This window comes from Triticum aestivum, chromosome 7D, assembly GCF_018294505.1.
Source record: "Triticum aestivum cultivar Chinese Spring chromosome 7D, IWGSC CS RefSeq v2.1, whole genome shotgun sequence".
In the NCBI taxonomy this organism is placed as follows: domain Eukaryota; kingdom Viridiplantae; phylum Streptophyta; class Magnoliopsida; order Poales; family Poaceae; genus Triticum; species Triticum aestivum.
The window spans coordinates 95,883,619-95,955,707 of record NC_057814.1 but is presented as its reverse complement, the minus strand read 5'-3'; the positions used below and the strand labels follow the sequence as shown (position 1 = coordinate 95,955,707).

General features: G+C 47.4%; 1 protein-coding gene across 1 annotated transcript; it reads left to right on the top strand.

Annotated features, from left to right (window-relative positions):
* The first annotated feature begins 32,239 nt into the window (after positions 1-32,239).
* On the top strand, positions 32,240-37,283 carry LOC123166316 (probable E3 ubiquitin-protein ligase XBOS35). Its single transcript, XM_044584097.1, has 11 exons — positions 32,240-32,734; positions 33,773-33,978; positions 34,095-34,154; positions 34,616-34,687; positions 34,803-34,978; positions 35,086-35,246; positions 35,429-35,487; positions 35,563-35,609; positions 36,010-36,150; positions 36,545-36,639; positions 36,720-37,283. The coding sequence occupies exons 2-11, from the start codon at positions 33,784-33,786 to the stop codon at positions 37,157-37,159; spliced, it is 1,446 nt and encodes a 481-aa protein (XP_044440032.1). The 5' UTR covers positions 32,240-32,734; positions 33,773-33,783; the 3' UTR covers positions 37,160-37,283.
* The last annotated feature ends 34,806 nt before the right edge of the window (positions 37,284-72,089 follow it).

Sequence of the window (72,089 nt, the reverse complement as noted above, 5' to 3'; positions counted from 1 at the left end):
CCACGGTGGCGTCTTGGGAGGAGCTGCGCGGTCTCTTCACTGCGTGTTACGCGGCACCAGCGCACCACGCGGTCACCGCCCTACTGGGCGGCTCTCAAGCACCGCCTTCTGACCGCCATATCAAGCCGTTCCTTCGCCAGATCGGCGCTGCTTCCAAGCGCTCGGGGGCTCCGCCGGGCTGCGCTGCGCCCGAAGCCGACCTCACCTTCGACTCAGAAGACCACCCCGTCACCACCGCCGGCTCGGGTATGCTCCCGATGCTCTGCACGCCCACCATCTGCAACGTGGCCGTCACCAAAACCCTCATCGACGGCGGCGCCGGCCTCAACATGCTCTCCATGGAGGCCTTCAGCCTTCTTCACGTACCGCTCAAGCGGCTTAGCCTCAGCAAGCCTTTCTCAGGAGTTGGCGGCGGCACCGCCCACTCCCTGGGGCAGATCCGCCTCCCCGTCACCTTTGGCATGCGCGACAACTACCGCACCGAACTAGTCGATTTCGACATCGCCCACATCAGCCTCCCGTACAATGCCATCCTCGGGTACCCAGCACTGGACCAATTCATGGCAGCGACCCAACCGGCCTACAACCTCATGAAGATGCCTAGAAGCAAGGGCGTCCTCACCATCAAGGGGGACGCCAAGGAGGCCCTAGCAGCGCTCAAGCTTGCCCTCAAGACCGTCGCGGCAGCGCAGCCCGTCGACGCGGGTGCCTCCGAACCCGAGGGAGCCGCACCAACCAAGAAGAAGCAGTTGTTCACCCAAGACAAGGCAGAAACCAAGCAAGTGTCGGTCGATGAGGACGGGTCCTCAGGAGCCACCTTTACCATAGGTGCCGGCCTCGACCCAAGCCAAGAGGAAGCATTGGTGAAGTTCTTGTGCGCAAACAAGGAGATATTTGCATGGGAACCCCAGCAGGTGGTGGGGGTCCCGAGAGAGGTGATTCAGCATCACTTAAGGGTGTGCCCCAATGTGCGCCCTGTGAAGCAGCGGATGAGACGGCAGTCCACGGAGAAGCAGGCCTTCATCATCCAGGAAAGCCGCAAGTTAGAGGCGGCGGGTGCCATTCGCGAGGTTCAGTACCCCGAATGGCTGGCAAACCCCGTCGTTGTGCCGAAGAAAGGAGGGAAAGAGCGAATGTGCGTCGACTTCACTAACCTCAACAAGGCCTGCCCCCAAGATCCGTTCCCTCTTCCACGCATTGACCAAATCGTCGACTCCACCACCGAGTGCGACCTGCTGTGCTTCCTAGATGCGTTCTCAGGGTATCACCAGATCAAGATGGCGGTAGAAGATGTAGAGAAGACAGCCTTCCTAACCCCGTGCGGGGTGTACTGCTACACTTGCATGCCTTTCGGACTGTGCCACGTGGGGGACGACCTTTCAGCGGTTGATGCACATCGCCTTAGGGCGACAGCTCGGGAGAAACGTGAAGGCCTACGTCGACGACATTGTGGTGAAGACTCGGGAGGCCAGAACCTTGATCCAAGATCTGGAGGAGACTTTCGCGAGCCTACGCCAGGTGAACTTGCTACTTAACCCGGAGAAGTGCGTGTTTGGCGTCCCCTCGGGCAAGCTGCTGGGTTACCTCGTGTCCCACAGAGGGATCGAGGCGAACCCAGAAAACATCAAAGCCGTTGAAGACATGAGCCCACCGCAGACCCTCAAGGAAATGCAGAAGCTAGCTGGTCGGGTAACTGCGCTGGGGCGCTTCATCTCCAAGCTGGGCGAGTGTGCCCTGCCCTTCTTCAAGCTGATGAAGAAGAAGGGCCTGTTCGAGTGGACCCCGGAGGCCGACCGAGCTTTTTAAGACCTCAAGAAATACCTGACCAGCCCTCCAGTGATGGTGGCGCCACGGCCCCTCGAGCCCCTGGTGCTTTATCTTGCCGCCACCCCGTACTCCGCACGGCTCTGGTGGCGTTTCGGGAGGAGCACCAGGCCAAAGGCGCGTCGCACCACGCCACACCGCCAGCTGAGTTGACGCAAGATCAAGAAGGCGCCGCAAGAACCGCAGCAGCATCGACAGAGGACCAAGCTCGGCAGGGCGACACCGCCAAGGTCCCGACAAGCGGTCAGGCGTCGGGGGTTTCACTACCCCAGGAGACACCCCAACTCCCGCAAGACGCGAGCCTCACCAACGCGCCTGCTCTCGTCGAGCACCCGGTGTATTTTGTCAGCACGGTGTTACGGGAAGCAAGGGCACGGTATCCCATGCCTCAGAAACTCTTGCCCGCGCTCTTAGTGGCCTCACGAAAGTTGCGGCACTACTTCCAGGGTCACCCCATCAAGGTCGTTTCAGCCTACCCATTGGAGAGGGTGCTCAGGAGCCCCAACTCTGCTGGGAGGGTCGCTGAGTGGAACATCGAGCTGCATGCGTTCCAGTTGGAGTTCAGCACTACCAGGGCCATCAAGGGAGCTGCACTCGCTGATTTCGTGGCAGAATGGACAGATGGCCCGACGCTTGAAGTAGGCGAGGACCGGTCCACCTCGCCGGGAAGTGAGGTGCCAGACGGCTGGGTCATGTATTTCGATGGCGCCTTCGCGCATTAGGGCGTGGGGGCTGGAGCAGTACTCATCTCGCCCACTCAGGACAAGCTCTACTACGATGTGCAGCTCTGCTTTCAGCAGGGCGAGAAGGTCTCCAACAACATTGCAGAATACGAAGGCCTTATAGCTGGCCTGGTAGCTGCGGCAGCCCTGGGGGTGAAGCGCCTCACCGTTAGGGGCAACTCGTAGCTTCTCGTCAATTTCTCCAACAAGGTATACGAGCCGAAGGACGAGCATATGGAGGCATACCTCGGGGAGGTGCGCAAGATGGAGAAGCAGTTCCTGGGCCTAGAGTTGCAGCACGTGCCCCGTGGCACCAACAAGGAAGCTGACGACATCGCCCGAAGGGCGTCCAAGCAGCATCCCCATGAGCCTGGCGTCTTCGAGGAGCGGCTCTTCAAGCCATCAGCGACACCACCACTTTCAAGGACAGCTCAGCCTCGAGAGGAACTCCCGCAGCCGCCTTCCACAGGAGCCCCAGCCTGTGGCCCGACCTCGGGAGCGCGCCTACTCTTGGCGCTCGAGCCCCAGGAGGAATGCTGGACCAAGGAATTCAAGGAGTACCTGATGCAAGGGACGCTGCCGGAGAATTAGGAGGATGCGGAGCGCGTGGCCCGGCAGGCCACGGCGTACTGCATTCGGGACGGTGAGTTATACAGGAAGCGACCAAATGACGTTTCATTGCGTTGCATTTCCAGAGACCAGGGGAAGGAGTTGCTATCTGACATACACGATGGGGACTGCGGGCACCACTCGTCATCGCGGACCCTCATCGGCAAGGTATTCCGCAGCGGATTCTACTGGCCCATGGCACTCAACGACGCGGCCGAGCTGGTGAAGTCTTGTGATGCCTACCAGTTCCACGCCAAGCAGATCCATCAGCCGGCTCATGGCCTCCGTACCATTCCGCTCACATGGTCGTTCGCGGTTTGGGGGCTGGATATCTTGGGCCCGTTCCCTCGAGCACCTGGGGGCTACCGCTACCTCTACGTCGCCATCAACAAGTTCACCAAGTGGGCGGAGGTGGAAGCCGTTCGAACTATCCCAGCTGGCTCCGCAGTCAAGTTCATCAAGGGTCTCATGACAACGGCTCACAGTTCACTAGCAACCTCTTCAAAACATACTGTGCTAACCTTGGAACGCAGATCTGCTACGCTTCGGTGGTGTACCCCAGGAGCAATGGTCAGGCCGAACGCGCCAACGCAGAGGTCCTGAGGGGCCTCAAGACCAGGACTTTCAAGAAGAAGCTCGAGGCTTGCGGCAGGGGCTGGCACGATGAGCTCCAATCCGTGCTGTGGTCCATCCGCACCACCGCCACCAAGCCAACGGGCGAGACCCCGTTCTTCCTCGTCTACGGAGCTGAAGCGGTCCTCCCTCACGAGGTCAAGCATCGCTCCGCACGGGTCCTGGCATTTGATGAAACGCAGCAGGACGCCACACGGGAGATGGACCTCGTGCTGGGGGAGGAACGTCGTCGCGAAGCTGCACTGCGGGCGGCAAGGTACCAGCAGGCGCTGCGGCGGTACCACTGCCGCAACATCCGCTCCAGGACGCTCGAGGCGGGCGACCGCGTCCTGAGGCGGGTCCTTTCCAGGGAAGGGCTGCACAAGCTCTCACCCATGTGGGAGGGGCCGTTCAAGGTCGTCCATGTCTCCAGGCCTGCCATCGTGCGCCTGGAGACGCAGGACGGGGTACCCGTCCAGAACACCTGGAACATCAAGCACCTCTGGAAGTTCTACCCATGAAGAAGGCCCAGTGCCTGTGAAGAAAGGCCCAGTGCCTGTGAAGAAGGCCCGGTGCCTGTGAAGAATCACCGTCCGTGACACGTAATAACGAGTGGGGCTGTACACGCCCCGGAGTCTAAGGAGTGCCGCCCTCGGGCCTCGGGGGCTCCCTCCCACGTCCTAGTGGCAGCACTTAGCTCCACGCTGGTGAGAAGACTTGAAGACTAGACTAGGTGCCAGACGAGGCTTTTCATTTGCTTTCTGTAGTTGGTTCGCCTCCTTTTAGTTGAAGTTTGCCCCTGGGGTTCCTTGCTGGTTTGGTTCTGTCGCTCTTTGCCACCGTTTCCGACTCTGGTTTAACTGGTTCTCTCTCTCGCACACCTCGCGAGGGGGCTGGGCAGGTCCCTTCGCGAGCATTTTCCCTTTCCTCTCCTCTGCCCCTCGTCTATTTTTTCGCGAGCATCCTCGTTTGAGCCCACAAGCTGGCGCACCTCTCCTAATCCATGCCCCTCGGGCATCGCGATACAAAGCGCTGGGCCAAGGCTCGGGTGAATGATAAGCCTCCTAGCGAGCCTCCTAACGAATTTTTTGCAGTTCCTAAACGCCCACTGAGTCAAGAAAGGCCTTGACAGGCACCAGGAAACAAGTGCCTCACGAAGAGGAGGCTACCCCGAACGTGCCAAGCTAAGTTATCTCTGCACAAAATAATGACACAACATGGAAACAACAAACATAGCATAATAATTGAGGGATCATAGTTCGATACACGCCCCTCCGGGGCCCATACTAGTTTCCTTTTGATGCAGAAAGGAAAGGAAGAACAAAACAAAAGCAGCGCCTGCCCCTACAGCGGACCACGGGGGCAGGCCCTTGGCGTCGTCCTGACCTCAGTCGGACCCCTCCTCACGCTTCACGGAGACGCGGCGACGAGACGACCCGCTGCCACCTTCGAAGCAAGCGCGGCGGCGTGGCGGCTGGTCGTAGCCACCACTGCTGGAGCTGCCGCCGAGGGAAGAGCCACCGTAGCTGGACGAGGCGCGGCCGGCACCAAGGGCGAGCTCGCCCTCGTCCTCGTCGCGGATGTCGCCAAGGCCAAGCACCTCCCCGCGGTCGTTCACCTCGGGGCAGCACCCGGCGCGACGACCATCCTCCCCAAACACCCTCACATAGAGGGTCGCGTCACCATCATACTTGAAATGGAGGGCGCACCGCCTGCCCAGGCCGCGCGTGCGAGCGAACGTCTGCCAACCGCAAGCCAGGGCTATGTTGCCCGTGGCGGAGGCCTCCACCACGACCCAAGAAGCCCTGCTGCAGCAACCGTCCGCCTGCAGCCAAAACCCGCCTGGACCAGAGGCTGGCAGCTCATCGATGAAGAAGCGCGGGAGTTGAAGCCAGTTGCCGACCGGATTCTCTGACCAGACGACGAACTCCGGCAGCACCTCTACTGAGTGGAAGCGCGGCCGGGGAGGCCGCGCAACCACGGCATGTCTCCCTTCATCGACGGGGCTGCCGCGACCGGAGCGACCCCTGCCACGCGCAGCGGCGCCACCCCGGGAGCGGGGGGCTGTCAGTGTCAGAACCGGCGGATCTCGGGTAGGGGGTCCCGAACTGTGCGTCTAAGGCTAATGGTAATAGGAGGCGGGGGACACAATGTTTACCCAGGTTCGGGCCCTCTCGATGGAGGTAATACCCTACTTCCTGCTTGATTGATCTTGATGATATGAGTATTACAAGTGTTGATCTACCACGAGATCGTAGAGGCTAAACCCTAGGAGCTAGCCTATGATTATGATTGTTGTTGTCCTACGGACTAAACCCTCCGGTTTATATAGACACCGGAGGGGGCTAGGGTTACACAGAGTCGGTTACAAGGGAGGAGATCTACATATCGGAATTGCCAATCTTTCCTTCCACGCAAAGGAGAGTCCCACCCGGACATGGGACGAAGTCTTCAATCTTGTATCTTCATAGTCCAACAGTCCGGCCAAAGTATATAGTCCGGCTGTCCGAGTACCGTCTAATCCAGGACTCCCTCTGTAGCCCCTGAACCAGGCTTCAATGACGATGAGTCTGGCGCGCAGATTGTCTTCGGCATTGCAAGGCGGGTTCTTCTCCAAATCTTGAGTACCTGTCGAGTAGTGTCCGGCTTCCCATGAATGTTGCACTCCTCGGCTTCTACGCCTAATAATGGCTATCTTCCACGTGTCGAGCGAATGCGAGAAGTCGGGGCATTTTTACACTTGCCACCCTAACCATGTGAGTAAATCGTCTATTTAAAGAGCCGGGGATCCTCAGATCCAGATCACACCATCCTCCCACAGCGAGTATCCATCGGAGCACGCCCGGAAAAGCCCATCCCATCATGGCCGGCCATCGCAACTCCTCCTCTCGCTCCCATAGCACTAAGCCAGGCAATTGGGAGAAGTGTTCCGTCCCCCACAGCCAATTAGTAGAGTTACAGACCCAGGGGTTTCTCCCTCCTGCGTATATGGTCCCCATCCGAGCCGGACTAGCCACTTACAACGGCGGGGAGCAAGCGGAGAGATTTCCCAACCCATCCATGGGGGAGCGGGTATGCCTTGTCCCTTACTTATTAAGGGGACTTGGATTTCCAATCCATCCGTTCCTCCGCTGGCTCCTGGAGTTCTACGGCCTCCAGCTGCATAACTTTACTCCCGCCTCCATATTACACATCGCTGGCTACGTCGCCCTTTGCGAGCTGTTTCTGGGCTGCGAAGCTCATTTCGAGCTATGGCAGAGGCTATTCTGCCTCGTGCCCCGTACATAGGAGGGGTCAATATATCAAGTGGGCGGAGCCGAAATATGGCGCATCGCCGGGACCGGATACCTATCCGGTACTCCGAAGAAGACATCCGAAGACTGGCCTTCTGAAAGTACATGTAGTCCCCATGTGTGGTTTTGGTAACTAAATGACAATCCTAATGGACTAATGTTTGCATTGAGATGTACATTTGAAGGAAAGTTCCATTTGCAATGCATGAAGAATCTTGGATGAATTGGTTGATGAAATCCATCAACATAAATATATGAATTGAGACTTGATAATGAATGACAATTCCTATGAAGAAACAATGACATCAAGTTATATAGGAAGGGTTAGGTGATTCTCATGGACTCGCATCGAGAGAGAGATTTCAAGTGTGTATGAGAGGATGACATCAAGTGTTGATGATCATGGTTGACAAGGGCAAGTTCAAGATAACTATCCCGAAGGATTACATGCTTGAAGCTTGTGGATGATCACATGATGGAAGAGTGAAGATAAATACAAAGCAAAGCTTCCCACATTGTGTATGGGGGAGCTACTTGAAGACTTCACCAATGTCTTGCCATTCAACTTGAGCCAAGAAGAAACTTCAACTTCAAGCTCAAGTGAAAGGCTCGAATCAAAGGTATTATTTCCTTCGACGTTAGTGTTGTGGAGTGATGATCACCGAAGGAACACATACACTCAAGAATGGATTCTCGATAGCTATGTAGTGTAGCTCTTTTATGATTCTTGAGTTATAGGGAACCCGCACTATTAAGAGGATCAAAGGATTTCGTGAAAGATTTTCTCAAGTCAACATCTTCTCTGCACAATTCCACTCCTATCCTATATACCAAAGAAAATCCAAAGCCAAATAGGTTACCCAAATATATGATAAAACCTTTGCATATTTTGCATCCTCCATTTTGGTTGTTCTTGGGTGGTACTCTATGTGAGGACCTGGATATTTTCCATAGCTTCAAAACGAGCCCAAGATCACCAAAATCGGAGTCCGGATGTAAAAGTTATGCATGTTTCAGTTTCAGGGCTGCAGCAATTTGGTTTGGCCGGATCATCCGGGTCCTCCCCATATCATCCGGCCTTTGCCCGGATCATCTGGGTTCCAGCCCGGATCATCCGGGTTTCTCGACAAAATCATCACAGAAACTTATTCTGCTAGCCGGATCATCCGGCTACCCACCCGGATCATCCGGGTGTGCGTCCAGATCATCCGGGCAGGTCAACAACTGTGGGAAACGGCTCTATTTTTGTGGGGGTATAAATATCCCTCTCCCACTCCGGGAGAGGATTGACCACTCCATCCAAAATTTCCCCAAGAACACAAGTGGCTCCCTCTCACTTCTCCTACACCAAATCTTAGATCCCGGAGAGATTAGTGAGTGTTCTTGAGAGTTGTTCCAATCAAAAGATAGATTCTCTCCCTCTCCCTCTTGTGACCAAAGCAATTCGTGATTTGAGGAAGTCTTGAGCATTTCCCCCTTGATCTTGTTACTCTTGGAGGTTGGAGACTCCTAGGCGGTAGGAGTGCTCCGGTGAGGAATCAACTTGTGATTTGTCCCCCGGAAAGTTTGTGAAGGTTTGGAGGCCGCCTCAAGGTCTACCACTAGTGGTTGGGAATTGCCTTTGTGGTGATATCTCAAGGAGAATAGGGTGAGCCTTCGTGGTGTTGGTGTGCCTTCGTGGTAACACCCATCCCTCCAACGGTGACTAGCTTCCCTCCAAGGAAGTGAACATCGGGACACATCCTCGTCTCCGTGACTTTGGTTATCCCTAACCCTAACTCCTTACTTGTGGTTTACTTTAGTTTCTTGACCTTGCATTCACTATATCTTGTTGTTCTCATTGTATTGTGTTGGCTATTCCCTTGAAGAGATTATTTAGGCCTACACTTTATATTCGCAATTCATACTTGCTACCATTGATATATCTTGTGATTAGTGTGAATTACTAACTTGCGTCATTCACTCTCATATATTGTGATACTGCTCAAGTAAGTTTGTGTAACTTACTTGTGCTTGGTAGTATCCTCGTTGTCCTCATTATATTGTGTTGGTTACCATATCGTAGAGATTATTTATGCCAACACTTCATAGTCCGCAATTCATACTTCCTACTATTGTTCTATCTTGTGCTCAGTGTGAATTGCTAGCTTGTAACATTCATTTCCATATCTTGTGACATAACTTGCGTAAGCTTGTAGTGCTTACTTGAGTTTGGCAGTATCATTCAATTCCATATATTGTGATACAATTTGTGTAAGCTTGTATATTGCTTACTTGTGGTTGTGTGTATTATTCATTTCCATATCTCGAGATATACATTGAGTAAGTTTGTGTAACTTACTTATGCTTACTCATATCCTCGTTGTTCTCATCTTGTGTATCCTAAGTTGTTGGTGCACTTAGTGAGCCTAGTATACTTAGGATTTGTGCTTGAAAAGTATCCGCTTAGTTTATTTCCGCATTAGGATATAGCCAAATCCGTAAAAGATTTTAAAACGCCTATTCACCCCCCCCCTCTAGGCGACATCGTGGTCCTTTCAATTGGTATCAGAGCCCGGTCTCTCCTTATTAGGCTTCACCGCCTAGAGAGTAACGATGTTGACTAGTGAACTAGTGCACGATGACACATTTTTTTTTAATGGCACAAATTATATTATGTGGAGATTACACATGCTTTGTCACTTTTGGGCCATGGGTCCACATGCTTTGCGGATTGTTGTTGTAAGGGATTCAAATCTAAAGGATGGACAACCTCCATCACTTGAGGATATGCATCTTGATAGTCAAGTTTTGAGTGCCATTCACCAAGCTATATCCTTCGAAGTGTTTAAGGAAATCTCAACTTGCAAGTCGGCTCAGGAGGCTTGGACCAGACTTGAAGATATATATGGTGGGTCCAATCTTGATGAAGAAAATATTCTTTTCGGGGAGTTAATGGAGGAGTTCTCCACATTTTAACATCATGAAGAACTCTCTATTACTTCCACCTCCAATTACTTGGACACTTCAATATCTTCCACTTCACCAACATGTGGTGTGCCACAAGGCAATGACATGGTGAGTGAAGAAATATCTTGTGATGATGGTGTTAAGGTCATTTGTGATGATATGCTTGATCTCCCATGTTACCATGATCGAAATGCTTTGGTTTCCTCTAGTTGTTCTATGACTAACCATGTAGAGGAAATCAAGAAATATGAGGCATGCTTGATTGATGAAGAATCCTCTTCTCCAAAAGAATCATAATAAACCTCCTTTGTTCACATGTGCCTCATGGCAAGAGGTAATGACGAGGTATCATCTTCTCTTGGTGATAATGATGATAGTTGTAATGAGGATGATGATGATGACTTGACTCAAAATCTCTATGAGATTGGGAAAACTCTTCATAGAGCTAAAAATAACACTTATAAAAGGTTCCAAGATGTTCTTGCTTGCTTTGAAAAACGTAATGACTTATTTCTTAACGAGCAAGCGAAAAGTGAACAACTTTAACATGAACTTGCTAAGGCTCATCAATGTATTAGTGACTTGAGGTCTTTAAAAGAAGAGATGGAAATTACTCATGGTAAACTTAAAGAGGATTTTGAGCTCCTTCTCCTTGAATGCAATAATGTCAAGGGAGAGCTCATCAAACTCTCTAAGACTCATGAGGAGCTTCAATCAACTCATGAGAAGTCTCTAATTGCTACTTGCTCCTATGATATTGATAATAATGCTTGTGCTACTAACTCGATTTCATGTGAAGCATCAATTTTGAAGGAGAATGTTGAGCTAAGGACTCAACTTGATTTGCTAACTAAGAATTATGGGAAATTGGAAGAAAGTCATGAAAAGCTCTCGGGAACTTATGAGGATCTTCTAATCTCCCATGATGGGCTAAAGTTAGCTCATGAGGCTATGGTCACCAAGGTAAAATCGTGTGAGTCTCATGTGGATATTAGCACATCTTCTACTCGAAATGCCTTATTGCCATGTGCTAGTCCTTGCAATTCCTCTCTACATGATATTGATATACCTCATGATGAATTGCTCACCTTGTCTTGTTGCTCTAACCATGAAGTTTCTACTTCCACTAGTCCTCTTGTTTCTAGTCTTGAAACTAACCATGTAGAGGAAATTAATGAGCTCAAGGCCCAAGTCACTAGTTTGAAGAAAGACTTGGAAAAGTGCAATGATGGACATAGTTTTCACTCCAACAAGAACAAATCCATGAACAATAAAAGGGGGCAAGACCTAGCCAAGAACGAGTCCAACATTTCTTGCTTTAAGTGCAAAAAGGTTGGACATCATGTGAGATCTTGTCCATTGAATAAAAGGGATTATAAAGGGAATCTACATGGGAAGCAGCCTCAAGCTCAATCTCAAGTTCAACCTCAAGTTGAAGAATGGCCACTATCCATGATGAACCATGTTATTACTTCCCAAGTTGAGAAAGTAAAGAAGAAGAGAAGGGGGAGTACATGTTGCTATATTTGCCGTAGGAAGGGACACATAGCTTCATCATGTCCCAATGGTAGCATCTCTAAGCCTTCAATTATCTATGATCATTATTCACTTAGGAAGGATATTGATGGTAATATGTTTGCCAAGTATGTTGGTGCCCAAAGTGTTTTGAAAGTGGATAAGACCATTTGGGTTGCCAAGCCTATTGTTTACTAACTTCTTAGGATCCAACATGGTTGGGGACCATCCAGCTCAAACTTGATCAATAGGTGTGTGGAGGGCATTGGAAACTTGGCTAGTTCATGAAGAAAAATGATTCTCACCATTCATTATGGTTCAAACCAAGTCATGTGAATTACCATCATATTTGTCATTCCAATGCTCCTCGTGGCGGTAACTTGTATTTATATTGTCTACATTGAAAGTTACTAGCCCCATGCATGTTTAGGTTTTGTACCTAGCATGTGTTTGTATATGTTGTGTCTCCTAATATGCTTGATTCGTGTTATCTAGCATGTGTAAGTTGCTATGCACATCATATAGTTGTGTGTGTGGTTTTGAGCCTTTATTTCTTCATTAGTTGAATCTTCATTGGCGCTTTTGAGATATTAATGTATAGTCACATTATGGGGGAGTGCTATGTTTTATGCATATCACAAACCTTAAATGTGTATATATGTAGGATACCACCTAGTATTGTTAGTGCAATATTATCTAGTTACTATGTGGTATGTAAAGTTCATTTGAAACTCAAATCCTCATCCATTAATTATCCTTAGTTGGGTTTCATTTGCCTCTTATGGATAATACATGGATTATCACATTATGGGGGAGTGATATACTTTGTGCATATCACTTCTCGTGTGAACATTAACAATAGAGGTTTGCCAGTTTGCCACTTAGAATTTATATTTGAGATTATCTTTATATCTCTGTGGCATGCAATGCTTTGTTTGAGTATGATATTCTTGTGCGGTTTTGCCCATGGTTATCTTAAAAATCGTATTTGGAAAATCATTTGAATAAATCCATTCCAATTGTTGCTTTGCATGATGATCTATCTAATTGGAATGTTAATAATATGCTATCCAAGCATTGTGTTTATTTCTAAACTCTCATGTTATGCTTGTGTTAGCATAGATGATCATGTACTTATTTGGTTTCTACACTGAATGTCAACTTGAAACACCCTTTTGTTCGAGTTCATCTTATTAGTTTGTTTGGAGTTATGGTAGTTTGTTATCTCATTGTTTATAGTGTCCTATATCTACTTGAGTGAGATATTCCCATGAGTATGTGTGCAATGCATATCTTATATGCTCATTGGTTTTCCTTGGTTCAAATGTTGAACTTTGTGTGCTATCGTACGTTGATTTATCACTTTGAGTCATTTTGGACAACATGAATGACTAGTGATGTTATTGGAAGTATTAACGGTTATGTGTTCATTTGTCCAATTTGTATCTCCCTGGATTTTGGGAGGCTTGTGCATGTGTATTTACTATGTGTAAATTCGCATGCCTTGTTTGCTTTATTTGATCCAATATATATGGTAAATCCATCAAATTCTTAATAACTAAGATGTGCATGATATTCAAATTCATATTGATATGCACATATTTAAGTGATTTTACCCTATGTTTTGTAGTTATGCTAACTACTTTGGACCCAATAAGTTTGGGGACCATATTGTACTTAAATTGTTTTAGGTACATGTGAGAAGCATTGGATACTTGGCTTATTCATGAAGGTGGTGGCACTATGTGGAAATTAGAGCCAAGCTTGAACCATTACCTACTACATCAATCCAATGCTATCTCGGTAACAAGTATCTACTTCATGCATACATTTCTTGCATTCAACCTTGTGTAGGTTGCATCATGGCATGAATTTCTTGACTCGTTCTTGTCATACATGTTTCCTTTCTCAAAGCATCGCAACAATGATCTCTTGTTGCTAGTTGTGATGTCTTTGATGGTTGTGTGTTTGGAGTTCATTAATATACGATAAGATTACATTAAGCCATGTGCTATACTTTCAAGCAAAGATCTGGTATATTTTATGCCTCCCGTTTGGATATCTTATTCTTTCCTTTTATAACTATTTCATGTGTACATCCTTCTTTGTGGATATATATCATCATGATTGTCATCTACCTAGAATCTTATACACGTGAGACAAGTTACATCTCTAGTTGATATCCCTATTCTTTCATGTCCACCGTTTCATTCTCTTTTTATATCTTTGGTGGCTTCGTGGGAGCATTTGTTGTATGAGTGAATGTCTTACCTCTTTGCATCTTAGTGCACTCATGTTATGTGAAGATTGTTGTCCTCGTGCTTGTCTTGACAAGCCTATTATTTCCTATTTTGATCATGTGTTGTCACAAGCTTTGATTTTTAATTTGCTATTAGTGAGCTTGTGAACCCATTTGCTTGATGTGTGTGTGACCTTCTTAACCTCGTGTGTGTGGGAAGGACATGTCTTGCACCTTGTATCTCATTTACTCAAGACTATGTTGATGCTTAATTATCATCCTTATACTAGTCTTCTCAAGTGGTTTGACGTGACTCACACACATCATTTTGGTTGTGCCCATTCTTAGGTTGCCTCATTTACATGTTGCTCAACCATATGTTTGTTGCAAATGCTAGGCTTCTTTTCTTATCTATGCTTGCTTGCAATTGTTTTGTGTTCCTATTGATTTTGGGGGAGTGATGATCCTATTTTGTGCACTTGTATCCAAATACAAAAATACTAAGGGTTCCATGTGTGGTTTTGAAAGTACCCATGTGTGGTTTTGGTAATTGATGACAATCTCAACAAGAGGGTTTATATAATAAATTTTTAAACAAGCATGCAATTTATCTGAGGATAAATTGTATACTTGGGATGGTTGACTATCATCAAGACACTACACAAGCATTTGATGATAGTACACCCATAGTATATAGAGCAAACTCCCCCACAATATATGCATGTGTGAATGAACTTTGAATGTCATTGCATATATTGGTTGACATAAACTAGGAGAATATTTCTCTATATACAATACTCATCCATGCAATAAGAATATATAACAAGGGTAGATATGCATGAGTGACAACAAGAATTACAAAAGATATTTATCTTAAACCCTCTAAACTTCTCCCCCATTGGCACCAAGTGCCAAAATGGAAGACAAAACATCTAGCAGACCAATATAGTATGAGTTCCTCCTTGATGTGTGCATAACAAAAAATGTGAGTGAAAACAAATGCACATATTCAATGATGAACAATTAAAGGAGCTCGGAATCTATAGAATGCGATCAGATACAAAGATATGAACTTTTTCATGTATAAAAATTTCTAAGTGGCCAATAATAATCATGATATGTATCCACAAACAAACTCGTATACACAAAAAGAAAGATTGCAATTGATAAGAACATGATATCCACAAGTGAATCCACTATTATAAAACTTGAGCCTAGTCATAATAGCAAGGCGGATCTCGGGTAGGGGGTCCCGAACTGTGCGTCTAAGGCTAATGGTAACAGGAGGCGGGGGACACAATGTTTACCCAGGTTCGGGCCCTCTCGATGGAGGTAATACCCTACTTCCTGCTTGATTGATCTTGATGATATAAGTATTACAAGAGTTGATCTACCAGGAGATCGTAGAGGCTAAACCCTAGGAGCTAGCCTATGATTATGATTGTTGTTGTCCTATGGACTAAACCCTCCGGTTTATATAGACACCGGAGGGGGCTAGGGTTACACAGAGTCGGTTACAAGGGAGGAGATCTACATATCGGAATTGCCAAGCTTGCCTTCCACGCAAAGGAGAGTCCCACCCGGACATGGGACGAAGTCTTCAATCTTGTATCTTCATAGTCCAACAGTCCGGCCAAAGTATATAGTCCGGCTGTCCGAGTACCGTCTAATCCAGGACTCCCTCTGTAGCCCCTGAACCAGGCTTCAATGACGATGAGTCCGGCGCGCAGATTGTCTTCGGCATTGCAAGGCGGGTTCTTCTCCAAATCTTGAGTACCTCTCGAGTAGTGTCCGGCTTCCCATGAATGTTGCACTCCTCGGCTTCTGCGCCTAATAATGGCTATCTTCCACGTGTCGAGCGAATGCGAGAAGTCGGGGCATTTTTACACTTGCCACCCTAACCATGTGAGTAAATCGTCTATTTAAAGAGCCGGGGATCCTCAGATCCAGATCACACCATCCTCCCACAGCGAGTATCCATCGGAGCACGCCCGGAAAAGCCCATCCCATCATGGCCGGCCATCGCAACTCCTCCTCTCGCTCCCATAGCACTAAGCCAGGCAATTGGGAGAAGTGTTCCGTCCCCCACAGCCAATTAGTAGAGTTACAGACCCAGGGGTTTCTCCCTCCTGCGTATATGGTCCCCATCCGAGCCGGACTAGCCACTTACAACGGCGGGGAGCAAGCGGAGAGCTTTCCCAACCCATCCATGGGGGAGCGGGTATGCCTTGTCCCTTACTTATTAAGGGGATCGGACTTGGATTTCCAATACATCCGTTCCTCCGCGTGCTCCTGGAGTTCTACGGCCTCCAGCTGCATAACTTTACTCCCGCCTCCATATTACACATCGCTGGCTACGTCGCCCTTTGCGAGCTGTTTCTGGGCTGCGAAGCACATTTCGAGCTATGGCAGAGGCTATTCTGCCTCGTGCCCCGTACACATGAGGGGTCAATATATCAAGTGGGCGGAGCCGAAATATGGCGCATTGCCGGAACCGGATACCTATCTGGTACTCCAAAGAAGACATCCGAAGACTGGCCTTCGGAGTGGTTTTATATGGAGGACGTCCCCCTTCCGGACCCTATTCGGATGGGCCTTCCTGAGTTCAATAACGCCCCTTTGATGAAACGCCGCAACCGGCGCCCTCAGAGCCCACAGGAGGAAGATAACAGAGAGGTCCTTTACCTGATGGGCCGGATAAAAACGCTGGCCAAATCAGGACTGACAATAATCGAGGTTATGTCAATATGTATAATGAGGGGGGTGTAGCCACTTCAATATCGGGGACAACCCATGTGGCACTTCAATGGAGAAGACGATGCCACCCGCTGCGGCCGTAAAGGTCCGGACTCCGCCGCTGCTCTAGCGAAAATACTGTCTGATTTATATAAAGGAGAGGAAGAGGGGTTCATCCGCATTAAGCCACGGGATGGATTCTCCATGTACAACCCCCCAAACTGGGTGAGCTGCTTCTTTTTACTCCAGACCTTCCTGCATTCTTCGTCATAAATATCTACCTTGCTATTTCATAGCAGGAACTGCGAAAAGCTGTGAGGGAGGTCCACGGCCCGTCTCCACAGCCAGAGGACCCTGACCGGGCCCTCGACCCCGGACTCGAAGAAGATCCGGACATATTTGTGGAGCTCATCGACAGGACGTTCTATCAGTTAAGCTGCGATGGTGCCTTGGTGGCCATCATAGCGATTATCCTGGACTGCTCCCTGCATTGCATGTAAGTAAAACCGGAGTCCCAACTTCCAAGAAGGATCCCTTTTTGCACTTCACCCACCGCACACATATGGTGTCTTACAGGGAAGGCCCTCGGGACGCCATGCCGAACCCGTAGTGACTCACCAACAAGGGGCACCGAAACCGGGTAGGCTTAAAAGGAAGGCGGTCAGGACTGAGATGCCGTCGCAGAGGTATGAAAAAGAACCCTGCTCCGTGGTTGTCGTTTTTTAAAATATAATAACGTCCATGGTTTCTGGCAGGAAAAACGCTCGCCGGACCGTATCCGGAGAGCCTGCCGGGCACGCCTCCACCAGCCGGGCTTCAGAGCCGGACTCAGAGGCAGATGCTAACATGGGGACAACGCCGAATGTTCGTCCTACAGAGGATGCGGATAGGCTGTCCGCTACAAATTCTGAAGTGGAGAGTGCCATGAATCACAGGCGTCGCCGGGCCGTACTCCGCGACCCTGGTTTCTCTGAAGAGGCGTTCGATGCCTTCAACTCAGGGGACGCATACATCCGAGCTGCTCAAAATGGTCTTGCTAGAGCCACGGACCAGTATGTAAAGGATATACGGGTAAGAAAATCTGATAATTATGTATATCAGTAGCCCCTGAGACTTGAAACAGTTGGCACAACTGATTTAAGGATCATTATTTGCGTAGGTTCTTACGGAGAAGAATACCCAGTTGTCTCAAGAGTTGGAGGAGTGCAAAGCCCAGCTACGGGCCACAGTTGCCGCAATGAAGGAGTCCAAGAAGGCCCCATCTGGTAACACTTGTTCCTATCAAAAAGAATGGCATATACCAATTAGTATTCGGCATGCATGCAAATCTAACAATAGATTCTGCAGATGACCCCGGAGTGAATCCAGAGGTCGTGCGAGGGGATGAGCAACATGCTCAACAACAGCTAGAGACTGGCGAGCGCGTGCTTACATAGATTAGGCGGGAGAAAACGATCTCCAAGATGCCAATACCCGGCTGGGCGTTGAACTGAAAGATGTTCGGGCCCAGCTTGCTGACTCCGTAAAGGAGAATAAGAGGCTTCGATGTGGCATTTTTAGTAAGTGCTTGAACGAACTTTTATAGAGTTCGGCGAAGAAACCGGCTAACAGAGTTATATTTGTAGGTATGCTGACGGGTCGTCCCGCAGAGGAGATGCCTGGGTCTGCGGGTGATCTTCTGCCAGAGCTCTCACAACTGCACGAACAAGTTTGGCAGGTGATGCAGGGCATTGCCCAGGCCTTGTGGCCATCCGCCTCCCTGCCAGGAGGCATGGGGGAGCTTGTAGAGATGCTCAAGGGAGCGCGGCGGCGCTTCCGATTATGGAAGATATCTGCCTGCCGACAAGGTGCAAGGGAAGCCTGGGGCATGGTGAAGACTCGATATACCAAGGCTGACCCAAACCACATGGCCGAGGTCGGACCTGTGGGGTCTGATGGGAAAGAGATCCCCGTCAGTTTGGTGTATGACCAGGTGAAATTAGCCGCAAAGTATTCCCAACAGGATTGTAGACTAGACAGCCTGTTGGATGGTATAGAAGAAGAATTTAGTCAGTCTAAGTGACTGTGTACTTGAAGTGACATATATTGTCCCTAGCCGGATTGTAAATCATTTGTCATGGCGGACCTTTTCGCTTCGACCTCCGGACCCGACAGTCCAGAGTGTATCCGAATACCCGCTCAGTTATGTGAAAAACCGGGGTACGCGTGGAAACCAGGCGTAGGGGTCATAAGTGCTTGAACAGACAAGTGCCCAACTAGCTATGTTATATTACATTGATAGTAAGAAACATCTTCCAGGGATAATAGTTCCGTTAAGGGTTCCTTTCCCTGGGTACGCATGCATTAATGTGCATGTCCAAACTGCGAAAAGAGACGCAGGATATAAGCATCTGGGGGCATGTATTACAATAAGTAAAGGTCATCTTTTGTTCACCGACCGAATATTCCCTTAAGAACGCTAGCTTTCGGCTTCACCCAGTTTGAGGTACACATCCGGCTGACCCGGCAGTAACAATCGTAGAGGTGCTCCCCTTATGCCCTAGCCGAATTAACGGGAACGTAGGGCATAAACACAAGAGCCAGGCAACCCAGCTTGGCCAAAACTTAAGTCATATCGATGCATATAATGGCAAAGAAAAGGTACATGTGGAAAAGTAACACATGTGCAGGGGGCATAGAGCCCGGAACATAGTTATATTAAGCTTCTGTATAAGAAGCCCCCAGGTATAATGAGCACGCCTGGCGCATCAAGATTGTGTAGTCAAGACACATTTTAACCTTTTAAGGCCATGAAGAAAAAGGGAAGAAAGAAAGAAAGAAAGACAGATAGCGGATATATAGAAAAAAATTGACGGAGGTAAGGAGACGAACACAGAGTCCGGCACTAGGCGTAGAACCTTCGGAGTCTGGTCGCGTTCCATGGGTTTGGCTCGAGTCGATTGTCTGATGCATCCCACAGACGGTATGCTCCACCGGTGAGAACTTTGTCAATAATGAAGGGACCTTCCCATTTGGGCTTGAGCTTGTCCTTTTTCTTCTCTGGTAGGCGTAGAATGATTTCGCCAATGTTATAAGTTTTGGCCCATACTTCTCTGCTTTGATACCGTCGAGCCTGTTGCTGATAGAATGCGAAGTGGGCTTTTGCCACGTCACGCTCCTCCTCCAGGGCGTCCAAACTGTCCTGCCGATCAAGCTCGGCTTCTTTCTCTTCGTACATGCGCACTCGAGGTGAGTCATGAATGATGTCGCAGGGCAGTACCGCATCTGCACCGTACACCATAAAAACGGTGTGTATCCAGTAGTGCGATTCGGCGTGGTCCGCAGCCCCCATAGTACGGAGTCGAGCTCCTCGACCCAGTGCGTATCTGATTCCTTCAAGGATCACACTAATCTGGGTTTAATGCCGCTCATAATAAGACCATTTTCTCACTCGACTTGACCGTTTGTTTGGGGGTCATAGACGGAGGCATAATCGAGCTTAATGCCCATGTTGCCGCACCAAGTTTTTACCTCGTCGGCTGTAAAGTTCGAGCCGTTATCGGTGATGATGCTGTGGGGGACTCCGTAACGGTGTACAACCCCGGATATGAAGTCTATCACTGGTCCGGACTTGGTCGTTTTAACTGGTTAGGTTTCTATCCATTTGGTGAATTTATCCACCATGACCAATAGGTACTTTTTCTTATGGCTTCATCCTTTAAGGTGTCCGACCATATAAAGCCCCCAGACCGCAAAGGGCCAAGTAATGGGGATTGTTTGGAGAGCGGTAGGTGGCATATGGCTTTGGTTTGCAAAAAGCTGGCAACCAACGCAATGTTGGACGAGGTCTTGTGCGTCTGCTCGGGCCGTCGGCCAGTAAAAACCTGTACGGAAGGCCTTGCTTACAAGGGCCCAAGCTGCGGCGTGGTGGCCGCCGAGTCCAGCATGAATTTCTGCCAAAAGTTGTCGTCCTTCCTCTTCGAAGATGCACCTTTGAAGTACTCCGGTAGCGCTTTTCTTATAAAGCTCTCCCTTGTGGACCTTGTAGGCTTTAGACCGCCGCACGATGCAACGTGCCTCGTTTGGGTCCTCAGGGAGTTCTTGCCTAGTTAGGTAAGCCAAGAAGGGTTCTGTCCACGGGGCGATGACAGCCATAATCACGTGGGCCGAAGGTGTTATTTCGGTGGCAGAGCCTCCGATTACGTCAGAGTGTTCGGGATCTGGCGTTGTGGCCGGATCCGGACTGTTGATGCCGGTCTCCCCTTCCCACACCACGGATGGCTTAAACAGCCTTTCCAAGAAGATATTAGGTGGGACAGGGTCGCGCTTAGCGCCGATGCGGGCGAGGATATCCGCCGCTTGATTGTTTTCTCGGACCACATGGTGGAATTCGAGCCCCTCGAACCGAGCTGACATTTTGAGGACGGCGTTGTGGTAAGCTGCCATTTTGGGTCCTTGGCGTCAAAGTCTCCATTTATTTGAGATATTGCAAGGTTTGAATCCCCACGCACCTCTAGGCGTTGAATGCCCATGGAGACTGCCATCCGGAGACCATGCAACAGGGCCTCATATTCTGCTGCATTGTTGGAGTCTGTGTATAATATTTGGAGTACGTATTGGACTGTGTCCCCGGTGGGGGATGTCAGGACGACGCCTGCCCCCAGACCAGCCAGCATCTTAGAGCCGTCAAAGTGCATGATCCAATTGGAGTACGTGTCGTACTCTTTAGGGAGTTTGGCTTATGTCCATTCGGCGACGAAATCAGCCAGTACTTGTGACTTAATGGCTCGCCGTGGTTTGTATGTTATGTCGAACAGGAGGAGCTCAATAGCCCATTTAGCAATCCGGCCCGTGGCATCGCGGTTATTTATTATGTCGTTGAGTGGTACTTCAGAGGCCACCGTAATTGAACACTCTTGAAAGTAGTGTCGTAGTTTCCGGGATGCCATGAAGACCGCGTATGCTATCTTTTGATAATGTGGGTACCGTGATTTGCATGGAGTGAGGACAGTGGATACGTAGTATACCGGCTTTTGGAGCGGGAACTTATGTCCGTCCGTCTCTCGTTCGACGACGAGCACTGCGCTTACAACTTGGTGTGTTGCCGCTATATATAACAGCATTGGTTCGCCGATATTTGGTGCGGCCAAGATTGGGTTGCTGGCCAAGACGGCTTTTATTTCTTCCAATCCGGTCGTGGCCGCATCCGTCCACTCGAAGTGTTTGGTGCGTCGAAGAAGGCGATAAAGAGGTAGTGCCTTTTCTCCCAATCGGGAGATAAAGCGGCTTAAGGCAGCCACGCATCCAGTTAATTTCTGGATTTGCTTGAGGTCTGTTGGGATAGCCAACTGTGACAGAGCTCGGATTTTGGCCGGATTTGCTTCAATTCCTCTATTGGAAATGATGAAGCCCAAGAGCTTACCGGCGGGCACGCCAAAAACGCATTTTTCCGGGTTGAGCTTGATGTCATATGTTCGGAGGTTGTCGAATGTGAGCCTCAAGTCGTCTATTAAGGATTCGACGTGTCTGGTTTTAATGACCACATCGTCTACGTATGCCTCCACTGTTTTGCCGATTTGTATTTCCAGGCATGTCTGAATCATGCATTGATAGGTTGCACCGGCGTTTTTGAGCCCGAAAGGCATGGTGTTAAAACAGAAGGGGCCGTATGGAGTGATGAATGCCGTTGCGGCTTGATCGGACTCCGCCATCTTAATTTGATGGTATCTGGAGTATGCGTCGAGGAAACACAATGAGTCGTGTCCTGCGGTAGCATCGATAATTTGATCGATGCGGGGGAGGGGGAAGGGATCCTTGGGGCAAGCCTTGTTAAGGTCCTTGAAATTGACACATAGGCGCCAGGATTTGTCCTTCTTTGGTACCATTACCAGGTTTGCTAGCCAGTCCGGATGTTTTATTTCTCTAATGAATCCGGCCTCGAGTAACTTGGCTAGCTCTTCTCCCATGGCTTGTCGCTTAGGCTCTGAGAAACACCGAAGAGTCTGCTTGACCGGCTTGTATCCCTTTAGAATGTTTAGGCTATGCTCGGCCAGCCTGCGTGGGATTCCTGGCATGTTTGAAGGATGCCATGCGAAGATGTCCCAATTCTCGCGCAAGAACTCCCGCAGTGCGGCGTCTGTTGTGGGGTTCAGCTGTGCCCCGATGGATGCTGTTTTTGTAGGGTCCGTTGGATGGACCTGGAATTTGACTATTTCATCCGCTGGTTTAAAAGAGGTGGACTTGGGTCTTTTGTCGAGTATCACGTCGTCCCTGTCCACCCTGGAGCGCGGCGCAGTGAGTTCTTCGGCCGCAAGGGCTTCGGATAACGCCGCAAGGGCCAGTGCGGCGGTTTTATTTTCGGCGTGGAGTGCTATGTCCGGATCACTAGCTAGAGTGATGATTCCATTGGGCCTAGGCATTTTGAGCTTCATGTACCCGTAATGGGTATAGCTTGGAAGATCGTGAATGCCTCCCGCCCTAAAAGGGCGTGGTATCCGCTACTGAACGGGGCCACTTGGAATGTGATTTCTTCGGACCTATAATTCTCCGGCGTGCCGAATACCACATCTAGTGTGATTTTTCCTGCACATCGTGCCTCCCGACTAGGGATGATTCCTCTGAAGGTCGTGCTGCTTTGCTCAATGCGGCTCTTGTCTATTTCCATTTTGTTAAGAGTCTCCTCGTAGATGAGGTTTAATCCGCTGCCACCGTCCATGAGCACTTTAGTAAGCCGGAAGCCGTCCACAATTGGACTAAGGACCAAAGCGGCTGGTGCTCGAGCTGTGCGGAATTGAGGTTCGTCACTGGCATTGAAGGTTATGGCCATGTCGTTCCATGGATTTATTGCTGCAACATGGCAGACTTCGGCGAGGCTGCGGAGTGCTCGCTTGCGCCTATTATTTGAGGCGAAGGTCTCGAAGACTATCAATACTGTATCGTTATTTTCCACGGGATGGTGCTCTGTGGTATTGTTGACGAGGAGATCCTCGCCGCTCTTGGCCACCTTCCGGAGTATCCAGCATGCTCTAAGGTTGTGTGTTGGCATGGTGTCCGGTGTACTGTGAATTTTGCATGGCCCATTGAGCCATCCCTCCAATACAGGTCCACGCCCTGTAGTGGGCTTTGGTTTCTTTGTAATTGGATCGGTGACTTACGAGAGTACACCCTTTTAGTTCGGACGGGGGGTTTAGTGAGAGCCGGAGGATCCCAGAATTTTGTTTGGGTTTTCCAGGCGCTTTCCATCGCACAGTACTTCTGTACTATGGTCGCCAAGTCAGCGAAGTGTGCTATGTCACGGTGACTTATTGCGTTGAGGATTCCCTTGTCCGTGCAATTTTTGCAAAAGAATGAAATTGCGTCTTCCTCGCGACAGTCCTTGACCTTGCTCATTACAAGGAGGAATCTGGCCCAATAGTGATGTACTGTCTCTTGGGGCTCTTGTCTAATGTGGGAAAGATCACTTATGTCTGGGTGGGTGGGTAGATTTAGGTCCAAACCTGACCCGATCTGAGACCTAGGGGCGGAGGAGTTTCCGAGCTTGGCAGTTCGGGCTCCGGGATGTTGCCCAATAGTTCTGGCCCGATGTCTGATTCTAGGTTCGAAGCTTGGGCCATGTCCTCCCGTAGACGGGTATCCGGCTCGGAGAGCTCAGGAATCTGGACATAGTTTGTCCTCAAAATAGAGGAAGAATTGCTACATTGCTCCTCCACCACCGCTATCTGATGGGTGACCGGCGGAGAGTTAATCTCCCTTTGGTCAGGTTTAAGCCCAATCCAATCATTGTCCGTAGCGACTCCCAGGGTGGCGATGCGATCCAAGATCTCGTTCAAGGAAGAGAGCTCCATTGGATCCATCTGCTCGTCGAATCCCGAGCCGACGTGGAGGCTATTTTGGATGACCCGAGAAGTCATCGTCGGCGCGACGGCCGAACGGGCGGTCATGACGAAGCCGCCTAGTCGGAGAGTTTGGCCTACAGCCAGGGCTCCCCCAGAGGTAATGTTGTCCTTGACAACAAGACGAGCCATCAAGCCTTATCGTGACGGCAAAGTGGAACTCTCAATGAAAGCACCAATGTCGGTGTCAAAACCGGCGGATCTCGGGTAGGGGGGTCCCAAACTGTGCGTCTAAGGCTAATGGTAACATGAGGCGGGGGACACAATGTTTACCCAGGTTCGGGCCCTCTCGATGGAGGTAATACCCTACTTCTTGCTTGATTGATCTTGATGATATGAGTATTACAAGAGTTGATCTACCACGAGATCGTAGAGGCTAAACCCTAGGAGCTAGCCTATGATTATGATTGTTGTTGTCCTACGGACTAAACCCTCCGGTTTATATAGACACCGGAGCGGGTTAGGGTTACACAGAGTCGGTTACAAGGGAGGAGATCTACATATCCGAATTGCCAAGCTTGCCTTCCACGCAAAGGAGAGTCCCACCCAGACACGGGACGAAGTCTTCAATCTTGTATCTTCATAGTCCAATAGTCCGGCCAAAGTATATAGTCCGGCTGTCCGAGTACCCCCTAATCCAGGACTCCCTCAGGGGCCGCGGCGGGGGTCGCAGTGTGCTTGCGGGGATGGCCGCGTCCGCGCTTGGGCGCCAGGGAGCCGGGCCCCTCACGAGGGGCCTTCCCCTTTTCCGCGGCAGACAACCTCTTCGACAGCGCCATTGGTGTCGGTGGTGGAGCAGAGGAGGAGGAGCAAGCGGAACGGGAAGAGATGGGCGACGGGGGCTCTCCCCCCTTTCCCATTTATAGCGGGAGAAGGCCAACCAGCGCCCCCCACGATCGCAGGTAATGATGGTTTTCCTTGCATACCGCAGGGACTTGTCAAGTCGGGCAGTTGCCGAGGCAGCGTGGGGAAGCGGAGACGCCCACGTCCAATCAACCGCCACGCGTCGACAAAGGCCGCAGGCTATTGGGGCACGCGGCGCTCCGCACTTCACCTTTGGCTTCGCCTCGAAGCCAAGTCCGAGCGCGCCTTGGGCCCGAGGGCTACTGTTGGCATTCTGGGAACGGGGGTCCCCAGACTTGCCTGCCTGCGGCCCACGGCGTGGCGCTGTGAGCAGGCTTGTACGGCCCATCTTCATCAACAAGGCATCCAAGACCCTCACGAGGGGCCAAGCCTCGCGAGGCGGGCGACACAAGACCTCCTCAGGAGCGACCTCACCAGGCTGGCTCGCGAGGGGCGGAGAGATCAAGGCAAGGCAAACCTCACGAGGTTCTCATGACGTGAGCCATGACGATCGAGACCAGGCGGGCGCTAGGCGGGCGCCAGCGCGCACAGTGTCCTTGTTTCCTCTTCGGTGCAAAGGGGGCAAGCGCAGGCGCGGAGTACCGAGGCGTCAAGCAAAGGTTTCCATATCAGTGCAACGAGACCAAGACCAGCAGGACGGCAAGATGGAGGTCACCATGGAGCCCAAGGCGGCGTCACCACCAGAGCCTTTTGCAGGCGAAGACTACTTTTGTCAGGATAAGCTATACTAGTTGTCCCCTTTCAAATTGGCCGTTGTTGGCTCCCTTCCCGCTCAATATTTGGAAAGAGGACCAGGGCCTCTATAAATAGGACTAGCCACCACCGTAAGAAGGGATCGGATCTTTAGCTCATCCTCACACCCACCAAGCACAAGAGCACCTCGACCTCAGGAGGCTGTTCTTCCCCTTGTACTGTTCATCCTCAGCCCGAGAGGCAATCCACCACCACCACACTGGAGTAGGGTATTACACCACAACGGTGGCCCGAACCAGTATAAATCTTGTGTCCCTTGTGTTGCGAGTTTGCTGGTGAGATCTTAGCAAGCTAGGGCGTGGATAGGTAGGGGGAAATCTTCGTGCGCACCCCAGTGTTCGAACCTTGAGGGTTTTGCCGGAACCCGTGATCCGACATACGTGCTTATGGAAAAGAACTTGCATGACATCTTTTGTCCTACCCTCTCGTGGCAGCGGGGTCCTATTGGAAACTAAGGGATGTTAAGGCCTCCTTTTAATAGAGTACCGGACCAAAGCATTAACACTTAGTGAATACATGAACTCCTCAAACTACGGTCATCACCGGGAGTGGTCCCGATTATTGTCACTTCGGGGTTACCGGATCATAACACATAGTAGGTGACTAATGACTTGCAAGATAGGATCAAGAACTCACATATATTCATGAAAACATAATAGGTTCAGATCTGACTTCATGGCACTCGAGCCCTAGTGACAAGCATTAAGCATAGCAAAGTCATAGCAACATCAATCTCAGAACATAGTGGATACTAGGGATCAAACCCTAACAAAACTAACTCGATTACATGATAAATCTCATCCAACCCATCACCGTCCAGCAAGCCTATGATGGAATTACTCACGCACGGTGGTGAGCATCATGAAATTTGTGATGGAGGAATTGATGATGACGACAGCGATGGATTCCCCTCTCCGGAGCCCCGAACGGACTCCAGATCAGCCCTCCCGAGAGAGTTTAGGGCTTGGCGGCGGCTCCGTATCATAAAACGCAATGAATCCTTCTCTCCGATTTTTTTCTCCCCGAACGTGAATATATGGAGTTGGAGTTGAGGTCGGTGGAGCCTTAGGGGGCCCACAAGACAGGGGGGCGCGCCCCCCACCCTCGTGGAAAGGGTGTGGGCCCCCTGGTCTTGATTCTTTCGCCAGTATTTTTTATATATTCCAAAAATATTCTCCGTGAAGTTTCAGGTCATTCCGAGAACTTTTATTTCTGCACAAAAATAACACCATGGCAATTCTGCTGAAAACAGCGTCAGTCCGGGTTAGTTCCATTCAAATCATGCAAGTTAGAGTCCAAAACAAGGGCAAAAGTGTTTGGAAAAGTAGACACGATGGAGACGTATCAACACCCAAAGGGTTTACTAGAGTCAATAATCTAGTTCACATCGCTATGTGATTAACACCCAAAGAGTAATTAAGGTGTGATCATGTTTTGCTTGCGAGAGAAGTTTAGTCAACGTGTCTGCCACATTCAGATCCGTATGTATTTTGCAACTTTCTATGTCTACAATGCTTTGCACGGAGCTACTCTAGCTAATTGCTCCCACTTTCAATATGTATCCAGATTGAGTCTTAGAGTCATCTGGATTGATGTTAAAGCTTGCATCGACGTAACCCTTTACGACGAACTTTTCGTCACCTCCATAACCGAGAAACACATCCTTATTCCACTAAGGATACTTTTGACCAATATCCAGTGATCCACTCCTGGATCACTATTGTACCCTCTTGTCAAACTCATGGTGAGGTGCACAATAGGTCTGGTACACAGCAAAGCATACTTTATAAAACCTATGACTAAGGCATAGGGAATGACTTTTCATTCTCTTTCTATTTTCTGCCATGGTCGGGTTTTGAGTCTTTACTCAACGTCACACCTTGCAACACAGGCAAGAACTCTTTCTTTGACTCTTGAACTACTTCAAAATTTTGTCAAGGTACGTACTCATTGAAAAAAAAACTTATCAAGCGTCTTGATCTATCTCTATAGATCTTGATGCTCAATATGTAAGCAGCTTCACCGAGGTCTTTCCTTAAAAACTCCTTTCAAACACTCCTTTATGCTTTCCAGAAAACTCTACATCATTTCCGATCAACAATATGTCATTCACATATACTTATCAGAAAGGCTGTAGTGCTCCCACTCACTTTCTTGTAAATACAGGCTTCACCGCAAGTCTGTATAAAACTATATGCTTTGATCAACTCATCAAAGCGTATATTCCAACTCCGAGATACTCGCACTAGTCCATAGATGGATTGCTGGAGCTTGCACACTTTGTTAGCACCTTTAGGATCGACAAAACCTTCTGGTTGCATCATATACAACTTTTCTTTAAGATATCCATTAAGGAATGCAGTTTTGACATCCATTTGCCAAATTTCATTATCATAAAATGCGGCAATTGCTAACATGATTCGGACAGACTTAAGCATCACTACGGGTGAGAAGTTCTCATCGTAGTCAACTCCTTGAACTTGTTAAAAACATTTTTCGACAATTCGAGCTTTGTAGATAGTAATACTACCATCATCGTCCGTCTTCCTCTTGAAGATCCATTTATTCTCAATGACTTACCGATCATCGGGCAAGTCAATCAAAGTCCATACTTTGTTCTCATACATGGATCCTATCTCAGATTTCACAGCCTTAAGCCATTTCGTGGAATCTGGGCTCATCGTCGCTTCCTCATAGTTTGTAGGTTCGTCATGGTCTAGTAACATGATTTCTAGAACAGGATTACCATACCACTCTGGTGCAGAATGTACTCTGGTTTACCTACTCGTGCATATAACATCTACGCATAGACCTGGCTCGGATGCCACTGTTAGGGAAGGCAGTAATTTTAAAAAAATCCCTACGCACACGCAAGATCCATCTAGGTGATGCATAGCAACGAGAGGGGAGAGTGTTGTCCACTTACCCTCGTAGACCGAAAGCGGAAGCGTTATGACAACGCGGTTAATGTAGTCGTACGTCTTCACGATCCGACCGATCCTAGTACCGGAAGTACGGCACCTCCGCGATCTGCACACGTTCAGCTCGGTGACGTCCCACGAACTCTAGATCTAGCTGAGGTCGAGGGAGATTTTCGTCATCACGACGGCGTGATGACGGTGATGATGAAGTTACCGACGCAGGGCTTCACCTAAGCACTACAACGATATGACCGAGGTGGAAATCTGTGGAGGGGGGCACCGCACACGGCTAAACAATCAACTTGTGTGTTATAGGGTGCCCCTCTCCCCACGTATATAAAGGAGGGAGGGGGAGGCCGGTCGGCCCTCCTTGGCGCGCCCCTAAGAGGGGAATCCTACTAGGACTCCAAGTCCTAGTAGGTTTCCACCAAAAGGGAGAGAGGGGGAAGGAAGGAGAGGGAGAGGGGAAAGGAAAAGGAGGGCGCCGCCCCCCTTCCTAGTCCAATTCGGACTCAAGGGGGAGGGGCAGTGGGGCCTGCCCTGGCCGCCCCTCTCTCTCTCCACTAAGGCCCATCGAGGCCCATTAGTTCCCCCGGGGGTTCCAATAACCCTCCGGCACTCTGGTTTTATCCGAAACACTTCCGGTGTCCGAACATATCCGTCCAATATATCGATCTTTATGTCTCGACCATTTCGAGACTCCTCGTCATGTCCGTGATCACATCCGGGACTCCGAACTACCTTCGGTACATCAAAACACATAAACTCATAATACCGATCGTCATCGAACGTTAAGCGTGCAGACCCTACGGGTTCGAGAACTATGTAGACATGACGGAGACTCATCTTCGGTCAATAACCAATAGCGGAACCTGCATGCTCATATTGGTTCCTACATATTCTACGAAGATCTTTATCGGTCAGAAAGAAAACTAAAAATCATGAAGTTCCCCGGTGAATCTTTCTCTCGGCAAACCGCATAACGACATACGTTGTTCCCTTTGTCATCGGTTTGTTACTTGCCCGAGATTCAATCGTCGGTATCTCAATACCTAGTTCAATCTCGTTACCGGCAAGTCTCTTTACTCGTTCCGTAATGCATCATCCCGCAACTAACTCATTAGTCACATTGCTTGCAAGGCTTATAGTGATGTGCATTACCGAGAGGGCCCAGAGATACCTCTCTGATAATCGGAGTGACAAATCCTAAGCTCGATCTATGCCAACTCAACAAACACCATCGGAGACACCTGTAGAGCATCTTTATAATCACCCAGTTACGTTGTGACGTTTGATAGCACACTAAGTGTTCCTCCGGTATTCGGGAGTTGCATAATCTCATAGTCATAGGAACATGTATAAGTCATGAAGAAAGAAATAGCAACAAACTAAACGATCATCGTGCTAAGCTAACAGATGGGTCAAGTCAATCACATCATTCTCTAATGATGTGATCCCATTAATCAAATGACAACTCATGTCTATGGCTAGGAAACTTAACCATCTTTGATTCAACGAGCTAGTCAAGTAGAGGCATACTAGTGACACTCTGTTTGTCTATGTATTCACACATGTACTAAGTTTCCGGTTAATACAATTCTAGCATGAATAATAAACATTTGTCATGATGTAAGGAAATATAAATAACAACTTTATTATTGCCTCTAGGGCATATTTCCTTCAAGATCGCATCATATCTAATAAAGTACGGTTACGACGTTCGGACACATCATTATGCTGTGGTGTTCCAGATGGCATGAGTTTGTGAAACTATTCCACATTGTTTGAATTGAAGGCCAAACTCGTAACTCAAATATTCACCTCTGCGATCAGATCGTAGAAACTTTATTTTCTTGTTATGATGATTCTCTACTTCACTCTGAAATTCTTTGAACTTTTCAAATGTTTCAGACTTATGTTTCATCAAGTAGATATACCCATATATGCTCAAATCATCTGTGAAGGTCAGAAAATAACGATACCCGCCGCAAGCCTCAACACTCATCGGACCGCATACATCAGTATGTATTATTTCCAACAAGTCTGTTGCTCGCTCCATTGTTCCGGAGAATGGAGTCTTAGTCATCTTGCCTATGAGGCATGGTTCGCAAGCATCAAAGTGATTCACAATCAAGTGATTCCAAAAGCCCATCAGCATGGAGTTTCTTCATGCGCTTTACACCAATATGACCTAAACGGCAATGCCACAAATATGTTGCATTATCATTATCAACTTGGTATCTTTTGGCATCAATATTATGAATATGTGTATCACTACGATCGAAATTCAATAAACCATTCACATTGGGTGTATAACCCTAGAAGGTTTTATTCATAAAAACAAAACAACAATTATTCTCTGACTTAAATGAATAACCGTATTGCAATAAACATGATCCAATCATATTCATGCTCAACGCAAACACCAAATATCATTTATTTTAGGTTCAACACTAATCCCGAAGGTAAAGGGAGTGTGCGATGGTGATCTTATCAACCTTGGAATCACTTCCAACACACATCATCACCTCGCCCTTAACTAGTCTCTGTTTATTTTGCAACTCCCGTTTCGAGTTACTACTCTTAGCAACTGAACCAGTATCATATACCGAGGGGTTGCTATAAACACTAGTAAAGTACACACCAATAATATGTATATCAAATATACTTTTGTTCACTTTGCCATCCTTGTTATCCGCCAAGTATTTGGGGAAGTTCCACTTCTAGTGACCATTTCCTTTGCAGTTGAAGCACTCAGTTTCAGGCTTGGGTCTAGCTTTGGGCTTCTTCATGGGAGTGGCAACTTGCTTGCCATTCGTCTTGAAGTTTCCTTTCTTTCCCTTATCCTTTTACTTGAAACTAGTGGTCTTGTCAACCATCAACACTTGATGTTTTTTCTTAATTTCTACCTTTACCGATTTCAGCATCGCGAAGAGCTTGAGAATTGTTTCCGTTATCCCTTGCATATTCTAGTTCATCACGAAGTGCCCTTTCAGGATATCCACACACTTCTTCTATATCGAACCAAGGCCGCTTCCTTACCCTAGCTCCATGTCACTGTCCTGCAAATAGCAGAAAACGAAAGGAAGAAACTGTTAGTGCAAAATCAATGATATATAAGTTAGATGTGCAATACTTATAGAGCACATCTATAGATGTGCTTTAGCAAAACTGACTTTTATTTATAAAGCGAGACGAACTGTCTTTTCTGTGGATCCAAGGCCGCTTCCTCACGCTAGCTCCATGTCACTCTTGGCTTAAAATAAAATAAAATAAAGCTCCATGTCACTGTCCTGCAAATAGCAGAAAACGGAAGGAAGAAAGTGTCAGTGCAGGTTCCCGACATCACCAAGGAACATCTGTCACAGCCACAGGAGCAATCCCGCGCCTCCGCGCCGGCAGCTAGCCGGAAAAATCATCACAATAATAATTCGCGAGAGCCAATTCAACTCCGTTCCATGTGGCACACCCTCCAGCTCCTCGTGCTCTCCACTGCAGGCCCCCCTTCCCATCCTTGTCCTCTCTCCCACCTCCCTTCTTCCTCCGTTCTTCCCAGCCCCAAGCCATTTTGCAGTTAGTTCCTGATCCCGCGGCGGAGGCGGCGGTGGCGGCTCCCATCTGCTGTCTTCCGCCTTGCCCCTGAGTTGCGTTTCTTGATGTGTTGGTCGTGACGGGCAAGGTGGAGGAGGAGCTTCTTCTTCCCGGCCGGGTGCCCGCCGCCTGAAGATCCCCTTTCGAGGGGCGGTAGGTGAGGGGAGATGCGCTGGGCTGATCCCCATTACTCGCGCATCCATTTCTTGTAGCCGAAAGATCTGTTGTTCCAGAGGTACGTGCGCAATGTTTCCGTATATTTTTGTGAATCCCTGATCCGGGTTCGTGGTCGCTGAATTGTTCCGGGCCTGTTGTCATTTCTTTTTCTTGTAGAAATGTCAAGATTATGCAATGCGCTCCGGTTCTTATCCTCGTCTCTGTTTTTCTCTTGTTTATCGCCCATAAAAGTCAATCCGTGAGCTCAATGCCGATGCGGGTGGTTGTGCTATTCCTCCTTGGAGCAACGGAGCCCGTTGTCCCTGAGAAGGACAGGGGACAGCGACCCGTTTCTCCTAGTACTGTCTGCGCCATTATTACTGCGCCTGCCAACAACTCGATTATTAATTATTAGGAAACTAATAATAATTGTAGTAAGTTAGAGAGCGTTTTACCCACCGTTTCTTGTTTCAGTTGTGGATATTGTCTTGTGTAAAGATGGCGCCCTTGGTTTTATTCCAGCTCTTTTGAGTGTTGAGTCAATTTGTGGTAGGTTCCTGAAGGAAGATGCTGTTTGTACTCTTTAATCCATGTGGAGTGCCCAGTTGGTCAGAGTAGTATTACCCTGTTGGATCATCTGAGGCTACTTTCTTGCAGAGGGATGCCACCTCGGTTTAGGTTTCTTGCTTATTGTGTCAATTTGAGTTTTATTTTTTCAGAAGGTGAGCCAACATTGCTGCCATTTATGCCCATTGCCTTCTTATAGGGGTGACCTAGTGATCCAGTTACTAACTTATTGAGCCCTTAATGTGGATCCTTCACTATATTAATGTACAAATTTCTGGGGTTATGCTATGCCATTTTGGTGCTTCTCGGAGTGGAGAGGTGGCTTAGTTTCCCCTTTTCCTGAATCAGTTCCCTGTAGAGTGTCCATGTGGTTGAATTCCCCTACCATATCAATTTGGGGGCAATTTACTCTACATACAGGCCAGCTTTCCATTCTTGGTACACTCATACCGTTGGCTTCAGAATTGTATGACCTCATAGCGTGCTCAAGTGATTAAATTCAATATATGGCGAGTCCTTAGTAAGTGGTACTAAGATTGTGCATTAATAGGTAGAAGCACCATGGGACTCCTAGGTATGATGGGTGACTCCTTCGGCTGCTCAGCTACCGGTGAGCGGCTCGTCTCTGCTGCGAGGGATGGAGACATCCAGGAGGCTAGGGCCCTATTGGAGCTTAACCCCCGGCTTGCACGATACTCGACATTCGGTATCCGGAACACACCCCTCCATTACTCGGCGGCAAAGGGCCACCACGAGGTGATTCACTCCACACATCTCTTTCGTTATCAGTTTACAATTATTTTTAGCTACTTTTGTTAATTAATGTATGTGTGTTTGTTATTGATTGATAAGTAATTTCATCTTCCTGGTAGATTGTTTCCCTGCTAATAGAAACTGGCGTTGATATCAACCTTAGGAACTGCAGAGGACAGGTGAGCTCTTTTTTTTTATCTCCCACCTTGTTCATCATTGGTATCCAATTCTTGATGATCCATAGTATGTGTTATTACTTTTGAATATTTATAGAGAACACTTCTTACTCGGTATACAGAAATGGATCGAGCATAATTTTCCCAAAACTATTTTATTTTAATATATTACCGAGAACTGTCTAGTTGCAATCTTACAAGTATATGCATTTCCCATATATCTGAGGTCGCTCAGGTCTTAGAAAATGATATATCAGTTGTTTCAAGTAGATGGAAGTAAGCTGCAAAATGTTACTACTTTCTCTTAGTTGACTTCTAGATAATAAAAAAACATATCCTATTGGAACATTCTTGAAGGGGTGATTTGATGTCACCTCATTATGTTCTTTCTATTTCTGTTCTATTGTGAAAGAGAATATTTCTTTGTTCTGGTACCAACTCTAAACGCAACAATTTCCGTGCAGACTGCTCTGATGCAAGCTTGTCTATATGGTCATTGGAAAGTTGTACAGATCCTAGTTCTTTTTAAAGCTAATGTAAGTGAATATCAATTTTTTTGTATCTTTTTGTGATCACAAAGAAGAACTTGTTTTTGTGTTAAACTGGGCTGTAATTTGTACTGATGCAAGTGATATGTATTTTTAATCTTAGATTCACAAAAAAGATTGTTTTAGTGGTGCAACAGCAATTCATTTTGCCGCCCTGAAAGGTCATACCCGGTGCATCCGGCTTATTGCGGCTGATTACGTGCCTAGTTTGCCGGATTTTTGGAGCATCATGCGCGGAACAGCCACGGGTGAAACAAATAAGGAAGCTTTTGATGCAGCGTATGTCAAATTCTGACGTTCATCTATGTTGGCATCTATTTTTTATCGTTTATGTTGGCATCTTCTGATAACTAGTAAATAAATATCCATTTTCCTTTGCTTCCCAGAAATCTCCAGAGACTAGTTAATGCAAAGTCAGATGGAGGTGTCACCCCTCTTCACTTGGCAGCTCTTCACGGGCATGCTGAGAGCTTGCAATTGCTGTTAGACCTTGGAGCCTCTGTCTCTGAGGTCACAGTCAACGATGGCTCAACTATTGATCTCATAGGTAAAAACTGAACAGGGTAAAAAAACATAAAACTGTACACAGAATGTTAGATGTTTGACTGAATTCAAGTAGTTATTGTTTAGGAACTTGGCCGTTACTTCTCACATCAAATGTGCAGAAAAAGGGGAAATATTCTGAACTTCTTTACATGTTCATATATTAACAATTCCCTAAAATTGCAGGTTCAGGAAGCACGGCCCTTCACTATGCAGCTTGTGGAGGAAGTGCTGTGTGCTGCCAAGTATGCATTGAATTCTCCCTTCCATAAAATATCAAGTAATTGACCAATTCCCGTTTACTGATTGCCGTAAAACAGCTTCTCATTGCAGCAGGAGCACACATGGGAGCTGAAAATGCTAACGGGTATGCCTAGGGAATTCCATGTTTGTATTCTAGAAGTATTTGTTTGTACACTTCACAATGATTGAAAATCTGAGAAAAGGTTGTTACTTTACAATTGCCACATTCTGATATATTTACTGATGTCACTTGATAAATTTCACGCTTTTTTTTGGGCTCTATTATCAGAATTTCTAAGCTAACTATGGTAAATGCTAATTAGCTTGACTAGTGTCTGCCTAAATATATCCATTTTCCTTTGCTGAATTCAAATGCTAAAACCAGTTGGCTGCATTTTGTGCTTATGTCCATTGTGATGTCATATGCCGGCCTGGATTTATAGCTGGCATTCAACTTATGCTTATGCCTCGTTAGAAAACAATTTCTGTGTGGTTCACTCTTTTCCAATGCTGTTTCCTTGAAGGTTGAGTCCTTTGATGGTGGCTCGTTCATGGCACAAAACTGGTGCTGAAGGCGTCCTAAGCAAACAGCCAGAAGGGAGACTACTAATTCTTCCGTCACCATATCTATCTCTTCCACTGATGAGCATTGTCAAAATCGCTCGGTGAGTTCAAATACCAGACAGAGTATGTGCATGCTGCTGTCATTTTGTCACGTCTTAAAATCCTATTTCATCAAACCTATAATGTTTTGAAATAGAATTGAAATTTGTCCAAAGTATCAAGCATCTGTACTCATGTACAGTACCAACCTTGTGCACAAAGCCACAATCATTTACTTAATTGAACAGAGTCCGTAAGTAAGGTCACCATGTCTCGGAATGTAGATGCCTATTGAAGGATAATTTGCACCTTAATAGATGCAGATTATTGAGAATGAGAAAAATTGGACTTTATCTCGTTGGGCTTTCAAATTTTTCCTGAGGCACATTTCCAGTTAACAAAGAACAGAGAAACAATTCCCCATTTACAGACCGACTCATATTTGATCGTTCACAGGGAATGCGGATGGAGAAAAACCTCGGCATCATCTAGTAGTTGCCATGATCCATGTGTGATATGTTTGGAGATGGAATGCACGGTAGCTGCAGAAGGTATCAACAGACTAATCCTCATGCTGAATAGTTGTACCTCATCTTATCCATTTTCATACGGATTTACCATGTTTTAATAGGTTGTGGCCATGAGTTCTGCACCAAATGTGCGCTCTATCTGTGCTCCACCACCAGCAGCTCGACATGTACCCGCGGGGTGCCGGGCTCCATATCCTGCCCTCTGTGCAGGCACACAATAGTCTCCTTTGTGAAGCTCACAGGCACCACCTTCCTGAAGGAGCTTCCGTGGACCACCTCATCGTTGGCTCTATGTGCGGCAGGCGCAAGCACTGGCTCGTTGCGTCGCCAGTCGGACATCCGTCGCCTACGCTCCTCCTCGGTTCACCTGGGATGCTCCTCTTTTCGATCCACCGGCTCTGGTAGATTGTCGTCGATCAAGTTGAATTGCGGCAGGCTTGACGAGACGCTGCCCTGCCTCGTCAGCTGTATCAGGCCGGATGTGCGGCGATCATCTTCGTACAGGGAAAGAGTCGGTAGTAGATATTCAGAGTTTTCATAATGCTCTGCTCCTTTTTGTTGGTGTCGTGTGCCTCCCTTTCGTTTTGTGAGCTGTAGGGAGTTTGGTGATTCAAACTTGTGCAGCATCTGTTCATGTCTATCTGTTTGTTTGTTTGTTTGATTTCTTTCTCAGTTTCTTCTAAGTTTTTTTTAAAAGACTTGTGTATCATTTCATTGATAGGTGGAGAGAACAAACACACGCACACTCAAAAAGGTTCGACTCGCAGCCACGTACACAAGAGCTGGCGTGACTGAGACCGTCAGCAAGAGAACAAAGCGGGGCAATCTTAAAAAAAAAATGGGGCAATCCCTGTTTCCTCAAATGAATTGATGATGCTGCTTCACACTATTGGCAATGTGATGGAACAAATCCGAAGCACCCTAAACCAACGTCGAAAGTATCACTCTGGATACACCGGAGTTGTACCAAAGTAGTTGAGTCAGTCTATTGCATCATCTTGCATCAACCTACGAATCACCTCACGGCGGCAAATTTTCGTGTTTTGACCCTTTTCTAAAACCTATCGAGATCTGGCCCTAGTTTGACATTTTTTCGAGATCTATCTCTTTTGCTATCGTCAGGGTCCATGGCGGTAGAAACATCCCTACCGCCAAACAGACTGGCGATAGCCTGTACAGTCCTACTGCCAAGGTGCTCGGTGGTAGGCACGAGCACGCACTGTGTTCAATACTTAGGAGAAATTTGCGGTAGGGCATGCAACCCTACCGCCAGGGACCTTGGCCGTAGGCTGTTATACCCTACCGCCATGGACCCTGTCGGTAGGAAAAGGCCAGATCTCGTATTTTTTTCAAACTAGGGTTAGATCTCGAATAGATTTCAAGAAAGGGTCAAAACACGAAATTTAGCTCCTCACGGCCCACAATGGAACCACCATGTTTTGACATATTGTTCTTATGCATGTCCATCGTCATGATTAAAGTCATGTCCTCATCTTCGTCCATCTCATATTTCTCTACGTAGGAAGAATCATCCCACAAATAGGATTCAAACGAACTCATATACAACACTATACTTTTAATTACAATCTACTCCTATATCACAACAAAAAAATGAGAAAAAAAACCTTTAAGGCTTTTCGTTGAACACCTTTTTTTTCGTTGAACACCTAATATGCAAGGAGGATAGGGATGGCAGTTTTGCCCATGGGTATGGGTACCCGCGGGTACCCTACCCAGAAACAACGGGCATGGGCAAGACTTGGAGAGATTTTGTACCCACGGGTAATGGGTATCCATACCCACAAAATATATGGGTAGGGCATGGGTATGAACTTATGTCCATGGATAACCCAATGGATACCCAGAAAATGATAAAGAAAATGAAAATAGTTCCTATGACAAGATCAACATACAACTCCTATGGCCCAACCCTAAATCTCGTATTCCTTAAACCATCCATAGCTTATAGGCTTGTAATCACCTGCTCGCCACTCCTCTTACGGCCTATGTGACTCCTCAAAAAGACGAAATGTCGACTCTTCTCTATTGGACTGTTGTCCAACGATCAAGCTATCCCCACGCACCGCTGCTCATACACCATTGATGCCTCCAAGAGGCCTCCCACACGAGGAGGCTGTGTCTGTGCTATACTGCTAGCCCATCATCACTTAATTTTTAAATTCATTTCTCTACCTTTAAAAAATTTAATGTTATACATTTTACCCACTGGGTACCCATTGGGTATGGGCACGGGTGTTAATTTATACCCATGGGTATTCAAGTGGGTGGGCATAGAAAGTTTCTGTGGGTATGTGTTTGGGCAGAAGGAGGTTGTACCTGCCCATACCCTACCCATTGCCATCCTAAAGAGGAGAATTTTGTTCGGCTGCTTGTCGGGCCGAGGTGGTCAGCGAGCCGGCTAGGAATGGCCCCGGGGTGGTCTTCGTGACGTCATGGAGCTGGAGGTTGCGGCAGCAGCAGTTGTTGCTGCGCCGTCTGAAAGCTGAGAGCTCTGAAGGAGCAGCGGCTCGACCCGATCGCAGCGGTCACAAGGTGGTCGTGCCGGCCACTAATTAACCTCAACGACTGCCACAAGTGCTACAGTATCATTAATGATGGCAGAGGGGCGGCGAATGGCCGGAATCGGCGCAAATCGAGATGGCCACGGATCCCAAATCGACAACGGCAGCAGGGGCTGTTGCGGCCGTCTGAAGCGGGCGAATTGGGTGGTGGAATGCAGAATCACAATGGCATGAAACAGTGGGATGCCACAGCCGACGGTCGCCGGGGGAGGGGGGGGGAGGTAGGGCGGCGAGAAGTTTCAGTGGCAGATCATGGTGCACGCACCTGCATTTGGTTTTTGCGGTAGCCAGTAGGAGTGCTGCCAATATGCAGCACTTCAGGCCAAAAAATAGGGTTCCCAAAAGACGTGCATAATCATTTGAAGACACATCATCTTCTTTAGTGCGATTTCAGGATCCAAATGTCCCGCAGGGTGCCATGCCTGTTGAACGCCCGGATCCTTTGAGATATTAAACCCATTATAAGCATGGGGAGAAGGGCAGCCAACACATGACGCAAGCTGGTTGGTCGTGGTGAGAAATCTTTTAAAATATATATTTTTAGATAAAGGTGTGGATTTTTTTAAATGATTTTTTAGATGAAGATGAGGACTACACGTATTTTTTTAAATGGAGAACTATGTAAAATGGCGCTCACCAGTAGGCTACATGGTGGTATTTTTTTTTCTTTTTTCAGATGGAGGTGAGAATTTTTTCTGAGATGCTTTTTTACATGAAGGCAAGAACCCCATGTATTTTTCTAAATGAAAACAGGCGCACAACTTTCTCTCAAGCAGCGTCACCGGATGGCACCCCAACCACTGGTTTACACTATCCGTTCTAGGCCCTTCACTACGATAGGGTACGAGTGTTTACACATTGCCACCACCACATCCTTTGTGTCAGATCAAGTTAAAAAATTGCACTGACAAGTACATCAATATTTTTTTTCTCAAATACGCACGAGTGTGCGTACTATATGTTGTACAAGGGATGGGGAAAGAGACCCCTCCACATTGGCTAGTACATGTTACAAGTTACATGTGGACCAATTTCACCGTAGCAACGATATAAATAAAGCTAAATCCTCTCATTCGCCCACCTCTCAAGCGCTCCGACTAGAGGCTCTACATTCCGTCTAAGCAGGGCCGTTTCCAGAAATTTGGGGCCCTGAGACGAATCATAAAATAGAGTCCTGAATTTGAAAAATCGTATAACTAAAGAAGTTTTTAGAGAATACCTCGGATTGCAGTGGCCAAATAATACTTCATAGCTATCCAAGGAAAACCTCATGCCAAAGCATACATAAAATTTCTCGACACACAGTATATGAAAAATTGGAACTCAACGCTTGATGATCGAACCAGATAGCTTAAACATGGTAAAACAAATGCAAATAATAATAAGGGATACAAAAGATACCTAATCAATAGTTTGCTTCATCCATTCCTCTCATATGTGTAGACACTTCTGTTGTTGATGGGCGCCAATGAAAATGATGTCATCATCATATTTTTTCTGTAACATGAAATGATCTAAAAATGCATCAAGTCGGGTTTAATCCTACATAAGCACATTTATTTTTCAGTTCAAAATTGGTCAATTGTTCAAATGCATCAATTTAGAAGTTAACACACATAGCATGTGAGTTCAAACTTTGAATGCATCTCCTATTGTTGCTTACCTCTCTCGTTCGAAGAAATTAGTAAATTACCCACTGATTACTGGCCGAAGCGACGAGCAGCACCGGTGTTTCTTGGCTTTGGAGGGACAGCTAGTCTTCGGTGTAGTGGAGGCAAGGCTAGCGTCCAGCAAGTCAGGCGGAGGACATGAATGACTTCCAGCCATGGTACGCTGGTGCTAGCACGGATCAGCAAGTAGGGGAGCTAGACTGGGGAGATCGGCCGCCGCCGGCGCTCTGCAGAAGACCAGCAATCGTGGATTCATTGCACGGCGGCTGAGGACTGGCAGAGCGAGAGCTCCTGTCTGACGCTCGTTAGCGTCAAGAAGAGGAGCTTTCGCTGAAGGTCGATGCAGATGGGCCGGCCCATCTAGAGGTCAGGAGCTCGAGCGCGTTAAAAGATCGCCAAAAAATACACCGCGCTAGCGAGGAATCGAACCTGCGACATCCCGATCGGCAAGTCCAAACCAACCAATCGAGCTGATATATTTTAGTACTTTTAAGTCAGCGCGATATCTTAAAGTACCAGACAACGTTTGAAAATTTTCGAACAATTCATGAAAATCGAGAACAAAAAATAGAAAATTATGAACACAAATTGACAAACGCGAAACCCTTTTTAAAACTATGAACAATTTTTGAAATTCGAACAAACTTTTCAAACATGAACACTATTGAACAGTTGAACAAAAATTTCAAAATTCCAAAAAGATGAACAATTTTTTAAATATACATTGAACATTTTGTATTATACGCTGAACAATTTTAAATACATACTGAACAATTTTGTGATATATGCCGAACAAAATTTAAAATATACTCCCTCCGTTCCTAAATATAAGTCTTTGGAGAGATTCCACTATGGACCACATACGGAGCAAAATGAGTGAATCTATATTCTAAAATGCATCTATATACATCCGTATGTGGTCCATAGTAAAATATCTACAAAGACTTATATTTAGGAACGGAGGGAGTACATTGAATATTTCTGCAATATACGCTGAACAAATTTTGAATTATGAAAAAAATAAATTAAAACCATGATTTATTTCCTCAAATAATGAAGAAAATACAGAATTTCAAACTTTTTTTAAAACGAAAAAGGCAAAAGAAACAGAAACAGAATAAAAAAAGAAACAAAAAAGAATAAAAGAAACAGGAAAAATTACAAAACCGGCTTCTAGAAGGTTCCCAAAACTGGTTTTCCTGGGCGAAGTGGGCCGGCCTGTCGCGCGCAGGAGCTCCAGCGCTTCAGCAAAGTCGCCTCTCCTGGACGCACACACGCGTCAGATAGGATCTACCTGGCAGAGTGGTCACGAACCTCCTAGAGCTCAGGCTGTAGCGGGCCACGCGCGGGCGGTTTACCTTCACGTTTTTTTGTCAATCGGGGGCCCTGTGCGGTCGCCACCTTGGTCCCCCTCATCGACGGGCCTGCCCCTAAGGGTGTGTTTGATAGGGTGCATGAGGGCAAAAGTTTCCAATTCGACCCAATTTTGCTTGTTTGGTAGGGTGCACGGGCTCACCTGAGCTATGCCCATCTCATGCATAAAAGGACCCTCAACCATGCTCATCTCATGCACCCCAAACAGGGTGCATGAAGGCAGCCATGCTAGCCCTGACCCTCGTCCCCACCAACCAGATCACGTTCAGATATGTTTATATTTTCAAAAAATGTTCATAATTACAAAATTTGTTCAATTTTTTGAAAAAATTCAGAATTACCAAAATTGTTTAAATTTCGAAAAAGTTCAGAATTTTGATTTTTTAAAAAATGTATAAAATTTCAAAAAATTGTTCTAAATTTCAAAATTTGTTTGAATTTTCAGTAAATGTTTTAAAAAATTCAAAAATGTTCGAATTTAGAAAAATCAATATTTTTTGAATTTTGAAAAAAATTAGAATTTCAGAGAAAGTTAATTATTTTTAAAATATTCAAAATTTCAAATTTTGTTTAAATTTTCAAAATATATTCAAAATTTAGTTAATTTTGAAAAAATGTTTAGAATTTCAAATTTTGTTTAAATTTTCAAAATATGTTTAAATTTGTTTTTATGTTGTTTCAATTTTGTTCATCATTCAAAAAATTAGAATTTGAACTTGTTCACCATGTCTAAACACTTGCAGGCTGCCAAACAAAGTCTTAGCTCAGCATGTCTCAGCGCATACATCGCTGCCAAACAACAGCAACTGCATGGACTCAGCATGTTTACACTCAACATGTATGAGAGGAGAACAACTAGACTAGGTCCATACATGCTACCAAACACACCCTAAGGATCCCGGCCTTACTCCAAGTACATCCCTCCTCCTGGATGCGCCGCATTTTTTCTTGAATACGCGAGTGTGCATACTATATATATTAAAGAGAGGGTGGGAAAAGAAGTCCCTTCACGTCGGATGTTACAAATGACATGTACACCAACTCCACGCTAAGGCCCAACTACAAGATTAACTCCTCCTATCTACCCACGTAGCTAGTGCTCGCAGCATCGGCTCCACGCTTTCCTTGAAGATCCCGACTTGTTTCCAATACGTGCATTCCTGAATGATAGTCATTGCTAGTCTGGTCATAGAAGGAGAGCAAGCATCGAACACTATGAAGTTCCTATGCTTCCACAACTCCCAGAGTACAAGTAGGAGCATTGCTCGCATCTCCGTTGTGCAAGTCGCATTGTTCTGCACAGTTGTACACCATGGGAGCAGCTTGGACTCCTAACCAACTGAGTTATTTCCCCCTTTCGTAACTACTGTCGATTCAACAGTCATCTACCGGTTACCTTTGTAACTATATCAAAGTAGCTGTACAACAGAATGCCCTTCGCCTTTAGTACTTTTCTTATATATATTATGTTATATACTAAATGTGTCAAAGCAATAGAAGTTATTGAAAAAAAACAAGCCCATCTTTCTCAAAAAGGAAGAGAGGGTGCGCCCCCCAAAGAGAACCCCATTCTTTCAAGAAAGTTCTAATTAATTATGTAGAAAAAGAAATAAGGAAAATAGGAGTGGATTGATTCATTCGGATCGATATGAGGACCTAACTCCGTTGCATTGCCAGAATCCATGTTCCATATTTGAAGCGGGTTGACCTCTGTGCTTCTCTCATGGTACAATCCTCTTCCTGCTGAGCCCCCTTTCTCCTCGGTCCACAGAGAAAAAAATGAAAAAAAAGGAGAAGGACAGGGGTCGCTAGTCAGAAAAGCTATAACTATCAATTCGAATTCTGAATGAATCAAATCTCCCCAAGTAGGATTCGAACCTACGACCAGTCCGAGCGCCCTTGCGCTGAAGATGAACGGGGCTAAGCGATCTGCCGAAGCTGTGGGATGTCAAAATGCATCGGTAGGGGAGCGTTCTGCCTTAGAGGGAAGCAACCGCGAAAGCGGGGGTCGACGAAGCAAACAGCCGACCGCTCTACCACTGAGCTACCGAGGAAGAACGGACTTAAGGAAGCTGACTCTCGTTCTTTGGCCCAACCAACTGCAGACCGAAAATCCAAAAAGTGCGCCTAAATTCTACTAATCCACATATCGTATGTGTGTCTTTCTTTATCTTTATCGAGATTGATCCATATGCTCTACTCTAAATCCATATGCTTTAAATGGATAAGAGAGATATGGATTTTCCGCTCAGCTCGGGACTACGACACGGCCCAGACTCCTACGGGAGGCAGCAGTGGGGAATTTTCCGCAATGGGCGAAAGCCTGACGGAGCAATGCCGCGTGGAGGTGGAAGGCCTACGGGTCGTCAACTTCTTTTCTAGGAGAAGAAACAATGACGACATACGATATGTGGATTAGTAGAATTTAGGATATTATATTACTCTATCTTTCTTTATGATGATACCATCCTCATCTTAATTTCCTATAAAACGGTCGGTTATTAACGGAATTCCTTGTCGGCTTTCCGTGAAATACTCGTTTGGCCTAGGCGAGACGACTTTCGCAAATGTTCAATCTTGCGAGGCGTATGAGCCAGATTTTTAGTACTCTCCCGACCTGTTAGAGGCCACCCTAATAAGGGGAGATTGCCGAGAAAACGTTGCTAAGCGGGATACAGCTCGTTTATTACCTCAAAGAAAACAAGAAACAGGCTTACTCCTATTTTCCTTATTTCTTTTTCTACATAATTAATTAGAACTTTCTTGAAAGAATGGGGTTCTCTCTTGGGGGGGGGGGGTGTTGGAAATATGCCCTAGAGGCAATAATAAATTGGTTATTATTATATTTCCTTGTTCACGATAATTGTTTATTATCCATGCTAGAATTGTATTGATAGGAAACTCAGATACATGTGTGGATACATAGACAACACCATGTCCCTAGTAAGCCTCTAGTTGACTAGCTCGTTGATCAATAGATGGTTACGGTTTCCTGACCATGGACATTGGATGTCGTTGATAACGGGATCACATCATTAGGAGAATGATGTGATGGACAAGACCCAATCCTAAGCCTAGCACAAGATCGTGTAGTTCGTTTGCTCAGAGCTTTTCTAATGTCAAGTATCATTTCCTTAGACCATGAGATTGTGCAACTCCCGGATACCGTAGGAATACTTTGGGTGTACCAAACGTCACAACGTAACTGGGTGGCTATAAAGGTGCACTACAGGTATCTCCGAAAGTGTCTGTTGGGTTGGCACGAATCGAGACTGGGATTTGTCACTCCGTGTAAACGGAGAGGTATCTCTGGGCCCACTCGGTAGGACATCATCATAATGTGCACAATGTGACCAAGGAGTTGATCACGGGATGATGTGAGTTACGGAACGAGTAAAGAGACTTGCCGGTAACGAGATTGAACAAGGTATAGGGATACCGACGATCGAATCTCGGGCAAGTAACATACCGATAGACAAAGGGAATTGTATACGGGATTGATTGAATCCCCGACATCGTGGTTCATCCGATGAGATCATCGTGGAACATGTGGGAGCCAACATGGGTATCCAGATCCCGCTGTTGGTTATTGACCGGAGAACGTCTCGGTCATGTCTGCATGGTTCCCGAACCCGTAGGGTCTACACACTTAAGGTTCGATGACGCTAGGGTTATAGGGAAAGTATGTACGTGGTTACCGAATGTTGTTCGGAGTCCCGGATGAGATCCCGGACGTCACGAGGAGTTCCGGAATGGTCCGGAGGTAAAGATTTATATATGGGAAGTCCTGTTTTGGTCACCGGAAAAGTTTCGGGTGATATCGGTAATGTACCGGGACCACCGGGAGGGTCCCGGGGGTCCACCAAGTGGGGCCACCAGCCCCAGAAGGCTGCGTGGGCTAAGTGTGGGAGGGGACCAGCCCCAGGTGGGCTGGTGTGCCCCCCCCACCAAAGCCCAAGGCGCAGGAAGAGTGGGAGGGGGCAAACCCTAGGTCCAAATGGGCCTTAAGGCCCACCCTAGTGGCGCCCCCCCTCTCCTCCCCTTGGCCGCCCCCCTAGATGGGATCTAGGGCTGGACGCCAGCCCTTGGGGGTGGAAACCCTAGAGGGAGCGCAGCCCCTTCCCCCTTATATATAGTTGAGGTTTGGGGCTGCCTAAGACACGAGAACATCTCTCTTTCGGCGCAGCCCTACCCCTCTCCCTCATCCTCCTCTCCCGCGGTGCTTGGCGAAGCCCTGCGGGATTGCCACGCTCCTCCATCACCACCACGCCGTCGTGCTGCTGCTGGATGGAGTCTTCCCCAACCTCTCCCTCTCTCCTTGCTGGATCAAGGCATGGGAGACGTCACCGGGCTGCACGTGTGTTGAACGCGGAGGCACCGTTCTTCGGTGCTTAGATCGGAATCAACCGTGATCTGAATCGCTACGAGTACGACTCCTTCATCCGCGTTCTTGCAACGCTTCCGCATCGCGATCTACAAGGGTATGTAGATGCACTCTCCTTCCCCTCGTTGCTAGATTACTCCATAGATTGATCTTGGTGATGCGTAGAAAATTTTGAATTTCTGCTACGTTCCCCATCAGGGGGGGGGGGGTGCACCCTCTCTTCCTTTTTGAGAAAGATAAGTTCTATTGCTTTGACACATTTAGTATGCATATCCCATTTTTGCGCAGCAGGGTTATGAAAACCCACGAGAAGCAACTGGACGAATTGGATGTGCCAATTGCCATTTAGCTAGCAAGCCCGTCGATATTGAAGTTCCCCAAGCTGTGCTTCCCGCGTCTTTTTTCGACAACCTCTCTAAAACGCATACGAGAAAATTGCACTTCACGGCACGGCAAAAAAAAGAGCTTCGCTCGGTTGGCCCTCCTAGGCTTCCGCCTACTTTCTCTTCTCTTAAGTGTACAACAAGTGGGAGAGGCAGGATTCGAACCTACGTAGAAAACCTTCTAGATATGCTCTTCAAGAACTTGAACCTGCTTGGATCACGGCGAGACAGATAGAAGCAGGACGAAGAGCAGTAACACGATATGCACGTCGTGGTGGGGCGCCGCCGACCATCCAAAAAGTCAAAGATGGCGTCGGCATTTACTTATTATGCTCTCTTCTAATAGTGGTCCCTTGGTCAGGTTGTAAAATCCTTATAGGAAAGTCGACTGTTATACCTTGTGATTGGTTACTAGCTCCAATTTGATATAATTTTTTTTTGGGAAGTCGTGGGAATGTGTTCTTATTCATTGATAGGCTTTTGGTTTACACGACCAATCGCAGCGAGTGCTTGTCAAAAAGCTTTTGTAACTCAGCCACGCCATAATAGCCGCCACAATAAGAAAGAAGCAAGCGAAACAGCTAGAAGCGCTCGCTTCGCCGCGCCCAACAATTCTTATTCACGGGAAAGCCAACCGAAAGATTCGATTCGGACTTCGTAGAGCCGGTGCTGTTGCTGTCTGCGTAGGGCCATCCCCCACTCCCGTCCCGGGGCGCTAAGGGGTTTTGTTTTAGGAACAAACGGCGGTGCAATTCAAGATGTCAGATTGATTTTCTCTCAGTTATTTTCTGGGCCAGCATTCTTAAGATCAAAGAGTCGGGCGAAAAAAGGGGAGAGCTCCCCGTTCCTGGTTCTCCTGTAACAGGATTCCGCGGAACCACAAGAGTCCTTAGAATGGGATTCCAACTCACAAACGATGTTCCACAGTTGCCTTGCAAAGACACAAGTGAGGAGAATGCGGGATGCGCCGCATGACCGCCCGTAGGGATGGAGAGGCGCCGTCAAACACGACGGCATTCCCGTGTTTCCACAACTCCCACATCACAAGAAGGAACATGGCCCGGTCATCCTTTACCCTTGATCCGCTTCCATGGATGTTGTTTCACCACTCCGCTAGGCCTGTGCCCGGTCGTGGCACCCAGGTAGAATTACCTATGGCAGGGCATATGATGGACCAAACCTCGCGCGCGAAGACGCATATGATGGACATCAACATCTTCTGAAAATAAAACAAACATAATCTACAGCGTACTTGTGCCTAGAACTAGAAGATCCCGGAGAATCACATTTTTTTGGCCGAGACAACGGACTGGGATTCTCCGACTGGATCGGCTGTGCCTCCGCATGATGAATCTAGACTTTTCAAATGTACATACGACAACCTTAGCGCCCTCAAGGATACGTAGAAAGAGACGGTACTCGTCACCTACCTGAGTCCGCTGCGTTCATATGTGGGAGTTGGTGTACTAATGATGATACAGTGTTGTACCTTAGCACCCTGAAAAGGATACGCACGCGGGGCGCAGAAGAAGACGAGCTCCGGCACCTGCCTTCCTCCCGGGGACGCGCGCTTGGTTAACAAGAGCCGTCCTCTTATAAAAGTAACAGTAACGCTGCCGTGAGTGCTGTCTCCTGCTCCTATCTGAATCCAATGGTTGCCGTTCGCCATTCCGCAGCACGGTAATCAAGACAAGAAGCACACTTGCTGAGGGAGTTCATGGCGTCCATGCAGCCGCCGTCAGTTGAGGTGGTGGAGCGCGGCCGGCAGTCGGCATTGGGCAAGGAGACCGGCCAGTCATGGGAGTATCGGCTGCGGAAATACCTCCTGCTGCTGGCCACGCTGGTGGTGACCGTGACGTACGCCGCGGGCTTCAACCCGCCAGGGGGCGTCTGGCAGGACACCCGCGGCGGCCAACTCGCCGGCGACCCCATCATCCGCGCCACCCACTACCACTGGTACCTCGCCTTCTACTACTGCAACGCCACCGCGTTCGCCGCGTCCCTCGTGGTCATCGTCCTCATCCTCGTCCTCGCCATCTCGCACGACAAAAAGATTGAGGAGGGGAAGGAGACGACGGTGCTCGTGTCGCTGCGGGTTTTCATGGGGCTGGACGTGCTCAGCCTCATGAGCGCCTACGGCGCTGGCACCTACCGGGACGTGGTCAGCGCCGTCTTGTATTGCACGGTGTCGGTGGGCACTGTCTTGGTCTACGTCGTGTGCATCATCACTATGAAGAGGCTGAGCTGCTTTCCTGGCAAGAAGTCCGAGTCCGAGTCCGTCTCCGGTAGGGCGAAAGGCAAAGAACGGCACTGCAAAATCCTGATGCTTCTCGCGACCTTCGCGGTGAGCGTCACGTACGTCGCCGGGCTTAGCACGCCGGGCGGCTTCTGGGACAGCACGGGGGGCAGCCACCTCCCGGGCGACCCGATTCTCAGGGATCGTCACGACCTGCGCCTGACGGTGTTCTTATTCTGCAACACCACGGCGTTCGTGGCGTCCCTGTTCATCACCATGCAGCTCATCATCGACAGCAAGCTCCACGAGGAAACGAAGGGACGCCTGCCTCGCAAGTACGCGCTCTACGCGTGCATCATCGTCGCGCTGCTCGGCCTCGTCAGCGCATACATCGCCGGCAGCTGCAGGGAGACCCGCACCACCGTCTCCGTGATCATCATCCTGGTTGGCGCCTCCATCTGCATCCGACTTGTCCTGTCAAAATGGATGTCGTCAAAGATTAAAGAAGTAGCGCCAAAATGGTTGAGTTGTCGTTCGAGTCCAGCTCACCAAAATGGTGAAAATCAGCAGACTGATAATGCCAGGTATCCCTCATGTTTTATTAGTCCCCTTGTATTTTAGGTCAAAATTTGATCACATATTTAACTTGCAAAATATTAATGCATGTCACAAAAAGTTGTATTGTTGGATTCGTATTTGAATGTAGTATCTAGCGATATTATCTTTGTTACGTATACCTTATAATTTATTAGTTAAAATCATGATCAAAATATGACCCGAAGCATGAGGGGACTATTAAATCAGGACAGAGATAGTATAGAACGGAGCACATATTGTCTTCTTTATCTGCAATCATATGCCACATCAATCAATTACAGCTTGCAATTGTACCCTGTTTCTTCTCTTGCAATCATCATGTGGCATTATTTGCAGTTCGCAGAAACAGAACTAAATTTATTTATGTTTTCTGCAGGGAGGCCATGGACAAGGCTCGCTCTCTTGTTCTATTGCTTGCCACTCTTGCGGCCACCATCACCTACACAGCGGGGCTGGACCCGCCGGGTGGCCTGTGGCAGGATAACGGCGATGGGCACATGGCCGGCGACCCGATCCTTCTCACGACGAATGCTAGGCGGTACAAGGCCTTCTACTACTGCAACTCGGCTGCCTTGGTGACCTCCTTGGTGGCCATCATCCTGGTCCAAAATAAGCTTCTGCTCAAGCACCACGTGCTGGAGGTAGCCATGATACTCGTCTTATTTGGCCTCATGGGCGCTTATGCCGCCGGGAGTTGCCGGGACGTGGACACCTCCATTTACGCCATGGCCTTGGCAGGCGTGGTCCTTATTTATGTGGTGATCCATGTTGTCATCTTCACGCTGGACCATAAGGAAAAGCAAGGTGACGAAGAGCTGCTGGAGAAGAGGCGCAAGCGGTTGCTCCTCTTCGCGATCTTGGCTGCGACCATCACCTACCAAGCCGGCCTCACCCCTCCAGGCGGCTTCCTTCTCAGGGACGACGAGTTCGGGCACCGCGCTGGTGATCCGATCCTCTTGCACAACTTCCCACACCGTTACAATGCCTTCTTCTACTGCAACACGGTGAGCTTCATGTTGTCCATCGCTCTCATCATCCTCCTGGTGAACCCCAACCTATACTGGCCAGCCATACGAAGCAATGCGCTATCTGTTTGTGCGGGGGTGGGCTTGTTTGGTTTGCTGGCGGGCTACGCCGCGGGAAGCACTCAACACATCAAGACCTCCATCTACATATTCGTGTTAGTGGCAGTGGTCCTCCTCTTCGCCGCCGTTCTGCTAGCATTATTTTTGTGGACTGAGGTGCGGAGAAATGGCAATTCGGCAGGCGAGGTGGAGATAAATGACAACTCGGTAGCCGGTGCGCCATCAGAGCCAGAGGGAAATGGCATATCCCTCGGAGAGGGGGAAGAACAAAAGGAGGAAGAACACAAGAAGAAGACGAAGGAGGAGGAAAAACAAGAAAAGAAGGAGCACGCGGAGCGCAAGTATGTAATGCTACTAGGCATCTTGGTGGCGAGCGTAACCTACCAGGCCGGCCTGAAGCCACCCGGCGGAGCGTGGCAGAGCAGCGGCAACGGATATGAGGCAGGCAACCCGGTGATGCACGACAACAGGACACCTCAGTACCTCACCTTCTTCTACAGCAACTCCATTTCGTTTGTGGCATCCATCCTTGTCATCATCATGCTGCTACGATACTGGCTGATAAAGAAGGAGTATGAAGATTGGTCGCTAAGGGTGATGAAAATCACTACCGTGGTGAATTTTGTCGCTCTACTGGTGGCCTATACAGTCGGTTCCAGCAGGAGTTGGAAGACGTCTTTGCGTGTCGCTGCGTTGAGCGTTGCCTTGCAGGGCTACCTAGCAATCATTATCTTGTGCTTGTCTTGGCATCATCATCTTGAGAAGAAGCCGAGCATGGCGAGCAACCAAGGAAATCCTCCAGCGTGATTCATTAGCATTGCGCTCTATACGTAGCTCTACTAATGTGAGTGAGGGCAGTCCACAAACTAATTCGAAATTCAGTTGGATTGTTCATCTGTGTTGAAAATCATATGAGATTTGAGTGATTTGAGCTAGGGATTTGAGGGAGCATGAAGAAGAGGATTTGGGGAAACTCTGGATCGTTCCACACCGATCCCTTCTCTCTGTACTCATTTATATTTGTTTGTACACTTTACATTTTAGTCCCTAAGAAGTCACCTAATTACAATATTCATACACGAACACTCCCCCTCAAAATGGGGCAAATATATCGTACAGACCCATCTTGCTACAAAACATAGAAAATGTTTTTTCCTGGGAGTCCTTTGGTAAGAACATCTGCTACTTGACTTGCTGAAGTTACGTATGGAAGGCAAACGACTCCCCTATCAAGCTTCTCCTTGATGAAGTGACGATCAATCTCTATGTGCTTGGTCCAATCATGTTGAACAGGGTTATTAGCAATGTCAATAGCAGCTTTGTTGTCACAGTATAGCATTAGAGGCTTGTACCTGTACCATCTCAACTCTGCTAAGACAATTGTAACCATAATAACCGACATATGCCATGGGCCATGGATCTAAACTCAGCCTCTGCAGTAGATCGAGCCACTACACCTTGTTTTTTGCTTCGCCATGAAACTAGGTTCCCTCCAACAAATGTGCAGTAACCTGACGTTGAGCGCCGATCATCAAGAGAACCTGCCCAATCGGCATCAGTATAGCATTCAACTTGTAGGTCCCCTTGTCTCGTATATAAGAGGCCTCTTCCTGGGCACCCCTTAAGATATCGTAGTATCCTAATCACAGCTTCCATATGAGCTGACTTTGGTTCATGCATATATTGGCTAACTACACTCACAGCAAGGGCAATATCTGGACGGGTATGAGATAGATATATCAACCTTCCAACAAGTCTCTGGTAGCGTTCCCGATCAACCGGTGTCCCTGCATCACTACTTAACCTATGATTCTGTTCAATGGGTGTAGCTACATGTCGACAACCAAGCATACTTGTTTCCTTGAGTAGATCCAAGATATACTTCCGTTGTGAGAGGAAGATACCCTTTGATCCTCGTGAGACCTCTATACCAAGAAAGTATCTTGGTTGTCCCAAGTCTTTCACTTCAAACTCCTGTGCAAGGTGATGTTTCAGACCTGCAACTTCTTTGGAATCATCTCCAGTAACCACAATGTCATCTACATACACTATAAGGATTGCCACTCTGCCATCGGTGTGCTTATAAAATAGTGTATGATCGGCATTGCTTTGAAGATAACCCCTTTTTAGCATGGCTTGTGTAAACCGATCAAACCAAGCTTGTGGTGACTGCTTTAAGCCATACAAAGAGCGATGCAAGCATATCACCTTTCCAATGGTTTGACTCGACTCAAACCCAGGTGGAATATGCATATATACCTCCTCTTGAAGATCACCATGAAGGAAAGCATTCTTCACATCCATCTGATAAATATCCCAACCTAGGTTTACAGCACATGATATTAGCGTCCTTATTGAATTCATCTTTGCCACTGGTGTGAAGGTCTCTTCATAATCGATTCCATATGTTTGTGTGTAGCCCTTTGCAACAAGGCATGCTTTATATCTCTCCACCTTACCCTCAGGAGTGTGCTTAATAGTGAAGACCCACTTACATCCTACAGGTTGCTTGCCTGGTGGTGGATCCATGAGCTCCCAAGTCTCATTCTTCTCCAAGGCTTTCATCTCATCAAGCATTGCTTCCTTCCATTTTGGGTCCTCTATAGCAGTTTTCCAATTAGATGGTGTGGACACAGAGTATAAGAGGCAATAAATCTTTTGAATGGTAAACTACAGTAATCATAGGAAATGAAATTAGCTATGTCATGTTTAGGTCCAACAAAATCTTTGAGGTGTCCTGGGATGTTTCGATTTCTAATTGGTTTCCTCAAAGCAATAGGTTGATCATCTTGAGGAGTATGAGTAGATAATTGGTTATCACATTGCCCTGCGGTGCTAATAGGAGCAATGGAACTAGAAGAGTTAGTGTTAGTACCTGGGTCCTCATGCATAGTAAGCTCACCCTCTTGAGAAGGAAGTGAAGTATTTTCCATTGTATCTTGTACGTCTCCATGACTAGAACCATGAATACACCCATCATTATTTGTCTCCTCCCCCTGATTTTGAGCATTATCAAGAATGGGTAGACCACTTGAAGTGGAAACAAGAATATGGCTTAATGTACGGCCTCCATCATCACTCTGCCCCTCTTGTTGCACTTCAGGTGGGGATAAGGCAATGCGAGTGTCATTTGTTGGTCCATAATATGATTCATGTTCACGGAACATCACATCCATGCTCACAAAAAAACGACGCTCCGAAGGGCACCAACATCTATAACCCTTTTGGGAGGCAGAATAACCCATGAAAACACATTTGAGAGCACGAGGATCTAATTTTCCAACAAAGTTCCTATAGTCATGCACAAAGCAAACACATCCAAAGACCTTCGGAGGAACTACAAAATCATTAGATTTCAAGAGACACTCAACATGAGTCTTATGACCAAGAACCCGAAGAGGCATACGGTTTATCACATATGTTGCAGTTTTTATTGCTTCCCCCAAAGAAATTTAGGTACATTCATTGTAAGCATAAGTGAGCGTGCAACCTCAAGAAGATGTCTGTTTTTGTGCTCACTAGTAGAAAACTGGGCTTTGGTCACAGGGCAATATTCACATTAGTCCCGGTTCAGTCACGAACCGGGACTAATGTGAGCATTGGTCCCGGTTCGTGCGGCCAGGGGCCTGCCGGGCCTCGTGGGGGCATTGGTCCCGGTTGGTGGGACAAACCGGGACCAATGGGCCACGCTCCTGGCCCACCACCCTTTAGTCCCGGTTCCTACCACAAACCGGGACTAAAGGGCTGGTCCTAGTTGCGGCCAGTGTTTAGTCCCACCTCGCCAACCGAAGGGCGCTCACACCAGTTTATAAGCCCGTCCCTCTATGCCTTGTTGAGCTTCTCTTAAAGTGAAAATAGATGCCCTTATACAGGGAATTTGACCTAAATTCACAGTAAATTTCATAGAAATTTACTATGAATTTAGGTTTAATTTTCTCTATAAGCGCATCTATGTTCATTTTTTATATTTATAAAATAAATAAACCTTAATAAAATAAATAAAACTAAATAAACCTTAATAAAATAAAATAAAATAAACTATAGTAACTACAATAAATAAACCTTAATAAATTAAGTAAAAGCAGCAGCAGTAAAATAAATAAAAATAGCAGCAGTAAAATAAATAAAAATAAAATAATTAAAGTAAAATACATAAGTAATTAGAAATAAAATAAATAATTTTTTTGTTGTAAGTAGAAACAAAACAAAACAAATAAAGCAAAAGAGAAAAAAATAGAGGAAAAAAATTATGCCACCTACTGGGCCACAACGGCCTGAATACGACTAGAAACCCATCCATGGGCCAGGATTCAGGCCCGCAGAAGGGCCAGTAGGCCCCACAGGCAAAGAGAACAGTTAGGCCCGAAAGCCTGCAGTTGAGAGGAGTTCGAGAGGGTGGGCGCAGCAGCGCTTATAAACCACTCTCGAGCTCTCTCAACTAGCGAGGTGGGACTAAACTTTTGACGCGGGGCAGCACAAGGCCTTTGGTCCCGGTTGGTGCCACCAACCGGGACTAAAGGGGGCATTGGTCCCGGTTCGTGGCACCAACCGGGACCAAAGGCCTTTAGTCCCGGTTGGTGCCACGAACCGGGACCAAAGAGTTCCCTATATATACCCCATCGCCACAGCAGAGCACTCCACAGTGCTCTGTTTTTTCTGGCCGGCGAGGGGAGGGCATTTGGGTGCTCTAGCTCACCTCCTATGCACATGAGGTGTTCGATGAAATGTCTGAGCCACACTAGTTAATCTTTGTCCTCTCGAAACTCGACCTCCGAGCTCCATTTTCCCCGAGATTTGTCTAGGTTTAGCGGTCCGTCACGTCCCGTCCCCGTCTTCACCGCCGTCGATCGCCCGCGCCGATCTCGTCGCCAGCACCACCGTGGTGAGCCTCTTGTTCTTATCTTCTTTCTGAAAGGAAAAAATTCTTACTTTAGATAGTTACTTGTCTAATTTTGTTACTTTTATTATTCCTTCTTATTACATAGTGCGATGGTTTTGGTATCCGCCCCCGTCGGCCCTCGTCCTGTCTATGATTCGGATGTGGTATATATTATCTTTTTATAACTATTTGGTTCATTTATTGTTTATGACAAATATACCGACCAACGTGACATAGATTTTATTTATCTAGGAGGTGGTTGAACCGGAAATTCTAACCGACCCTATTGTCGAGAGGTTAAATTTAGTTGAAGAAGAAAACAATTACTTGAAGGAAAAAATAAAAAAATTGAGGAGGAGAAGATGATATTGGAGTTGCATGTTGCGGATGTCGTCGATGATCACAAGATCAAGATGGATGCAATGCGCTTGAAGATTAGAAAGATTAGAAAATATGCCATTCATACCGAGGCTTGGTATCATTATGCCGTTGGATCAATTGTTACCTTGGTTGCGATTATGATCGCATTTGTTTTCGCATTGAAATGTTTTACATAGTTTCAATGTATGGTTTAATTAATTAGATGCTCTGGAGAGCTATATATATGTTGTTAGATGAGAACTATGTATGTACTTTGGTTCTAATGTGATGATGAACTTCTATTAATTTGGTCACTTAATTATCTATTCATGATGTTCTGTAATGGTTTTTGACACACTTAATTATATATAATGCACGCAGATGAACCGGCAATGGATGTACGGTGACAGACACACCTCCGAGTACATTAAGGGCGTGCATGATTTTCTCGAAGTGGCTGAGGCAAACAAGCAGAATGGTTTTATGTGTTGTCCATGCCCTATATGTGGGAATACGAAGTCTTACTCTGACCGGAAAATCCTTCACACCCACCTGCTTTACAAGGGTTTCATGCCACACTATAATGTTTGGACGAGGCACGGAGAAATAGGGGTTATGATGGAAGACGGCGAAGAAGAAGAGGACGATGACAACTATGTGCCCCCTGAATACGGTGATGCTGCAACGGGGGAAGCTGCTGAAGATCAAGAGGAACCAGACGATGTGCCCAATGATGCTGCAAGGGGGAAGCTGCTGAAGATCAAGAGGAACCAGTGCCCGATGATGATGATCTCCGCCGGGTCATAGTCGATGCAAGGACGCAATGCGAAAGTCAAAAGGAGAAGCTGAAGTTCGATCGCATGTTAGAGGATCACAAAAAAGGGTTGTACCCCAATTGCGAAGATGGCAACACAAAGCTCGGTACCGTACTGGAATTGCTGCAGTGGAAGGCAGAGAATGCTGTGCCTGACAAAGGATTTGAGAAGCTATTGAAAATATTGAAGAAGAAGCTTCCAAAGGATAACGAATTGCCCGACAGTACATACGCAGCAAAGAAGGTCGTATGCCCTCTAGGATTGGAGGTGCAGAAGATACATGCATGCCCTAATGACTGCATCCTCTACCGCGGTGCGTACAAGGATCTGAACGCATGCCCGGTATGCGGTGCATTGCGGTATAAGATCAGACGAGATGACCCTGGTGATGTTGACGGCGAGCCCCCCAGGAAGAGGGTTCCTGCGAAGGTGATGTGGTATGCTCCTATAATACCATGGTTGAAACGTCTGTTCAGAAACGAAGAGCATGCCAAGTTGATGCGATGGCACAGTGAGGACCGTAAGAAAGACGGGAAGTTGAGAGCACCCGCTGACGGGTCGCAGTGGAGAAAAATCGAGAGAAAGTACTGGGCTGAGTTTGCAGCTGACCCAAGGAACGTATGGTTTGGTTTAAGCGCGGATGGCATTAATCCTTTCGGGGAGCAGAGCAGCAATCACAGCACCTGGCCCGTGACTCTATGTATGTATAACCTTCCTCCTTGGATGTGCATGAAGCGGAAGTTCATTATGATGCCAGTTCTCATCCAAGGCCCTAAGCAACCCGGCAACGACATTGATGTGTACCTAAGGCCATTAGTTGAAGAACTTTTACAGCTGTGGAATGGAAACGGTGTACGTACGTGGGATGAGCACAAACAGGAGGAATTTAACCTGCACGCGTTGCTGTTTGTAACCATCAACGATTGGCCCGCTCTCAGTAACCTTTCAGGACAGACAAACAAGGGATACCACGCATGCACACACTGTTTAGATGACACTGAAAGTATATACCTGGACAAAAGCAGGAAGAATGTGTACCTGGGCCATCGTCGATTTCTTCCGACCAACCATCAATGTCGAAAGAAAGGCAAGCATTTCAAAGGCGAGGCAGATCACCGGAAGAAGCCCGCCATGCGTACCGGTGATCACGTACTTGCTATGGTCAATGATTTACACGTAATCTTTGGAAAGGGTCCCGGCGGACTAGCTGTTCCGAATGACGCTGAGGGACACGCACCCATGTGGAAGAAGAAATCTATATTTTGGGACCTACCCTACTGGAAAGAGCTAGAGGTCCGCTCTTCAATCGACGTGATGCACGTGACGAAGAACCTTTGCGTGAACCTGCTAGGCTTCTTGGGCGTGTATGGGAAGACAAAAGATACACCTGAGGCACGGGAGGACCTGCAACGTTTGCACGAAAAAGACGGCATGCCTCCGAAGCAGTATGAAGGTCCTGCCAGCTACGCTCTTACGAAAGAAGAGAAAGAAATCTTCTTTGAATGCCTGCTCAGTATGAAGGTCCCGACTGGCTTCTCGTCGAATATAAAGGGAATAATAAATATGCCAGAGAAAAAGTTCCAGAACCTAAAGTCTCATGACTGCCACGTGATTATGACGCAACTGCTTCCGGTTGCATTGAGGGGGCTTCTACCGGAAAACGTCCGATTAGCCATTGTGAAGCTATGTGCATTCCTCAATGCAATCTCTCAGAAGGTGATCGATCCAGAAATCATACCAAGGCTAAGGAGTGATGTGGCGCAATGTCTTGTCAGTTTCGAGCTGGTGTTCCCACCATCCTTCTTCAATATCATGACGCACGTCCTAGTTCATCTAGTCGACGAGATTGTCATTCTGGGGCCCGTATTTCTACACAATATGTTCCCCTTTGAGAGGTTCATGGGAGTCCTAAAGAAATATGTCCGTAACCGCGCTAGGCCAGAAGGAAGCATCTCCATGGGCCATCAAACAGAGGATGTCATTGGGTTTTGTGTTGACTTCATTCCTGGCCTTAAGAAGATAGGTCTCCCTAAATCGCGGTATGAGGGGAGACTGACTGGAAAAGGCACGCTTGGAGGGGGGACTCAATAATATGCAGGGACGGATATTCTTGGTCTCAAGCACACTACACAGTTCTACAGAACTCTACCTTGGTGACCCCGTATGTCGATGAACACAAGAACAGTCTGCGCTCCAAACACCCGGAGCAGTGTGACGACTGGATTACATGTGAACACATCAGGACTTTCAGCAGTTGGTTGGAAACACGTCTCAGAGGTGACACCACTGTTTGTGATGAGTTGTACTCGTTGTCCAGGGGACCATCTTCGACTGTATTGACTTACAAAGGATACGAGATAAATGGGAATACATTTTACACGATCGCCCAAGATCAAAAGAGCACCAACCAAAACAGCGGTGTCCGCTTTGATGCAGCAACCGAGAGGGGAAAGGACACATATTATGGTTACATAATGGACATATGGGAACTTGACTACGGACATGATTTTAAGGTCCCTTTGTTTAAGTGCAAATGGGTCAATCTGTCAGGAGGCGGGGTACAGGTAGACCCACAGTACGGAATGACAACAGTGGATCTGAACAATCTTGGGTACACTGACGAACCGTTCGTCCTAGCCAATGATGTGGCACAGGTTATCTATGTGAAGGACATGTCTACCAGACCGAGGAAAAGAAAAGATAAGGAAGCGAATACATCATACGATGAGCCAAAGCGCCACATAGTTCTTTCAGGAAAAAGGGACATTGTGGGAGTGGAGGGCAAGACAGACATGTCTGAAGATTATGAAAAGTTTCATGAAATTCCTCCCTTCAAAGTCAAGGCTGACCCAAGCATCCTGATAAACGATGAAGATTATCCATGGTTACGGCGCAATAAGCAAATGACACAAGCGAAGAAAAAGTGAAGACTTTCTCCCGCAACTATTATGATGATACCATGCCAACTTTGTAATAGACGAGTATGATACCATTGTCCGTTTTGTACAAGAAGTGCATCTAGTTTTTGCCGTAACCCTCTCAACTTTCTTGCACATGCTATGTGGATGAAATGATGATACCATGCCAACTTTCAACCTTTTCAGAGTTCATTTGAAATGCTTTTCAATTTTAGGGTCTTATAGCTAAAAATTATGCCACCTACTGGGCCACCACGGCCTGAATACGATTAGAAACCCATCCATGGGCCAGGATTCAGGCCCGCAGAAGGCCCAGTAGGCCCACAGGCATGTACAGAGAGGTTAGGCCCGTAAGCCTGCTTTAGAGAGGAGCTCGACAGCTCAGGCGCACCGCACCTTATAAAATTTATGAAACTAAAATTAACAAAGTATTTTCTGTTCAAAACATTATAAGAAACCTCTATTATTATTGAAACTAAAATCATATAAAATTGATGCAACTAAAATTATCGAAGTATTTTCTGTTCAAAATCATTAAAAGCAAAAAGAATTTTCATAAAGAACTTTTTTTGATAGAAACTTTAATAGCAAAAAGAATTATCATAAAGTAAAATAAATAAGTAATTAGAAACAAAATAAAATAAAATAAATAAGTTTTTTGTTGTAAGTAGAAACAAAACAAAATAAATAAAGCAAAAAAGAAAACAAAAAAACTAAATACAGCAAAAAAATTCATAAAGAACTTTTTTGATAGAAACTTTAATAGCAAAAAGAATTATCATAAAGTAAAATAAATAAGTAATTAGAAACAAAATAAAATAAAATAAATAAGTTTTTTGTTGTAAGTAGAAACAAAACAAAATAAATAAAGCAAAAAAGAAAACAAAAAAACTAAATACAGCAAAAAAAATTGTTGGGGCGCTGCCCGCTTGGCCTTCCAACCCTCAGGTTTGCAAATACAGGCCCAGAAGGGCTAGGAGGCTAAACGGGCAGCGCGTCAAAGTTAGGCCCAGAAGCCTGGTATAGAGAGGAGTTCGAAACAGCAGCCGCGCCGCGGCTTTTAAACTGGTGCGGGCGCCCCTCGGCTAGCGAGGTGGGACTAAACTTTTGGCCGCGATGCGGGCAGCAAGAGGCCTTTGGTCCCGGTTCGTGGCACCAACCGGGACCAATGCCCCCCTTTAGTCCCGGTTGGTGCCACCAACCGGGACCAAAGGCCGCCGCTTCCCGCCCTTTGCGCCGCAAAAAAATTGTTGGGGCGCTGTCCGCTGGGCCCTCCAACCCTCGGGTTTGCAAATACAGGCCCAGAAGGGCTAGAGGGCTCAACAGGCAGCGCACCAAAGTTAGGCCCAGAAGCCTGCTATAGGGAGGAGTTCGAGACAGCAGCCGCAGCGGGGCTTATAAACCACTCCGAGCCCTTCTCAACTAGCGAGGTGGGACTAAACTTTTGGCCGCGACGCGGGCAGCAAGAGGCCTTTGGTCCCGGTTGGTGCCACCAACCGGGACTAAAGGGGGGCATTAGTCCGGTTCCGGACTAAAGGGGGGGCATTGGTCCTGGTTCGTGGCACCAACCGGGACTAATGCCCCCTTTAGTCCCGGTTGGTGCCACCAACCGGGACCAAAGGCCGCCGCTTCCCGCCCTTTGCGCTGCTGAAAAGGGACCTTTGGTCCCAGTTGGTGGCACCAACCGGGACTAAAGGGTGGCATTTGTCCCGGTTGGTGCCACGAACCGGGACCAATGCCCTTGCTATATAACCAGGACTTGTGAAAATTTCACATCTCCCTCGCCTCCCTCGCCAGTTGCCCCCGCCGCCAGGCTGCACAAATCACTCGCGCGCTCCTCGTCGCCGTCGCCGCCGCCGGCCGCCATCCCCGTCTCCCCGTGCCCCTAACCCGCGCCCGAGCCCACGCCGGCCACCGCCCCGTGCCCCTGCCCCGTCCCGAGCACGCACGGCCGCGCCCCTGCGCCCCGGCCCGACCCCACCATTGTCGTCATCGCCGGCGCCCGCCCCCACTGCCGCCCCTGCCTCGATGCCGCCCCTCCTCCCCGTTCGGTCCGGCTCCGGCGACCCCTTTCCTCCCTGTCCCCTCGATCCTCTTCATATAATTTTTTTTCATATAATTTTTTTTTCATATGCATATGTTGATTATATGGATGGATGGATGGATGATGTATATGTTCATTATATGGATGGATGGATGATGTATGCTTTTTTTTCATATAATTTTTTAGGCAGATTTTTAGAATTTTTTGTGTACGTATGTTATGTTTATATGTATGTATGTATGTTCATATGTATGTATGTTTATATGCAAAGCATATGCAAAGAAAATGTATGAATGGTCATATGCAAAGAAAAATGTATGTATGGTCATATGCAAAGAAAATGTATGTATGTATGTTCATATGAAAGAAAAATGTATGTATGTATGTTCATATGCATATGCAAAGAAAATGTATGTTCATATATATGATGATATGTTCATATAAAAAGGAAAATAAGAAGAGGAACAAAGGAGAAGAAGAGGAGAGGAAGAAGAGGAGAAATAAATAAGAAGAGGAAAAAAGAAGAGGAGAAGAAGAAAGGAATAGAAGAGAAGAAGAAAAAATAGAAAAAAATTCTATTTTTTCTTCTTCTCTCCTCTATTCCTTTCTTCTTCTCCTCTTTTTTTCTTTTTTTTTCTTCGATCTTCTCCTCTATTCCTTTTCTTCTTCTCCTCTTTTTATTTCTTCTTCATTTTCTTATGTTTTATCGGGTCTGTCGTCGTCGATATACCCCTCTCCCGATAACTTCAACACGAGGGGGGGTCGATATACCCCCTCCCCGCCGATAATATTATTTTCCCATGTACGTATGTCGTCGTTGTCGATATAACCCCCTCCCGATAACTTCAACACGTGGGGGGGGGGTCGATATACCCCCTCCCCGATAACATTATTTTCCCATGTATGTATGTCGTCGTTGTCGATATATATAACTCCCTCCCAGATAACTTCGACATGATGGACGGTCGATATTTATACCCCCTCTCGACCGTGATAACTTATACCACGGGAGCACCCCCCGGCCCTCTCGCTCGACCAAAACTCTCGAGGACACCCAAACCCTAGAAAAAAACGATGTCGGTCTCCTACCCCCTCCCGCCGCGCCCCTACCCTTGAAGCGTTGCCTAGGCCACCCCAAACCCGGAATAAGCTAGGTCTACGTTTGCACTAATATATCCACCTGCTGTCATGTTTGTGTAATAATTGCCATGTTGTAATATTTGCAGAAACAATGGAGCACGGACGAGACGAGCAAGCAGAAGAGGTGTTGGGGGACATAATCTTAGCCGGAGGTGATATCTTGTCGTATCTTAACGACAATGATGGTCTGGAAGAACAGGGTGAAGAAGCAGGCTACGGTGATCGAAGAGTGGAGGAGGAAAGACATGATTATGATGGCTCCGGTGACCCAATGCTGGTGCAAGAAGGAGCCCGTGGTGACGGCTCCGGTGACCGAACAGAGTCCGGCCAGGTAAATATATTAGTTAAGCCTGTGCTGACTAGCTAATTGATGCATTCATTGTTTTGGTATGTACACATATTAATTAACACTCGTCTTTCTTCTTTTTTCTAGCCCTCCGGATCGAGCACAACTGCGGTAAAGAGACGAGGCCCGAAGAGAAAGTTGCGCTCGGATGAAAGGTTTGAGATCACAGCAATCGCGCGCGACGGCCAACCGATTGAACCCATCCGGACAAAGGATGCATTTGCTGCTCAGTGCGGGGTTCTAGTTAGGGACAAGATCCCGATCAGCATCCACCAATGGTATAAGCCTAAGAAGGAAGACCCTGAGGTGTCTTATGTCAATGATATGCAGAAAGATGATCTTTGGACTGAGCTGAAGGCAAATTTCACCCTACCGCCAGAGGAGGATCCGGAGAAGCCAGTTATAGAGCAATTAATCAAGTCTCATGCTCTTAAGAAGATGGCAGACCTATTCAGGAGGTGGAAGAATGAGCTGAAAACGTTTGTCGACAAAGAAGAGACACCAGAATTCATCGGCCGGTATGAGAAGATCAGAGATCACTGGCCCGCATTTGTGGCCCACAAGACATCGGAAAAGAGTAAGAAGATGTCAGCGACAAACAAGAAGAATGCTGCAAAGAAGAAGCTTCACCATCGCACGGGGTCAGGTGGCTACCTCAAAGCCCGACCTAAGTGGGCCAAGGCTGAGAATGATCTGCTTGAAAAAGGGATCGAACCACAGACAATGAACTGGACAGACCGTTGCCGGACTTGGTTCTTCGGGGCTGGCGGAACCTTGGACCCTGTATCAGGGAGGTGCGTTTGGACGAACGAGCTTTTGAGAATACCAGTCAAGAAGATTCAGCAATATATCGATGCAGCGCAGGAAGGGACGTTCGTTCCAGACAGAGAGAACGACGAGCTCACAATGGCCCTCGGGAATCCTGAGCACCCTGGACGGACACGAGGCACGCCAGGCTCCGTTCCGTGGAAGGCTGGTTTTCCGGACGCGGGCGGTTACAAAAGCCAGGAGAGGAGGAAAAAAGTGGAGCAGATCCAAATTCAGAAGCTGCACGAAAGGGTTCAAGCGCTAGAGGAACGAGACGGCAATCGACATGCCGAAACTGCCCCCGAAGCTACACCGCCATCTCAGCGGAGAAGCAGCGTGGCTTCCACCGAGCTGCTTCAGCTGGAGCATGCGGCTCCTGCTAGCTACCCCGTGGATGCTATCACGGAGTCTCAACATTGCCACCTTATGGCGGAATGGCAGAACTTCAAAGTCAAGGCGGCTGTTGGCTCTGTTTTACCTCCTGAACCCGGCGCAACCTACCACTGCCGGCCGATTCCAGAAGGATATGCTAGGGTGATGGTGGATGAAATAACGGAGGGATTTGAGGAGCTCCAGCTTGACCACCCTACCGGTGAAGGGGAGACTCGGCTGGGTTCTGCTCTGAAGACTCCATGCCTATGGCGGAAGGAGCTCATCAAGCTTCCGAACTGGACGGCTCCGGCGAGTAAGGGCACTCCGCCTCCTCCTCCGCCTCCTCCTCCGGCGAGTGATCAGGGCACTCAGCCTCCTTCTCCGGCGCGTGGCGGCACTCCGCCACCTTCTCCGCCAGCGCCGGCGCGCCAGAGCAGCCAGCCTCCTCCTTCTCCGCCTCGTCAGCAAGGGCGGAAGAGACCCGCCGCCGCTGCGGCTGCTCCGGCGCGTCGTAGTCCTTCTCCTCCGCCTCGTAAGCAAGGAAAGAAGACAGCCGCAGCCGCTCCGTCTGCTCTGCCGGCGTCTAGCAGTACAGCTGCCAGAGGCGGGAGGCAATACAGATTCGGTCCTTCTCTGAAGACTCCAGAGAAGTTACCATACGAGAGGACCGAGGAGGAAACCAGGAAGATCGTGCGAGCCGAAGTGACAAACTTCTTTGAAGGGGTGAAAGCAAAGAAACATCCACCTCCGGAGGAGAAGGTAGATCCGGTGAAAGCAAAGCGCACTCTGGCTGCCCTGACAAAACCACCAAAGTCTCCGCCGAGAGGCAACTATGAGCGCATTCTTGCAAAGACATATGCCGAAGCGGAGCGGTCGGGAAGTACTGTCAGTGATCAAAGGTTAAAAGAACGACGAGCTGGGAAAAAAATTGCCCAGCTCGGCGAACAAGCGAACCAATCGTGCCCCCCGCTCAAGGTGTCAAAAGACATCGTCGCTAATGATCCGAGTATGGTGCCCGGTTATAGCAATCTTGGAGATTACCTGCCCGACGATGTACATTATGAAATCATGGAGGTGGACGAACACAAATACCATTACGGGAAGCCTCTCGTCAAAGATGAAAGATCTCTAACAACGATGATGCGAAGACTACATGATTGGTACATGAAAACCTGCAGAGAGTCTGATGGGATGGATACTTTGACGCTGAGAGTTAAACCGGAGCATGACCTCGTTGGAATTGATCTCCTGAATGTTCTATTTGAGGATTTCTTCCAGTTTTACAATCAAAAGGCCCTCGATAAAACAACGATCACTTGCTACTGTCTGTAAGTAGTACTACTTCTGTCATTAAGTCTCTCTATATAGGTCAGCTCTTTCATTGCATGTATTTATAATTATCCTCACTATATTATGCAGATTGAAGATCGCCGAATTGAAGAAAAGACAAATCGGTGATATTGGGTTCATTAACACAAATCTCATAGATGCATATACGGTTGAAAAACATCCCAAAGAAGTCGAGGCCAGCTTGCTACAATCGTTGGTATTAAATCAAAACAAAGATATAATACTCTTTCCTTACAACTTCAAGTGAGTGTTACTGTCTTGTGCATATTCGGTTTCCCTTATTAGTCCAGGTTATGGTAATGTAATTGATGACTTATGCATGCATGCGCAGCTTCCACTATATTCTCCTAGAGATTAAGCTTGAGCAGGGAGTAGTAACCGTCTTAGACTCGAGACAGAAAGATCCCCAGGACTATGCGAACATGACTCAAATGCTCGAGAAGTAAGTTAAATCGATCATTATCCACCATATCAGCAACTTTGTTCATTTCCTGATATCAAGTAATTGTTTTCTTTGTCTGGCAGGGTTTGGAGAAAATTCACCTCAAAAGCTCCGGGACTGCCGAAGAAGCTGCAATTTAATCACCCGAAAGTAAGTACTATAGTAGCATGTTCCGCGCATCTCCTAGTGATTCAAGCGCTAGTTTCATCAATACCATTTAGCATGCTTGCTTATCAGTTTGATTGACCTCTATTTCTTGTAAAGTGGTTGTGGCAGGAACCCGGGAATAATTACTGTGGATACTACGTTTGCGAGTCCATCCGCTACACGACCTGTGAGCGGGGCTACACTGAAGAACAATATGAAGTGCGTAAGCAATAATATTCACAATTTTATTTTATTACCATCATTTGTGTTGAGTTTCATTTATTCATATATATATATATATATTGACCCCCTTCTTCAAATTAGATGTTTCGGAAGCGGGATGAACTCCTAGCACCAGATCGTATGCGAGGAATTCAAGAGGAATTGGCGGCATTCTTCCTTGACCACGTGATCGCTGAAAACGGAGAATACTATGTGGACCCTGTGTTCCTACAATTTAATTAGGAGATTGTATTGTAAGAGATAATTATTGTATATATGTAGCCGGTAGTGTCGGATAGATATACGAGAACTTGTTGTTCGACCAATATCTCGGAGAAGGAGAGGTGGTCGATATCACTTCTCTCTGTATGCATATGTTCATGACGATCTTCTGTTTCCTTCATTTGATTACTAGCTAGCGTGTCTACTCCTCTCCATACGTATATAGTACGTAGCGTCGACCAAGCACGGAGATAAGAGAGGACACTTCTCTCTATTAATTAGCTAGCTAACACAATATATGAAACACCTAAATTAACCCCCCAAAACCCCTAAACCACCCCCTTTCAAAAAAAACAAAAACCTCAGCTCCTGCCAGCTGCTGACGCGTGGATGCCTATTGGTCCCGGTTGGTGACACCAACCGGGACAAAAGGCCCTACCTATTGGTCCCGGTTGGTGGCACCAACTGGGACCAAAGGCCCCCCTGTCTGGGCTGGCAGCAGCGGCCACGTGGAGGACCTTCTGTCCCGGTTCGTGTAAGAACCGGGACTAAAGGGTTAGGGCTTTAGTAACGACCCTTTAGTCCTGGTTCGAGAACCGGGACAAAAGGCCCTTACAAACCGGGGTAAAAGCCCCTTTTCCTACTAGTGGCTCTGCAACACCATTTTGCTCTGGAGTGTTAACACAGGTCGTTTGATGTTCAATGCCATTTGAGGCAAGGAACTGTCCAAATTCTTGGTTGACATATTCAGTTCCATTATCTGAACGCAAAGTTTTAATAGTTGCCCCATGTTGATTTTTAATAAGAGCACATAGATCTTTAAAAACCAAGAACACATCACTCTTACGCTTCAAAAGATAAAGCCAAGTGTAACGAATAAAGCAATCTATAAAAGTTACAAACCACCGATGTCTAGAAATGGAGTGAACCTCACAGGGTCCCCAAACATCAGAGTGAATCATTTCAAATGGTTTGTCACTTCTTAAACCTATACTAGGATAGGAACCCCTTGTATGTTTAGCCAATTCACAAGCATCACATACCATGAGCTCCCTGGGAGACAACTTAAAAAGAGAAGGGTAAATACGAGATAATGCCACAAAAGAAAGATGTCCGAGCCTGCAATGGTGTAGTAGTAGTTCTTGACCAGGAGACAGACATGATGCAAAAGGAACTTCATCACTTCCTTCATCAAGATAGTAGAGTCCATCATGCACGGTCCCAGTTGATGTCTACTACGCAACTTTATTCTTGTAGACTCGTGTTGGGCCTCCAAGCGTAGAGTTTGTAGGACAGTAGCAACTTTTCTCAAGTGGATGACCTGAGGTTTATCAATCTGTGGGAGATGTAGGATGAAGATGGTCTCTCTCAAACAACCCTGCAACCAAATACAAGAAATCTCTTGTGTCCCCAACACACCCAATACAATGGCAAATTATATAGGTGCACTAGTTTGGCGAAGAGATGGTGATAAAAGTGTAATATTGATGGTAGAATTATATTTTTATAATCTAAATAAATAAAAACAGCAAAGGTAGCAAATAGTAAACGGACACAAGAACGGTATTGCAATGCTTGAAAATAAGGCCTAGGGTCCGTACTTTCACTAGTGCAACCTCTCAACAATGCTAATATAATTGGATCATATGACCACCCCTCAAAGTGCGACGAAGAATCACTCCAAAGTTCCTATCTAGCGGAGAACATAAGAATAAATTGTTTGTAGGGTACGAAACCACCTCAAAGCTATTCCTTCCGTTCGATCTATTCAAGAGTTCGTACTAAAATAACACAAAGCTATTCTTTCCGTTCGATCTATCCTAGAGTTCGTACTAAAATAACACCAAAGCAAATTCATATTCATAATACTCAATCCAACACAAAGAACTCAAAGGGTGCCCCAAGATTTCTACCTGAGAAACAAGGACAAGAACGTGCATCAATCCCTATGCATAGATTACCCCAATGTCACCTTGGGAATCCGCGAGTTGAGTGCCAAAACATATATCAAGTGACTCAATACGATACCCCATTGTCACCACGAGTATTCAATTGCAAGACATATATCAAGTGTTCTCAAATCCATAAAAGTATTCAATCCGATAACAACGAAATCTCAAAGGGAAAAACTCAATTCATCACAACAAGATAGAGAGGGGAAAACACCATATGATCCGACTATATTAACAAAGCCCGCGATACATCAAGATCGTGACATCTCAAGAATACAAGAGAGAGAGAGAGAGATTAAACACATAGCTACTGGTACAAACCCTCAGCCCCGAGGGTGGACTACTCCCTCCTCATCGTGGTGGCCGCCGGGATGATGAAGATGGCCACCGGAGATGATTCCCCCCTCCGGCAAGGTGCCGGAACGGGGTCTAGATTGGTTTTCGGTGGCTACAGAGCCTTGCGGCGGCGGAACTTCTGCTCTAGGTTAACCCCGAGGGTTTTTGAAATATTTGGGAATTTATAGGGTAAAGAGGGGGTGCAGGAGGCCACCGAGGTGGGCACAACCCACCTAATAGATTAAGACTAAAAATTGTTAAATCAACTGCTCCTCCTGAATGGCTAGTAGTATCACTTAAGGGTGGATAGACTGTCCACCCAGTGCCGCTGCCCACTTCTACTAAGGCTAAGCTTAATAGGAGCAAGAGACTTGGTGGCTGCTTCTAGGCATGGAGGTTGGAGCTCCCTCCTTGACCGCCAACCGGTACAAACTTGCTAAAAGCACAAGAGTAGATGTGAAAGGAGAAGAGAGGGGATTGAGCTTCCAAGCAAAAGAACAAGGGTGAGCTCTTTGTTGCTAGAGCGCATGCGTTTTCTTGCTCTTTTCTATACGCTAACTCCCGACCGAACCTCAGTCTATAGTTTGACCTATCTTTCTGAAGTCTGGGTGAACTCAATCACCTTATGTCTTTGAATGGTGTAGCAAGCGATGAAATGCTTGGGGGAGTTGAAAATAAGGATAGATCAAGGGGGTGATGACACCAAGCACAGGACGGACTAGGGTTTTCACACGGAGTCCTGGCACCATGAAGGACCCACAACAACACCCCCAAGAGGCAAGCACCATCCGCAGGCATCGCCGTCACTAATGTCGGTGCACGGAGTTTTCGCTCGGACCCTTATAAGTGCCACAGGCAGAACCAAAGTTGCCGACCCAACGTGCAAGTGGGAGGGGGGCTGCTGCCGCCAGAGCAAGGCCTCTAGATCCAGACTAGGAAGCCGCCACCACATAAGCCACGACGACACCAGAATCACTCACCACCTCTCCCCTTACTACCCACCTAGCCAAGAGGAGATGCCACCAGCACCACTGCAGCACCGCTTGCTGGAGAGCCGACCGTGGAGTCCACCTTTCGAGAGCTACCGCCCTGGCATACAAAACGACCTTTCACCGAAGCCATAGCGCGTGAAGAGTAAACCGTTGTTAAGCAATTCATTCGATTAGTTTCTCCTTCTATTCCATGAGAGTATATATATAGCTCTTTTGTCTCTTGTCACTACTGGAATTGACCTGTACGCCAGGTGCCACGAACACTCGGCAAAGGACCAATAACCGTCGGCAAAGCCTTTGCCGAGAGTTGCACTCGGCAAAGGCCACCCGGCGTATACCTCTTCGGCAAACAAGAATTTGCCGAGAGGCAAGACACAGGGATTCGGCAAAGAGTTTACCGAGAGCCAAATAATACCACTCGGCAAAATAAAGTGACTTAGACGGGCGACAAACAGAGATGCCGCAGCAGGTACTCGGCAAACGGACAAGGCATTGCCGAGTGGATGCACTCGGTAAAACTATCGAGCTGAATTAAAAAAAACGATGACAGGGCGCTGCTGCTGCCGCCGCCCGAAGGTCGTCGCACTCGGTACTGACAATGGATACTGCTCGCTGGCTCGCCACCTAGCTCTACGTGTTGCTGCTGCTTGTTCTTGAGCTAGCTAGCTCCACCTACGGCTGCTACTTGTGCTCTGCTCGCTGTTGTCACCGCGTGCGGCTGCTTGTGCTCACCACCGGCGCATACTGCTGCTCGCGCGTGCGTGCGCCCTTCAGCCTCCCTGCGTCGGAGCTCGCGGGGTCGTCGACTCTCTCGTCGTGGTCGCGCATGGGCTTGGTCGGAGCGGCAGGGACGACCGCCTCAAGGTGGCGGCCTTGGCGGAGTACTTCAGCATCGGCATGTGGGCAAGCCGATTCCGGATGGCGCGCATGTGAACCTCGAGTCGTGCCTCGATGTGGTGGCCCTGGCGGAGTCCGCCGCGGCGTGCTGCGGCTGCTCAAGTCCTACGCCGGCGTGCTTCGAGCCCTCCATGGACGCGTGTGTGTTAGTGTGTGAGTGCGAGAGACGAGAGAGAGGATAAGGCAGTGTGTGGCTGTGTGTGTGTGCAGGGGGGGGGGGGGGGGGGGGGGCGGCCGCCCCGGGCCCCCGAGATGGAAGGGGCCCCCAAATCAGGCATGCATGTATAGAGGGAAAAAAAAGCGATGTTGCATGTTCCACCGTGCAGTGCCTGGCCTAACAGATCCGTAAGCCCACACAGAGGACTCCTGAAATCGAGCGACGCTGCCAATCACGCACGACGCTCGCGCTGATCAATCGCACGATCTAATTGCTATTTTGCCTAATCGCGTCATCGCCTTAATTACGACGCCGTCGCCTTGCCTGATCGCATCGCCATTAGCTCACCTCCTTGCAGCGGCCGCCAGGAAAAGGGCGAACAACATCCATCCGGCCACAGGGACGCCCGGTGGCAGTCGGCAGTCTTCTGCTGTCCGCGCGGCTACATCACGAATGGCAGAGAAGGTAGCCTAATAGCCTTTATGTGACTTGGTGATCTACAGATTTTCATAGATGACATCGATATTGTGTCTTTTATATTGCAACAGCAGAATGACGATCGACTGATTGGACACTGCTGAGTGATAGATATTATTCAGCTTCATGCATTTGTAATTTGCAAGTTTCACATTATCAACGGTAAGATTTATTCTGTTGATTGAGTAATTTTTGAATTACTACTTGTTTCTTCAAATTTCGGCATGGCCATCTAATCTATAAAGAATATATGCATCCTGCAATTTTATCCATTGAGAAGAAATT

Coding starts and splice junctions, on each gene's coding strand:
- LOC123166316 (XM_044584097.1), top strand. CDS start 33,784: ATGGGACTCCTAGGTATGATGGGTGACTCCTTCGGCTGCTCAGCTACC. Junction 33,979..34,094: donor CGGCAAAGGGCCACCACGAG/GTGATTCACTCC, acceptor TCTTCCTGGTAG/ATTGTTTCCCTGCTAATAGA. Junction 34,979..35,085: donor AAGGAAGCTTTTGATGCAGC/GTATGTCAAATT, acceptor TTTGCTTCCCAG/AAATCTCCAGAGACTAGTTA.